Source organism: Benincasa hispida, chromosome 6, assembly GCF_027475165.1.
Source record: "Benincasa hispida cultivar pf3 chromosome 6, pf3_genome.v1.1, whole genome shotgun sequence".
Lineage (NCBI taxonomy): Eukaryota > Viridiplantae > Streptophyta > Magnoliopsida > Cucurbitales > Cucurbitaceae > Benincasa > Benincasa hispida.
Genome location: NC_143483.1, coordinates 57,915,749 through 57,987,837, shown reverse-complemented (window position 1 = coordinate 57,987,837; position 72,089 = coordinate 57,915,749). Strand labels below are relative to the sequence as shown.

The window sequence follows — 72,089 nt, the reverse complement described above, 5'->3', positions numbered from 1 at the left end:
ATTTGGTACAGATAGTTTATAGGCCCATGACTAAAAAAAATCAAAATTATGCTTTATTAACTATTTAGGTTGTAGACTCTAAGACTTCTCAATTTCACTCTTAACCTTAAACATCCCCTTAAATATTTTTTTAATACAATAAATAGAGGAAATAAACAAGCAAACTAAAAATAAGTCTCATAAAATGTTCTCACTTAATCGAGAGGAAATTCGTACGGATAGCCCCTATTTAGGGATCCACTCGAAATTTGGCCTCACTTTAACAAACGCTCGAAATTTGACGTTCTACTCATGTCAACCGAGTGTAATAATACGATTTTAACTCTAAAACACGTGCAAGACTAGACACAATCCAAATTTTTTGCTCGTTCCTCTCACTCTTTCATCTCGTTCCTCAGTTCACATTTTTCTCCTTCATTTTTTCCTTGATTTTTTCTCTTCTTTTGAATTCTTCCTCTCGCTTCTTCCTCTTGCTTCTTCCTCTCGTTTCTTCCTCTAGCTTCTTCCTCGTCAATTTTGTAGTTTTTTCCTTCATTTGAATTCATACTCTCGCTTTTTTCTCTCTTTTGTTGGTCTCACTCTTGCTTATTCCTCTCGTTCCGATTTATGCTCCAACTTACATCTATGATTTGAGAAGAAAAAGACGTTGACATAAACAAAAGAAATCACCGGAAAAGGAGGGCAATTGAAAGAAAAGAGGGTAGGAAGGAAATCTCGCCGAAAAAACGGAAGAAAAAGGGCGACATAAACATAAATCGCAGAAAAAATGGAAAAAAAAAGGAAAAAAAATTTTGCAAAAGAGAGAAAGAAGAAGGAAGGGAGAATGGTTAAAGTAATAAATTTATAGAGTGATAATATCAACGGAATGTAAAAAATCGAACAAATTAAAAAATGAGGCCAAATTTCGAGATGACGGTACCAGATTCCCTTAATTGAGCTACATTGTACTAGCATGAAATTAAATTCATAATACTAACTTGTACAATTTTTTTAAAAACATTTGAAAACCTCATTCACAATAGTAAACATTAAAGTTTAAAGGTAAATAGCACAATCCCCTTGATTGACGATCATGGGATCCCATTGCGCTTTCAACAAACAACATTAGTTTCAAAAAGAGAAAAAAGTGGAGAGAAAAATACAAAACACAACATTCTAAATATATTAAAATAGGGGCCAAATAGCAAGCACGTGCATGCACGTGCCCAAGAAATTGTGGGATGTAACAATTAAATTATAAAAAGATGAAAGGAAAAAGCTCCGAACCGAAAGGGTCATAGTCAAATAAAATAAATTGGTTAAGAAAAAAAGAAAGGAAAAAAGATTCCTTAGTTTAATTTTCTTGTCTCTTTCTCTCGTTACTGTGACCACCGGATTACTATGGAAATGGAAAGCCACCATAATTTTAACATAACTAGTTTGCAAACTTCTTATCCAAATCCGCTTTAAATATTTAATACTTGTCCCTCGTCTTTTCGAGCATAAAATATAAAAGGAAGAGAGAAAAAATTGATGTCGTTGTAAACTTGAGGAGCACAACGAGAATACATTATCGGGTACCAATAAAATATAAAATTAAAATAAATATAATATAATATATAAAATAAATAAATAACAAAATATAAAATATGAAAATTTCTCAAGATTCTCCACTTTCTCCAAAATTCATAGATTTTGCTCAATGTATGTGTGTTTTTAAAATCTACAAACACCCACTTATTTATAGGATTTTGGCAAGTAGGATGTGGCAGATTTGGACACCAAGAATAGATTGTTGTATGACATATGACCAACACATGTGGTAATGGAAGGACACTTGGCTTTTGACACTAAGCTTGAACATCGATCTAACACATATTATAATATTTATAATATTTCCTCTTAGATGTCCATTATATATATGAAATATGCCTCATTAAAACCTTATTAGGAAAAACTCAATAGAAAAAAATTAGTGAAGGAAAAAAGTACATATTTCATATAATATATACTCCTAAAAGAATACAGTATATTTACTCCCCCTCATGAAACATCACTTAAGATCTCTGAGTTGTTGCATTTCAATGTTGTGCACCAATTTTTCAAGAGGTTGCGGTTGGTAATGATTTTATAAATAAGTCTGCCAAGTTTATTTGGGATATGCATACTGTGTTGTTCTCGTATAATATTGTTGGAAGATTTTTGCGGTTTATTTGCGATTTGATTTGGGATATGTATACTGTGTTGTTTTCGTATAATATTGTTGGAAGATTTTTATTAGAAGACAAGCCACATGTTTCACGAATGTGTTGGGTCATTAATCTTAGTCATACACATTTTTAACTAGCCTCGTGAGTTGCAAGAATGTCAACATGATTTGAGGAAGTGGTCGTTATGGTCTGTTTCACTAATCGCCATGATATATTAGTTCCTCCATATGTGAATAGATAATCTGTTTGAGATCTAGCTTTGTGTGGATCAGATAAATATCCAGAATCTGAATAACCAACTAGATTAAATTTTGATTTGAATAAAATAAACTCATATCGATCGTTCCTCGGAGATAATAGATTATATGCTTAATTTCGTTCAAATGTCTTTTTGGTTGGAGAAGAACTATATCTAGTTAATAAATTTATTGAAAATGCAATATCTGGTCTTGTATTATTAGCAAGATACATAAGTGCACCAATTGCACTAAGATATGGTACTTTAGGACCAAGAAGTTTTCATTATCGTCTCGAGGTCGAAATATATCTTTCTTTATATCCAATTAACGGACTTCCATTGGATATGCTTTGTCCATATAGAACCTTTTCAAAACTTTTCCTATATAGGTTGACTAATGAACAAATAACTCATCGGCTAAATATTCAATTTGCAAACCAAGGCAAATTTTTTTTTTTTTAGATCTTTCATCTCAAATTCTTTCTTCAGATATTTTATTACCTTTGAAAGCTCTTTAGGAAATCCAATTATATTTAAATCATCCATACATATACAGTTATAATAGCAAATTCTGACTGTGATTTTTTTATAAAAACACACGAACATATTAGATTATTTTGATATTCTTCTTTCAAAAAAAATATACACTTAGGCAATTATACCACATTCATCCTGATTGTTTGAAATTATATAATGATCTTTGTAACTTTATTGAATATAATTCCCGGGAATCTAATTTATATGTTTCAAGTACCTTAAATCCTTTTGGGATTTTCATATAAATATCATTATCAAGAGATCCACATGAATATTCCATGACTGCATCCATATGATGCATATCCAGACTTTCATATACAGCCAGACCAATTAAATATTTAGTGCATTTGTATCCACCATCGAAGAATATGTCTCCTCATAATCAATATCAAATATTTGTGCAACTAGTCTTGCTTTATATCTTGTGACCTGATTATTTTTATTCTTCTTTTTTACGAATACCCATTTTTATCCCACAGGTTTGACATCTTCTGGTGTTCGGACTACTAGTCCAAAAACTTAACATTGTGATTGAGTTTAATTCTGCCTCGATTGTTTATTTTCACTGAAGCCAATATTTTCTATATTGACATTCTTCAACAAATTTTGGTTAAGGATTCTCATGTTCAGATATAATATCAAGAGCAACATTATACGCAAAAATGTTGTCAATAACTACATTAGTTCGGTTCCATCTTTTTCCTGTTATAACATAGTTTATTGAAATCTCATTATTATCTTTAGGTATTTGACATTCCTCACTAGTCATGTCATGAATTTTTTCACGGGTATTTACATCCTCGACCAAATCTTCTTGACTATTAATTATTTTTCTTTTTCGAGGATGTTTAACTTTGGAACCCACTGGTCCACCACGCTTCTGGCGTGTTCCAGACTCATTAGTGACAACTTGCTGTGTTAGGATATCAATTTTCAATGGAACATTTGTAGCTGGTCTATGTGACTACTTTCTTTGTATCTATAAATGCATCTGGTAACTGATTTGCTATATTTTGTAAATAAATTATCTTCTGAACTTTAAGTTCACATTGATCTGTACAAGGATCTAAACGAGACAATAACGATGCATTTCATGTAAATTCTTAACTTCTTAATTCCTCCCCCTAATGTTAAAAAATTTGTCTCATTAAAATGATAATCAGCAAATCGTGCAGTAAATACATCACTTGTCAAAGGTTCAAGATATTTAATAATTGATAGGGAATCATATCTAACATATATTCTTAACATCTTTTGAGGATCCATCTTAGTATGTTGTGGTGGAGCAATTGGACATATACTGCACATCAAAAAATTCTTAGATGGAAAATATATGGCTCATAACCATAGGCTAATTGTAATGGCGAGTACTTATGATAAACTATTGGCTTAATGCGTATAAGTGATGCTTCATGCAAAATAGCATGTCCCATATAGATGTAGGAAGCTTAGCTCTCATAAGTAATGGTCTTACAATTAATTACAAACGTTTTATAAATGATTCTGCTAAACCATTTTGTGTAAGAACAAGAGTTAATTGACATACAATAATTATCAAAAGCTTGGGATATAAATTCCCCAATATTATCAAGACGAATGGTCTTAATTGTATAATTAGGAAATTGTACTCTTAACTTAATTATTTGAGCAAGTAATCTTGCAAATGCTAAATTTTGACTTGATAATAAGCACACGTGTAACCAATTGCTGGATGCGTCTATTAATATCATAAAATACTTAAATGGTCTACTTAGTGGGTTAATAAGTCCACATATATCATCATGAAGGTGATTCACTTCTCACTTTAGCTGGTGATGGTCTAATTATTAATTTGCCTTGAGAGCAAGCATCACATGATAATTCATTAGACTAAAAAATCTTTTGACTCTTCAATAGTTGTCTATTTGAATTCTCAATAATTCTTCTCATTATTATAGACCCTGGATAACCTAATATGTCATGCCAAATTGTAAATATGTCTGGATTCATGAATTTCAAGTTCATTATTTATGTTTCAATTGCTCGTATATAGGTATAATATAATCCAGAAGATAAAACAAACAACTCTTTCAGTATACGTTTTTCAAATGAGACAATAGATATGATATAAAGATAATCCATATTATTCTTTCTATCCAGCTGAATATGATAACCATTGCAACGTATATTTTTAAAACTAGGTAGATTTCTTTTTGATTGACTAGAGAACAATGCATTGTCAATTATAAATTTTGTTCCTCTAGGAAAAATAATATTTGCTTTTTCAAACCCCTCAATTAGGTTTGCAAAACATGATATTGTATTGACTTTTGCTTCCAGCATTGTCAGTTTGAAACAATATTTTCTACTTGTAAGTATTATATATGTAGTTGCACTATCTGCCAGACATAAATCATCTTTGCTCATTTTTTAATCACTCAATATATGAAAATGATCAATGTTTCTTCATTAAAAGAAAATAAGTACAATAAGAAAAACAATACTTGGAATATACAAAAATTAACATTAACCAAGAAAAAACATGAGAATAGAAAAAACAGACAACATTAATACTAAATATTCTCAAAATCAAAAGAAATACTTGTTATGTCGTCAATTGTGCCAATTTTCTCTTAAGGAGATTTGGAAAAACGTGTCACACCCAAATCTATTATATTGGATGGGGCGAATATCTCATTATCCTAGTATGCAAAGTTTGCTTCCACATTTCTTTTTTTTTTCCCCTCCAGGGAGGCTTGTAGAGATTAACTAAGTGTTTTAACATACAGGTATGTGACAAATGCTCAAAGCATTTATTTTCAACACCTTTTGAACTTTTGTCTTGTGGAGTTTTTCTTTTATGATCGTCATTTTGTGTAGTTCTTTTGAAATTTCAATGATTAGAACAACCATTAGAAAATAATACCCCTGCCACGGTCACGATCTCAATCACAATTATTAAAATTCACATCATTCACTTTAGGGAATGTTGTTGCTCTAGTTGGTTGAGGTTCATATTTTTTTTTTTAATCAATGACTCATTATTTCATTCAACCATCAGATGAATGCAGAATACTTTTAAGATATTTCTCTCAAATTCTCAATATTATTATTGTAGAAGCATATTCGAAATGTAGAAAAATGTCTTCCCTAATATATTGATTAAAAATTTTGGAGCCGCAAGTGCATCCATTTACGACGAACTTTAGGAAGAAAATTTGTATTCTCTAATATATTTTTATGGCATCTAGGTGTATTTTGACATCAAGAACTAATGATAAATAATTATTACCATTAATATCAAATGCCACAAATTCTAATTTTGTAATTTTTCCATAGTAACACTATTACAAAATATTATATTTATATTAGAAATTTAATATATATCAAATATGTAAACAACATTTAATTTATTAATTATAACAAAGAGGGAAAAATCGACAAATATTTAGGATCTACCTTAGGAAAAACGATAGGAGTTCGTGCTAATAACATGTTGTGAACTTGAGAAGCACAACGAGAACACGGATATCAATAGAATATAAAATTAAAATAAATATAATATAATATATAAAATAAATAAATAACAAAATATGAAATATGAAAATTTCTCAAGATTCTCCACTTTCTCTAAAATTCGTGAACTTTGCCTAATGTATGTGTGTTTTTAAAATCCACAAATGGCCTCTTATTTATAGGGACTTTGGCAAGTAGGATGTGACACATTTGGATACCAAGCATAAGTTGTTGTATGACATATGACCAACACATGTGGTAGTGGAAGGAGGGCACTTAGCTTTTGACACTAAGATTCGGCATCTATCTAACACATATTATAATATTTATAATAAATAAAATATTTATTTATTTATTTATGCATGCTAATTTTCGAGGTAGAAGTTAGAAAATTACAGTCTTGTTTTTATATGCCTATCGCCTTGAAATCTTAATTTTTGTTAACAAGAAGAAGTTCCGGATTTATAAGTATTTTCAATAATTATAATAATAGATCAAATTATTAATTTGTCACATGATATATAAGGGGTATTTGGGATAAGGAGTAGAATAATATGAGGAACAAAGAGTTAGGAAGTCTAGGGAGGTGTGAACTCCTAGGACCCACATTGTGAGTTAATAAAATATAAAATTGATGTTTTTTTAGTAATAGGATCCACCAACTTCTTGAAAACACACTCATAGAGAATACGATTTTTGTTTTGTTTTATTTTTTTGAGTGAACTTTGGATCTACTTTGTTGATCAACTAGATAATTATCAAATATAAACTAAAATTGCACACGATCACGTTGAAGTGAAATTTTTTTTTACTAATTTATGAGTACAAAACATAAAAGATTGTTTGCTTTATGGGAATCCAAAATTCTCATTGGATATACATCTAAATTTTCGCATTTATTTTGAATGTGATGTACATGCATTTGGAGATACTTTTGTACCATTCCCTTGAGCATCCTTCATTTATTTTTTGTATGTTTATTTTATGATAAAAATAAATATCGCCAACCATGTATATCACTCGTCTTGTAATATGTTAGTTTTTTTTAAAATTAACATAGATTATTTTGTTGAAAAAAACATGTAAAAATACTCTGAAGTATATTAATTTAGGGGAAAATATCTTTTTGGTCATTGAATTTTCAACGATAGATATGTTTGGTTCCTGTGTTTTAAATTAGCCATTTTAGTCCCTGAGCTTTCAAGAATAAGTTTAAAAGATTCCTCATCTAACAAATATAATAAGTTTAAACATAAAGTTGACTACATATATGATGTGGCAAGATGATTTGAAAAAAATATAATTTCTAAATCTTTATCACTTCTCACTCTTCTTTTATCTCCTCTTTCTTCCTCCTTTCCCTTGTTCTCTCTCCTCCATCCCCATCTTCTCCCTTTTCCGGTCATTTTTCAATAGAATGAAGTAATTTCGTGCACCTTCTTCTCCAATGCTATTTAGATCAAATTAGGCATATGGGGAGTTCTCCATCCTTTGATGGCCTGATTGTCATTAGATCCCAAAACGATTTAGAATGAACGCAAACTTTTTACTAGTAGCAGAGCAAATAAAAAGGAAGTTAAAAGCAGAGAGTATGATAAACATCTTTTTCCATCCAATAGGTAATGATCTAAACTTTTTAACCTATACTATCAAGACATTGCTACATGCATGCACGAGTTTAACAATAAACCTCTTGTAACTTAACTCAAAAGAATCAAAACTTTTTATTAAAGATAGAGTTTTTATTAAAGTATACCATAAAAGCTTTACTCGGAGTACTCCTAACACAAGTTTAAAATGAATTAAATAAACAACAAAATAAAAACAGTCAAAGAATTCAAATATTTGTTTACTAAACTAAAACATGAAAAATATGAGGACATATGCAGAAGCATTAATCTAGTCCCATTAGTCTGATCACAAATTCTTCTCGTCACTTGTCAATCTATCCTTACTTTTACCTGAAAAACATATAAGAGAAAATGGTGAGTATAAAAATATACTCAGTAAGCGACTCACTATTTGATCCACGAGGAGATCGTTAGCCTTCCTATCCAAGCACAGGTGTATATCTTATAACTTTACAATCGTTGTGAACCCAAAGAGACATATATCATGACAGTCTAGTGATTCCGAGGGAATATATATCATTGCAGTCTAGTGATCCCAAAGCAACTTATATCATAACAATCTAGTGATCCCAAAGGAACATATATCATGACAGTCTAGTGATCCTGAAGGAACACATAAATAATAGCAATAGTAGTGATCCCGTAGGGACACCAAATAAGTCATAAATTCATAAATGATGAATGTAAAATTTCACAAACATAAGATGTACACAACCCGATAAGAAAGCTAACAATCACCATTTAATCTAGCATTTATCAGATCACCAATAGTCATCATTCCCTAATTCATAATCATATTATCATGGCCATCATATCCAACATACAAAAAAATGCAATCATAAGATCTCGTGTCATGTTCACAATTATATAGCTCATAGATTACCATAACGCCTACACAACTCTTACATCATTAAAGCACAACAATATCATTCCATAACATTTTTCAATATCATGTTTTCATACGTATACACAATTTTAACATCAACTTGGTTAAGGCGCTTGGTTCGAGGGTGGACCAATAGTAAACCACTTACCTCAAATAAGCCCAAATATGCTCAAGTAAGCTTATCCTCTATTTGTCCAATAAGATCTCGAATAAAGTCCTATGACATAAACCAAATTTAAGATTAACATTCAATCCTCCATAAAAGGTCTCCATCTGTACAGTTAAGGCAATCCATGGTTACGATAGTTTTGACGAACTTTTTGAACCTCTCCCATGCGTCACTTAGTGTTTCAGATTCTCCTTACTCAAAGTTGATAATCACCTGACGCCTCATTGCATTGACTGTGGGAGGGAAGTATTTTTGCATGAACTTCTTTACTAACTTGTCCCATGTTGTTATTTCGTCCGTCTCCCAGGAGCTTGCCCATTGCTTGGCATCATCTCAGAGTGAATATGGAAACAGGAACAATCTGATTGCTTCGAGCATGATTCTAGGAATCACGAATGAATTACAAGTTTCTAGAAAGCGTTTCATGTGAGCATGAGGGTCTTCATCGCGGGCTCTGCCAAACTGTCCAACAGTCTATAATATCTATAACATGACAGATTATATTTCAAATCTGGTCCCCTCAGGCGGTGAATATGTTGGGGTTGATGCCCTAAATCTCATGGGTCATATAGTTTGTAATTATATTATACAAAAAATTTATTTATTTAATAAAATCTGAGGTATTTTATTTGATATTTAGTAGCTTTAATCCACAAAACCAATAAACAAACATCCAAGGTTATCTTCTGTAGCTTAAACATGTATGTAGAGACATACAGGTGGGTTGTGTTTAAGTGATAACCTGAACGGTGTATAGTAGATGGATAAGGTTGGGTACCTTATCCTAGTGACACTACGAATACGACCCGTTTTGTAGATGTTACAATTTTGTAAAGTTCTACAAATGATTTGGTCCTGATCAATAATGTAGAGACATGTGAGCGAAGGTGTCCTATACAAAAGAGTTTGTATAAGATTGGACCACGAAATGAATAGTCTCATTATATAACACTGTTAATAGTAGAGACTTACATTTCACCAGAATGACCATAGGTGACATGACTTGAATCTTGAGTAAGTTGCGAACTTCTGTCTAAGAAAGCGGTCCTTTGATTTTCAGGGTGAGAGTGGCCAGTTTGTTGACTCAAAATGCCTACCATTTTGAGGATTCGTCTGATTCGAGAGTTGGGAATACATCCACATAAGATGGAATTTTCTCCTTCTCCAATGTCGGGGTAAGTAGATAAATTATTTCCTTAAGAGTTGATTTCGGGGCTTAAATAATGTGGCGCCACACTCTCTCTTGGCTTGAGAAGGGTTTGGTCATAGTTGGACTATGACTTATTGTTTATTAGAGGGATCAGTGGTACTTAAGAAGTTAAATGTAACTATTTTGGCCCAGTTGTATTTACGAGCAATTTGTAAAGAGTCATCGCACTATTGACTGATTATATCCAATGGACACAGAAATATATCTGTAGTACGAAGAGTGCAACTGTCGGTTTTTTGTGAAGTGACTTAATGGAAGTTGGGTTATTTAATTAAAGGAGTTTAATTAATTATCTAAGTATTATTGGAGCTTCAATCTACGGGTCCATAAGGTCCTTATTGTAGCTCAATTGGATAATTGAGAAGTAATTTAATTTTGGATTAATTTGAATTGTTCAAATTAATAATATATGATATAATTAATATAATTTAATTATATATGATATAATTAGTACAATGTATTTGATACATTATATAATTTGAGAGGAAATAAATATTTGGATACGATTGAAATATTAATTGTATGGATTAGATTCATATAATTAAATTTAATATAAATTTTATTTATATTAAATATCATAAATGATTAATAGAATTCAAACTATAGGTCATATTGTATTTATACAATATAAAAACTATAGGTTATGTGTTATATTCGATATAACATATAATTTAATATATACTATATGATCAGGTGGTTATCATATATATATATATAATATTTTATGAAAATATTTTTCAATTTAATTAAGGAGGTGTTGAGTTTTATGTCCTAAAACTCATGGTTTGTAAACAATAAACTCATTCTCTAAATCGATAAAATTATTATTGAATATATGAATTGCTTATTTTGTTTTAGAACTAAATCCAATAAACTAAAAGATCTATGACTATTATATGAGTACTTAAACTTTATGAAGGAGACATAAAAATAAATCAGGTTCGAGTAAATAGTTAAAATGATCAATAGTATACGAATAAGTTTGGGTGCCTTATTCTAATGACACAATTGGATGCGACTCACTCTATAGTTGTTATAAGGAGTTATAAAGTACTACAAACAAAGTGATCCTGATTCGTTCATATGGTGATATGAGGAGTAGGGACGTCCTGTGTAATGAGTTTGCATAAGATCGGACCAAGAAATAAGTAACTCTAACTTTATAACATTGTTTATTGTTTAAGACTGACTATTTCATAGTGATGACCTAGGGTAACTTAACCTTAATCCTGAGCTAACTATGAACTCCAATTTATTCAGGATTATCATTAGATTTGTATAGGTGGGGGTTAGCTCAACAGCGCCAGCTCAATAAGCCTCCCATTTCAGGGGTAAGACCGGGTAGATAGCTGGAGACATAGAGTGTAAGATGAAATTTACTCCTACCCGCTTTCAGAGATAGTAAAGAGGTTATTCCCTTAAGTGCTGATTTCGGGTCTTGAACAAAGGGTTCCACCCTCTCATTGGCCTGAAAGGGATTTTGTTTGTTGATTGGATTACAAACAAATTGTTTATTAGAGGATCAGTGGAACTTAAGGAACACGAGGTATTCTTGGGGGTAAAATAGTCATTTGACCCAGTCGTTATTACGAACAACCTATGAATGGTTAACCTACTAATCATGGTTATATCGAATGGACACAATATATTTATAGTGAGGGGATTGCAACTACTGAGCTTTAGTGAAGTGACCTAGTAGTTAATGAATGAGGGTTAATTCGGTATAAAAAGTTTAGCCAATTAATCTCGGATCGTTGGAGCCCATGATCTGTAGGTCCATTAGGTCCCTCTACTAGCTTACAAATGAAATTAGCCTTAGAATAGTATGATAAGTTGATTTGAAACGTTCAAATTTGAATTAAGGGATTTAGTAGGTGATATAATTACACGTTTAATTTTGGAATTAAATGTAACTGGAGAATCGATTAATATATAAATATGATTTAAATATTAATTTTATGAATATGGATTCATGGATTTGGTGAAAAATCAATTTAATATTTGATATTAAATTAATAGAATTAATTAAAGTTAATTAATTATTGATTATTAATTTTATTAGAAAAATTAATTATTGAATTAATTTTTGTAAAATTAATAACATTTTAATTTTAATTAAAGAATTAAAATTATAATTTGATTTTGATTTTGATTTTGAAATTGAAATTCAAAATGGAAAAAATTGGAAATTTGGTGGTGTCTTCGTAGGATGAAGACTTCAAAACATGAGTTGATGGTTTAAAATACAAAAGGAATTCAGCTGAAAAGGACATGCAATTGTTGAATTGCTGAGTTTTTAAAAGTTAAAGAAGTTGTTCTTCAATAAGCTGAAAAACCAGAAAATCTTTCCTCTAATTATCCCAAGTTCAAGCTTGTTTTGAGTCCCACAACTCAATCTGAGACTCCTACAAAATAGTAGGGAAGCTCTAATGGTGGTCCACGGTTGAATTGGAGAAGATTGTAGCTGCATTTCGTTGAAGAAGAGGATCTTCAAAGGTATATAATGAAACCCTCTTGATACCCCATGAACATGCTTAATTTGATGTCAAAATTGAGGAATTAGAATGCTTAATGATCATGTTTTCTTCTGCTGCATGTTTCTGTAAACCAATAATTGGTACCAGAGCCTCATTTAAGTATTCAATTCGAGTTAATTTTGACTTGGCGGGTGATTTCCATAAGTTGTATGAAAATGGTGAACTGATATGGTTTTTTTTTTAGATTTGACATTAAATTTTCTTCACTTATGTTGCAATTCTTGTAATTGGCTCTTGATTTATGGGCCTTAATGTGTGATTAAATGTCTTTAATTCAATTGGAGTCATTAGAGTTGAAATTAGGTTGTAATTGAAGAAAGAAGTAAAGAAGGTCGAGCAACATAATCTATTTTTTCAGCCACTACCCTATTCCTCATACTCGATGCTCGATGGCATATTTGATGCTCTACTCGATGGTATACTCGATGCTCGATGGCATACTTGATGCTCGTACTCGATGCTCGATGGCATACTTTATGCTCGTGCTCAATGGCATACTCAATGCTCGATGACATATTTGGTACTCGATGGCAGTTACTCGATTACTTGATGATCGACGACATTAAAAAAATATAGAATACTTGATGATACTTGTTGGAATTTTTCCTGGTTCAACCATTTTTTTAGCACTAAAGGTTCGATTCAAGAGGTTCAGATCCGGGGTTCAGGGTGGTTCGAGCGGTCCAGAAGTGTTTTGGAGTCAGTTTTGGTTATTATTGTAATATTAGACCTTTGTTTGCTTGAGAATGCCAAAACTAAACCATATCAGTTTGTGTTTAATTACTTATGCATGTGATGTATGTTATAATTAAATAAATCTTGTATGTGAATATTATATGCCATGTAGATTTAAATTCCCACCAAAGGAAGCATGTTACATGCATTGAAAGTATGTTATAAGGTGTTATAATATATAGTATGCATTTTTAGAGTTTAAGATGTTTTGATAAGTGTTATATTAAATCATGAGATATCTGATGTATGTTATGGATGTACAGCATGTCTAAAGTTTTATAAGTTGTTATAAAATTGGATTAGATATTAAAATCCATAACAAAGATAAGTTGCATGCTCACGTGGGCTAACTACTTGTTTTAATAGTTAAAATATAATAACTAACTTAATAGTTAAAATATAATAACTAACTTAATAGTTAAAATATAATAACTAACTTATCATATTATATGTGTGTGTGTGTGTATGTGCGTGTGTGTGAAATTATATGTTATATCAAATATAACATATAACTTATAGATTTAATATTATATTATATACAATATAATCTATAGTTTCTTTTCTATCTTATATGACATTTAATATAAATCACATTTATATTAAATTTAACTTTGACTAAACCCCTTTCAAGCTAGGAGAGAGTGTGGGGCTACATTGTTCAAGCCCCGAAATTAGCCCTTAAGGTGGGCAATTTATCTACTTACCCTGACCTCGGGGAAAGAGTGAGTTCCTTCTTGTGTAGTTGTATTCCCAGGTCCCCAATTAGACGAATCCCCAAAATGGTAGGCTTGTTGAGTCAACGATCTGCCTACTCTCACCCATACAAATCAAATGACTGCCTTCATAGGCAGGAGTTCACAACTCACTCAGGATTCTGGTCATGTTACCTATAGTCATCCTGGTGAAATGTAAGTCTCTATTATGAATGACGGTTTTATATAATAAGACTAAACATTTCATGGTCCAGTCTTTAAGTCATATTCTAAACATTTTGTATAGAATATCCCTGCTCACATGTCTATACATGAATGATCAGGATCAAATCATTTGTAGTACTTTACAACAATTGTAACACCTACAAAGTGGGTCATACTCGTAGTGTCACAAGGATAAGGTACCCAACCTTATCCATCTACTACAAACCATTTAGGTTATTACTTAAACATGATCCACATGTATGTCTCTACATACATGTTTAAGCTATAAGATAACCTTGGATGTTAGTTTATTAGTTTGTGGTTAATGCAACAAAAATATGGAAAAATATCATATATTTATAGACAATGAGTTTGTTCGATACATTTATAAACTATAGAACCCTACGAGATTTAGGGTATCAACCTCAACAGAGACATACAGGTGAATCATGTTTAAGTGATAACCTAAATGGTCCATAGTAGATGGATAAGGCTGGGTACCTTATCCTTGTGACACTACAAACATGAGCCGCTTTATAGATGTTACAATTGTTTTAAAGTGTACAAATAATCTGAACCTGATCATTCATGTGAAGACATATGAGTGGAGGTATTTTATACAAAGGAGTTTGTATAAGATCGGACCACGAAATGACTAGTCTCATTATATAATATTGTTAATAATGGAGACTTACATTTCACCAAGATGACCATAAGTGACATGGCTTGAATCCTGAGTGAGTTGTGAACTCCTGCCTATGAAGGCAATCCTTTGATTTGTGTGGGCGAGAGTGGCTAGATCGCTGTCTCAATAAACCTACCATTTTGGGATTCGTTTTATTGAGAAGCTGGGAATACAGCTACACAAGACAAAATTCACTCATTCTCTGATGTTGGGGTAAGTAGTGTTGGGATTGGTGTCCTAATTCTCCTGAAGTCTTGTTGTTTTGTAAAGATACACATTGTTTAATGAATAAAATAAGTGTTATTTAATTCTGGCAGTTACTCATATCCAATAAAAAAAAGCCCCTTGGTTATCTTATGTGAACTTAAACATGTATATGTGATATACAAATGGATCATGCCTTAAGTGATAACCTAAATAGATATATAGTATAAGAATTAAGGTAGGATACCTAATCTTGGTGACACTAGGCCCGCTTTGTAGAGGTTTGCAAGTATTGTAAACTACTACAAATGGTAGATCCAGACCATTCATGTGGAGACGTGTGAGCGGCGGTGTCTTATACAAAGAGTGTTGGGGTTGATGCCCTAAAGTCTCGTGTCCTGTAGTTTGTAAACAGTTTGTATGATTACTTATGTTGTTAATATATGATATTTACTTCACATCTTGTATTTTTGCTCGGTTACTTGTTTTATTTGCTTTACCACAAACCAATAAACATAAAATCCCTAGTTATCTGTATGTGGCTCAAGTATGTATATGGTGACATACGAGTGGATCATGTCTTGAATGATAACCAACAGATGGTCTGATCTTGATCATTCGTGTTGGGGACATGCGAGCGGGGGCGTCCTATACAAAGAGTTTGTATAAGACCTAACCATGAAGTGTTAACGTCTCGTTATATAACACCGTTCATGAAAGAGACTTTACTTCACTAGGATGACCATAGGTAACATGAGCTCAATCCTGAGTGAGTTGGGAACTCCTGCCGTTGAGAGCGGTCCTTTGATTTGTATGGGTGCGAGTGGCCAGGTCACCGATTCAAACCTACCATTTTGGAGATTCGTCTGATTTGGGAGCTGGAAACTCAACTACACAAGATGAAATTCACTTCTTCCCCGAGCCAGGGTAAGTAGATAGATAGCTCCCTTAAGAGCTGATTCAGGGGCTTGAACGATGTGGCGCTACACACCTGCTCTTGGCCCGAGAGGTGTTTAGTTGGACTATGTTGTATTGTTTATTAGAGGAATCGGTAATACTTAAGGAGTGAGATGTAACTACAGGGGCAAAATGATAATTTGGCCCAGCTGTACTTACGAGCATCTGTGAAAGGTCATCGTACTCATGATTGGTTATATCCGATGGACACAGAAATATATCTGTGGTAAGAAGAGTTCAGCTGTTGGTCTTTAGTGGAATGCCTGATAGTTAACGGATGACGGATCTCGCGGCTAAAGAGTTTAGTCAGCTATTCACGGATCGTTGAAGCTTCGAGCTATAGGTCCATTACGTCCCCTGGGTAGCTTGGATAAAGTCGAGAACCAGTGTTTGGGTTAATTTGAAATGTTCAAATTAACAAGAGAAAGTTCGATTATATAGGATATAATTGGACTGGTTAATTATATATGATATAATTAGCTAAATGTATGAGATACATTATTTTGGAGAAAATTAGATATAAATATGATTTATATCAAGTAGAGAAGAAAATACTATAGTAGATATATGATATCAAACTATAGGTTAAAAATATAATATGATTATATTTATTAATATTTTAATTGATTAATTATATGATAATTAATCCAAATATCATGTTTGGACGTGGGTTAGTAGGGCAGCATCGGTTATATAACCGATGAAATAAAAAATGAAATCGTTTCATTTTGAATCATCGTCCCAAAGAAAAGATACAAGAGCGCGTTTTTGAAAAAACGACCGCTTAAAGAATCGAGAGCCTATATGATAGTTGCCTCGCGCTTAAACGATTGCCCACCTCACGCCTGAACGGTCGCACGCTATTTCCTACACGATCGGATAGCATCTCTAAACGATCGTATAGTGTGTCAATTTTGTTAAACGATCGTATACCATTTCCTAAACGATTGTTCAGTAAAATCTATACGATCGTGTAGCTTCTCCTAAACGATAAGCATTTTACTATGCGATAGCGCTTTTTTCCTCCCACTTGCTTATCGCCTACACGATTTGTGTTTCCTCTTTCCTTTACCAAATGCACCAAAGACCACGCTTTGGTTTCTCACTCCGAGAATACCCGGGGCTCTTTTCTGGTGGTGTAGTCCCCGCGGCGTTCGTGTTCGTGTTGCTTTTGTTGACGCTGCTGTTAGGCGTTGGTAGATCGCTTGGAGTGTTTCGCTGCTTTGAGTGTTGAAGTTTGAAGAATGTCTTCAACTGGTATGGCACTCTTTTCCTTGTTATTTTGTTGTTCATAGCATGCCGATAATTAGTGTTTGTTTACATAACTGTATGTTTTGAATGTATAATGTGTATTTCGGTCACGAAGAGATCGGAGCGATCCGAGCGTGCTCATGGAACTCTTTGGTAAAAGATCCTTCAATTGTCTTATACAAAGAGTTTGTATAAGACTTGAACCACGAGATGACTAGACTCTGTATATAATGCCGTTGATACTAGAGACTTGCATCTCACCTAAACGACCATAGGTGACACGACCTTAATCTTGAGTGTTATGGGAACTGCTGCCTTTGAGGGCGGTCCTTTGATTAGTATGGGTGAGAGTGACCAGATTGCCAACTTAACATGCCTACCTTTTGGGAACTTGTCTGATCTGGGAGCTGGGAACTCAATCCACAAGATAGTATTCACTCCTTTCTCGAAGCAGGGATAAGTAGAGAGATTGCTCCCTTAAAGGCTGATTCCGGGTCTTGAACATAGTGGCCACAGCTTCTGTTTGGAAGAGAAGACTCAGTCATAGTAGGACTATGACTTATGTTCATTAGAGGGATCAGTGGTACTTAAGGAAACAGATATAACTATAGGGGCATAATGGTTATTGGTCCAGCTGTACTTATGAGCGATCTGTGAAGGGTTGTCGCACTACTAATTGGTTAAGATGGACACATAATATATCTGTGGTAAGGAGAGTTCAGCTGTCGGTCTTTAGTGAAGCGTCTAGCAGTTAACAGATGGTGGATCCCGTGACTAAAGAGTTTAGTAAGTTATTCACGTACCGTTGGAGCTTTAAGCTACAGGTCCATGAGGTCCCCTTGGTAGCTCAATGGATTAAGTTGAGGATCAATTCTTGATGTTGGTTCAAAATGTTCAAATTGATAAAAGGTATTTTGATTATATATGATATAATCGGTTTGATGTATAAGACACATCTAGTGGAGGATTGATGTAAATGAGATTTACATTAAGTACCATGGAATAGAAAAAGAACTATGGTTTATATGTTTCATGAGATGAAATATTAAAACTATAGGTTATAAATATAGTATGATAAGTTGGTTATCATTTATATTTATAATAATATTAATTATTAGATAATTAATTCTTTTTCCTTAATAACCAAATGAGTGGGTGGTTATTGGATTCATGGTAACCGCGAGTTTAAGAAGAAAGTGGCTTTCCTATTTTAGTATGATACAAATGTTGAAGTTTTCATAAATTTTTTTTTTGAGTTTTCTTTCTCGCGTAAAAGAAACTCACGTAGTCGTCAAGTAAATACGAATTTATTAAATGACGGTTGGGCGAGCTAAACGATCGTGCAGTGGCGAGCTAAACGATCGTACAGTATTTACTAAACGAACGCATAGTTTTGCTAGACAATCGCTTGCCCAAAGTAAACGATCGTGTAGTGTCTATCGATGACAGACCGAGCTAAACGATGAACTAAACGATCACGTAGCTTTTGCTAGACGATCTCTTAGCTTTATCTAAATGATTGGTCATCGACCTATACGATAGGTCTCCACCATCTCCCACTTGCCCAATCGTGTACACGATCAGTGTTTCCTCCTTCATCTACCTTAATCCAAGTCCGAACAGAGCCCACCCTCTGAATTCTCACACCAAGAATACCAAGATTGTCTTGTTGGTGGTGTCATACTCAACTCGACACCGTCAAGGTTTTCTGGAGGTTGTTCACACTGTTGCAGAGGAGTTCGTGACCAAGGTGATCGCTGAGGACAAGGAAGTGTTCATGCAGTGTTGCGGTCATGTAGATTGAGCGTTCGAGGTTGCTGTTGTTCGAGCGATCATGTGCAAAGGAGCATGGAGTCGCATCTGCAAATGTTTGTAGAGTTTTCCCTTTGTGCATTTGTAGTTTTTCATGCTGTAATTTTTGTATGAATTGTATAACCACTCGTTTGAAGTCGACTGTAAATGTTATGTTCATTTAAGATTGTGATTTGGAATAATCTTGTTCCGCTGCTCATGGAAATCTCGAATCCGATTTCCTTCAAGTAGATAAATTGCTCCCTTAAGGGCTGATTCCGGGGTTTGAACAATGTGGCGTCACACTCTCTCTTGGCCCGAGAGGGGTTTGGTCATAGTGGGACTATGACTTATTGTTCATTAGAGATATCAGTGTACTTAAGGAGTTAGATGTACCTACAATGGCAAAACAGTAATTTTGGCCTAATTGTACTTACAAGCAATTTGTGAAGGGTCATCGCATAGTTGACTGGTTATATCCAATAGACACAAACATATATCTGTAGTGCGAATAGTACAATTGTCGGTTTTTAGTGGAGTGACTGACAGTTAATGAATATTGAATTACTTAATTAAAGGAGTTTAATTAATTATTCATGTACCATTGGAGCTTCAATCTGTAGGTTTATAAGGTTCCCTCTATAGCTCAATAGGAATTATTGAGAACTAATTTTGGATTATTTGAATTGTTCAAATTAACTGAGGAAATTAATTATACATGATATAATTAATTTAATTTAATTATATGTGATATAATTAATATAATGTATTTGATACATTATCATATAAAGTTTATTTTGAGAGGAATTAAATATTTGAATATGATTCAAATATTAATTATATAAATTGGATTTATATAATTAAATTTAATATAAATAAAATTATAGGTTATATTGTATTTGATACAATATTAAAACAGTAGATTATGTGTTATATTTGATATAACATATAGTTTAATATATGTTATGTGATAAGGTGGTTATTTATATATATATATTTATTTATTTATTTATTAAAATAATTTGTTAAAATATTTTATTAAAATATTTTAATTTTTAAAATTAAATTTTGAAATTAATTTAACTCCCTCCCCCCCTTTTCTCTCTGGTGGAAGACGTGGTGTAAGGGGTTGGTTTTAACGTATTCATCTTCTTTATAGATAATATGGAATATGATTGATCTCTCTGGATTAACTAACACTCACACAGAAGAAAATCTTCTCTTCTCCTCTCAATCTACTCTTCCTATCCCAAAACCTCAGAGCCCACACAACTCTTGAGAATTCTCTTCACTAAAGAGAATACATAGAAAACTCTTGTGGTGGTGGCCATCTTGGATCGTGATTGTTCGTGATCGTTTGTAGACAGGAAATTTCGTGAAGAAGGTTCCAGTTCTTCAAGGGTAAGTCTTTCCTAAACCTTAATTTATTTTTCCCTCTCTAACATGCTGTAATTTCTGAAATAATGCATATTTTGTGTTCTGTAAAATTTCTTTTCTATGAAAATAAAATTTTAGGCATGATCCCCGCTTCCGTCGTGGAACTTCATCGTTCCTTCAAGTTCCTCATGCTCATAGCATGGTTTCTTATTCTCATAGCATAGTTACTCATTCTCATAGCATACCTTCTAAGATGTCTACTATGCGTCCAATGTGACTTCCTTAGCATGTGTTCAAGTTGTCCAACTAGGGTCATTGCTATGCATCCACAAGGTGCCTCTGAGGTTTTTCTCAACTATGCTATGAGTTGAACTTCCTTAACTATGCTACGAGTTTAAGCTATGTGTTGAACTCTCTCAACTATGCTATGACTTTTCCTACTTAACTATGCTATGACTTCTCTTACTCAACTTGCAATGACTTCTCCTACTTAACTATGCTATAACTTGAATCCCTCTACTGACACTTAGTCAATTCTTCACTTACCTAGGCCAACTCATACCTTGGAATTTCTCAAAGTTCACAACATGGTTTGAGCATTTAGTCAAATTTCTTCATTCTTTACTATGTTGTGAGTTCATAGCATAGTTTACATACTTAGTCAAAATTCTTCAACTCTTATTTTCACTACTAATCTCCAACATTTTCCCCTAAGTTTAACCACATGATTTCAATACTTAGAAATTTTCCCGAGTATCAGTATTTACTCTAATTAGGTGAAAGAGTTCGAGGGCTTCCATTAAGTTTTAAAATGTTTTATCCTTGAGATTTGAGTTTTGTTTCAATTTGGTCCCTAAGTTTCTAGATTTTACATTTTCAGCCTCAATTTTTCATTAAATACTTATTTTCAATCATTGGAGTAAGTTTCTATTAATTAGTTAAATTAATTAATTATGAAATTTTAAATTTAATTTTAAAAGTGATAATAGTAGTGAAATTTAATTAATTATAATTCTTTGAATAATTTTCAATTTATTAACATAAATTAAATCTAAAAGTGGAAAGTGAATATTTAGTGAAAAATCAAGGTTAAAAGTGTAAATCTTGAAACATAGGAAGCAAATTGAAATAAAACTCAAATGTCAAAAATAAAATTGTAGCATTTTGAAACCTATGGACTAAATTAAATTGAAACTCAAAACTTAAAGGAGTAAATTTGTAACCTTTTGAAACTTAGAGACCAAATAGAAATTAGACTCAGAATGAAACGAAGTGATGAATAATGTTTGTTTTTTTTCCTTTTACTTTTGTTTTCTTTATGTTTTTGTTCATTTTGGTAAATATGATATTAAATTCAAATACACGTGTCTAAGGATGCAAGTCTACGTGTGCATAGGAACTCTATTATATAAATCCAATATAAAAAAAGATTATTAACCATTACACAAACACATTGAAATATAAAGGTAAAATATAATTTGGAAGCAGAAATGAATTTAATATAAACCTTCTCAAGCAAAGTATTCTTTTGAAACAAAATACATAGAACAATTTTTTTTTTTTTTTTTTTTTTAATAAAAAAAATGCATGAATAGCGAAATGGAAAATTCACGTCATTTACATTTGAATAAAAAAGAGTTGTGCAAGCAAAGGATAGTTGAATCCAATAAGCTTTGTTTTGTTATGGCCAAAAAGCATGAGGAAAATTAAATCATATAGAATGAAGAGTATTAGGAAATACCTTTTTTTCTTTTAGGAACTTAAAAGTTAAAACGATCTGAAGTCATATAAAGAAAAAGCATTTAGTACAAATGCTTTATCTTTTGCTGCCATATGGAAGCAGTTTGAATATTGAGATTTTTCTTTTTTAAAATATTGAAAGCAAGTCAATCCAATAATTAATGACACTTATTCTTTTCAAATATGATTTTGATATTTATATTTTAAATCCACTTGATTTTAGTTCATATATTTTAAAGTATTCAATTTTAATCATCATATTTTTAATAAATCTTGAATCTAATCTATATTATTATTTTCTTTTTTTAAAAAAGAAATCTATTAACATTTTGTTTATAAATTTTAAAAACATACTTGTATATGAGCTGTTTTTAAATATAAAAAATAAATCAAAATATTTACAAAATTGAGCAAAATTTTAGAATTATCAATGATAGACACTAATGGACTTTTATCAGTGTCTATCAGTGATATTGATAGACAGTCTATTACTGTCTATCAACGTCTATTATTAATAATTCTAAAATTTTATTATATATTGTAAATATTTTCAACAGTTTTACTGTTTGAAATAATTTTCCTTTGTATATTGTATTTTCTTATCTAATAATAATTATTATTATTTAATAAATTTTGATTAAAAAATAACTTCGACAAAGTAAATTTAAGATTTATTGAATGTACCATGATTAAAATTGGACATACAAGAATCAAAATTAAATAAATTTCTAAATATAAGAACTAAAATGGTATTTTAACCATTTTTTCTCAATTCCAATACATTTGGATTCTCAATTTATTTCGTTTATTAGAACCTCATAAGATTTTGTTTTAATTTGGAAGGATTTAATTTCTAGAAGAATTAGGCCATGGTGCTTTATTTTATTTTATTTTTTATTTTAGGAAAATGAAGGTTAAGTTATGTTTGTTTATTATGGTTTTTAGTTTCATTAAAAAAAAAAAAAAAACAGTTTCAATTTACTTCTATTGATTTTAAAATTTTCAGTTTGCCTTTGTTGGTTTTGGTTGTTTCTCATTTTATCTCATAAATTGCCCCCTTTAGGATCAGTGTTTTTCTTTTGACAATAGGAACATATTTAAGGGAATTGAACTATGTTTATTTTAGCATGTTAATATTAAATACATAGCATATTTTCTATTCATACAACATTGAAAAACACTGCCTTAAAACTTACGAAAGTATGAAAATCTCATATCATTTTTTTCTAATGAATATTCAATACCAAATTTGATATACATAATAAAAAACACATGTTGTCGTAGTATTAAGTAAGTTTTTTTCTTAACAATATTTGGTGTGGAAGAAATCGAACCTAAAACATCTTTGATTTCGAGGTTGATTATACAAACACTAGACTACTTGAGCTACACTCATTTATGGTCGAAGACATAAGTGAAAATTTATGATGATGAGTCAAATTTTAATTTATAATATAACAATGTTGCGTTTTGAAAGTAAAAATATTTATAGTTAAAGTATTTATGTATCAACTTAAACATCGTAGACTCAAATGTATTGCAATGTTGTATAAAGCATATATATATATATAATAGTGAGGGTGTCACTATCGGAATTTTCTTTATTATCAGCATGTGTTTTATTGTTTTGCTATATTGATCGGTAGGAAGAAGTTAACTAGTTACATACATATGTATAGAAGGTCTATTAAATGAATTATTTAGCCAAAAACGTATAGGTGCTATTATACTACTAATTCTAATTTGGTGATGGGCCAAATTAGAATTAAATTATATAAACCAATGAATAGATTTTTATTTAATTTATTTTGATCCGTTATAAAGAATTCATGTCCTGAATGTCAAATAGGTTTTACATCAGTTTTTCTCTCACCTCCATCAAAGAAAATTGCTTCTTATTCCCATAAAACAGGGAGAAACTAGGAGATAAAAGCATAAGAAGACAAATGTTATCTATTTAAACTTGGAAGGATCATTTATCCATTATTTTAGCATTTGTAATATATAAACGTATACTTTCATTTTTTAAGTTTACTTATCTTATTAACATGAGCTTAGTTCAATGGCATAATACTTGTACTATCGACTTCGAAGTTAAAAATTCGATTTTCCCACCACACAATTTAATTACACTATCTCTTCAAAAAAAAATTACAATACCTTAAAAACAAAAATTAATTACCTTGAATCTGATTTGAGAAATATATTAGTGACTTTAAACTTGTAAATCGAGTTTTTTAATAATCCCATTAGTGATATATTATCTTGAGTCAAGATAAAATAAACTTTTCAAAAATAGATCCACCAAACAGAAATTCATCAAATACATTGAAAACAATAAATTGAATAGGGATGAAATACTAAACTACAAACCCTTAATCATTATAATTTGCTAAGCTAAGCATTAAAAAAGGACAAATTGTCCTTTAAAAAAAACAAACTGTCGTCATATAAATTCATCTAGAATAAAATTTTCACGAGTCAATTAACAATCGATTTAATATAACTTAGTTATTAAAAAAAAAAAATCAATTGTAAATCATACCATAAAATATATTAAAATGTTATTTTCATCCTTCTACTTTGATTTTATTCTATTTTAGTTCTTTACTTTTAAACGTTCAATTTCAATCTATTCACTTTTAATAAATCTTAAATTTAGTCATTCAAAATTAATGTTTGGTTAATAAATGATAGTTATTATTATGTAAAAAATACAATACATAAATATATTTTCAAAAATTATAGTGAAAATATTAATAGATAACAAAAAATAGAAAAATCAATACCAGTATGGATTAAATATAAGATTTATTGAAAGTACATATAACTAAAATTGAGTAAATCTCTAAGTGCAAGAATCAAAATATAGAGAAACTATCCAATTTCTCAAAAAAATGAAAAAGTAAAAAAAAAATTATATTTGTAGGTCTCATATCAAAGTCATTTAATCTCTTTTTCGGCCGTCGTATGCTCTAAAACTAAAAAATCAAGAAAATAGGAGAATTTGAAAAAAATCGAAGGAAAAGAATTATCACAGAGAGTATGTAACTCTACTATCTTGTAGCATTTTTTTTTCCACAATACGTGGAATAAGGAACTTGAATTTTAACTTCAAAATTGATAATATAAGTACTAAAAGATCAGTTGTTTAAATCCGAATGAAAAGAATAAAGCATTTAGAGTTTTTAAAAACTCATGCTTAGAATGAAAAGTATATTCAAAGGAGAGAATATAAAGATGATAACCACTTTGAAAATTCAATAAACCGAAGTACTTCTAGGTCTTTCCATTAATTTATGTTAGTGGGTCTCATGATTTTAGTAAGAAATAGAATAGTACTGATTTGGCTGGCAAATAATCTTAAACTTGATTATTTGTTTAAAAAATATTTCTATATTTTAAAAGTTTTAGTATTATTGTTCGTTAAAATATAAATATTTAAATTTTCGAATAAATATTAAGATTTAAAACTATATATTAATTACTTAAAATGATGCGGTGAACTGGTGATTTAGATTTCACTCTTGGTCATCTATCACACTATTTCACCTCTCAAATTTAGTTCAAAATTCTAAAGAATTTCTACATTAGAGATATTTTTAAAATGTTTATAAAAGTTATGCGTAATAGCAAAGTTTAAGAGAATTTTTTATAATTTATTCTATTCTTTTTGCATTTACTTTTACTTTTATTCCATTAATACTCATTAATAACCCTCACTACGAAATATGACCTAACTCAACTCTACAATATCATTCCAAATAAAATATTGGGATACACAGAATTTTTCCACAAAATAATGAGGGTTGCTGCCCAAAGTTTTAGTGTATATATATACATATTTTTTCCCTTCCATTGGCCAGATATTGTTATAAAAATTTCAAAGGTGTACTATATAAAAATAGGTTAAAATACTATGTTAGTACTCATATTTCTAAATATTCAATTTTAATCTATTTTTAATAAATTTTACACTTAGTCTAACATGTTATGGTATCGCGGTCTAACATGTTATGGTATCGCTAATTTTTTTATTAATTTTTTTTTATTATCTATTAGCATTTTGATTATAGATTTTATTTCTTTTTTCATTGCATGGAAGCATGTTCACACACCCATATGTATAACTTTAGAACGAATTGTGTAACTTGTAAAATTTGGCTTCCTACAAGAGAGGTGGTTAAAAAAAATATGAGTGGAACTAAAAGACAGATTTGATAAAATAGTTAAAATTGCTTCCAACGTGCTAATTATTCAAATCATTTTAATATATGTTTTATTTAGTTGTGTCATATCATTAAAATTAATTTTGAATAGTTAAAAGTAAAGTTTGGAATAATATTGAATATGGCAAAAAATAATGTTAATAAAAGGTCAAATTTACCATTTTATTTTCTTTATTCTTCATCTTCTTTTTTTTTCTTTTTTTTTTTTTTTTTTTTTTTGTCTCCCATTTGTGTCTTGGATTAGTTAGATCAATTATACATGAACATGATTATGTGGCAAAAAAAAAAAATTTGTCTCATATATGCTAAATTATTAATATAGGTTTGATTGATTTTTTTTTTCTTTTGGCTTAAAAACAATAAAGGTAGATATTAATCATAGTAATATTTCAACAAAGTATCATTATTATTAAATTTCTCTTTATTTATTGACAATTTGAGGATAATTGGACTGATTTAAGACGTATACTCTTAATCAAAATATGTAAAGTTCAGAAAGCATCCTCTTATGGGTGTGGTGGCGTTGTTGAGGTACAGAGAGAGTAGGAGCTTGGGAATTTTCAGGACGAATCAAAATTGGTTTCCTCCGAGTGGGGGTTGCTTAAAAATCAATATGGATGTGGCCTGTCATCCAAATCAGGTGGTCTTCGATTTGGGAGCGATTGTTCGAGATGGGAGAGAGGAGCTGGTGGCTACTCATTTAGTATTCAAATTGGGGTCTTTGGTAGTTGAATGTCACAGGTCAGTGCTTGAGACAACCAATCGTGCTACACTTCGGCTTCCTTGCTATAAAAGGGCACCAAGTAAGTCTTTAGAGAAGAGCTTGTGTCTATTCAAGACCCTTAGGAACACACCTTAGAGGTTTAGAGAGTGTTGGGCAAGTGCGAGAGTCTGAAAGAATGCTGAGAGGCTTTATTGATGTGTTGGATTGGATACAAATGAGGCCCCCTTGCGCTATTTATAGAGGTTCCTCACCGACCTAAACTCCCTAAGGTCGGCCATGGCCCTTTCTAGACACTTTTAAGGTGTCTTGACATTTCCCTAGGCTATTCTAAGCCATTCCATACACTTCTAAGTACATACATTACTCTTCTAGACTCTTTCTAGACAATTCTAGACAATTATGGAGAAATCTAGAGTATGTACATTTGAAGAGGTGTTGGGACATTCTAGCATGTCCATGAGCCTTCCAGAGTCATCTGGTACATTCCAACATTGTCTAGACTCTTCTAGAGGCTTTCGGGGGTGTGTGGGGGTGTCTAGCCCATGTTGGCAATGTGTGGCATTGTCTAGGCACAGTGTGGGGCTATCTAGAGGCTTCTAGACATGTCTGGGTGCTTCCCGTGGCCACTGACACTATCTTAAGCTGTATAGGACCAACTGGGACTGTCTAGGCCTTAGGCGAGCCGTCAAGCCATGTCTCGTGCCTTCTAGATTCTTCCAGAGCCATTTAGGACAGTCATGCGTCCTCCAGCATGCTTCCGAAGCACCTAGGTCGTGGGCGCACGTGTAGGGAATGTCGTGCGCCTGGGGCATCCATGTGCAGTGTTGTGCGCATGCCTGGGCATCCATGTCAATGGGGCGTGCATAGGGACGTGCACGCATAAAGCACGGGCATTGCTTGTGGGCCGCGCATCCGTGAGCTTCCTTGGCCTCGCATAAGGCCTTGCCTCTCTTGGATGTGTGCGCGCACTTGGCCACACATACATTGGCGCATATGAGCGCTATCCTTGGCACCTGTCTCATCCTGCTACTTTGCCACGCCTTTGTATGCCTACTTTTGGGCATGTGGGCGCCCTACCCAAGGTAATTGTGTCAGCCTTTCCTATCTTTGGGATGTCTTTCTATGGGTCTTGACTCCCTCTTGACCATGCTATTGGAGTCTCATGCCCCTTAATGGCATGATTTGAAGAACGAATTTTGTGGGCCGTGACACCCTCCCCCACTTGATTTCGCAACGTCTTCGTTGTATTCTTCCTCCTTAAGCGTCTTCGTTTTCTTGCACATCTTTCTCTAGGTTGCCTGGCTGATCCCATCTTTGATGCCTCGGGCTTCTTCATGTCTCCCTAATTATCCTTAAGGGAGGCTAACCTCGACCGTTTACCTATTTTGTTTTTGGGCTTTGTCTCGGCGTCTTTGGTTTCTTTATCTTCATTCTCTGAAGAGACCTCTTTGATTAGGGCACCAATCCAGTATATGAAGCCCATCTTTGCTTCTGTCTCATGGGACTTAATGTCTAGGGCGTTTAGCTTCTGCCTAACTGGACAATCCCTGGTCTAATGTGGCCCTTTACAGAGGAAACAAGGCTTATGTTTCTTAAGCTTGAAGGGCTTACCTTCACCCGTGTCAATATCCTTCCCTTTCCTTCTATTTTTGGCATTACTCTTCGCCTCATCCTCACATCTAACTTTTTCCATGACTGTCCTATTTAGTCTTTCAGCAACTCCATTTTGTTGAGGAGTGAATCTAACTGTTCTATGCCTAGTAATTCCTGTTTCTTTACAGAATTTATTGAACTCTTCACTACAAAATTCCAGTTCATTATCAGTTCTTAGGTATTTAATTTCTTTAGAAGTTTGTTTCTCTATCATGAGTTTCCATTCTTTAAACCTATTAAACACTTGATCTTTAGTTTTAAGGAAGTAGACCCAACTTTTCCTAGAGAAATCATCAATAAAAGAAAGTAAATACTTTGAGCCACTTAGGCTAGGTGTAGGAGCTGGATCCCATAAGTCAGAGTGTATGTAGTCTAGGATAGCTTTTGTGGTATGTTGTGCTGTAGTGAAACTTTGCCTTGTGGCTTTCCCTAAGACACAGTGTTCACAAAAGGTTAGATCTTTTGAGAGACTTTTAGGGAGAATTCCTTGATTAGATAGGACTTCTAGGCATTTAGTACTTATGTGAGATAACCTTTTATGTCATATATCAACCTCTGTGATCTCATTTGTGGTAGCTATATAAGCTCTTGTCATCATCTCAACTTCTTTGACCACAAATAAGTCAGTTATCTTTTCCTCAACTAATATTACTTTAGAGTCCTTTAGCACCTCAAGAGTTCCTCCTTTACCCCTATATTCACACCCTATTGCATCTAACATACCTAAGGAGATTAGATTTCTCTTAAGTAGTGGAACATATCTCACATTCCTAAGAAGTTTGATGGTTCCATCCTCAAGTTTCATAGAAACAGAGCCAATGCCTTCAATTTTACAGGCTTGGTTGTTTCCCATATAAACCATTTCTCCTTTTATTTCTTTAAAGGTGTTAAACCAAGGTTTCATTGAGGTCATATGGTAGGTGCATCCGGAGTCTAAAACCCAATCATGTTTTCCTAGAGGGTTTACATGATTAGATTTGTCTAAAGTTGAGGCTAAGGCATCTGAGTAGATGAATGAACCCTCTACAACAGATGCCTCGGGTTGTTTGCCTTTTGAATCCTTCTCTTTCTCTTGGTTCTTTCTCTTTAAAATAAAACAGTCTTTTATTAGATGTCCTTTCTTCTTACAGTACTTACATTTTATTTTCTGTTTTGATTTATTTTCTTCTGGGTTATGAGGTTTTCTGTCTTTAGAGTGGTTTTGTTTGAAGTTTCTTTTTACAAACAGACCTTCACCACTAGGTTTATCCTTTTTATCAACCTGTAGCTCAAGCTCTCTAGTTCTTAGTGCTGAGATTATGGTGTCTGTGTTTATACTATCCCTTCCATACTTTAGAGCATTCTTAATTTTTTTATACGGTTCAGGCAAAGAGTTTAGAAGAACATAGGCCTCGTTTTCATCATCAAGTTTTTCTCCTAGAGTTTTAAATTCAATAACTATCTTCTTGAACTCATCTAAGTTGTCAATTAGTGTTTTAGACGAATCCATTTTAAATGTGAAGAACTTCTCCCTAAGATACATTTTGCTAGGAAGGTCTTTAGTACAACTCTTCTAGCTTAGTCCATATTTTATATGCAGTTTCTTGATCTAAAACTTGTCTAAGAATACTGTCACTTAGATTAAGAACTAACGTACTGTAGGCTGCCAGCTCTCAATCCTCTTTTTCTTGGGCTATCACTGTGGCAGGGAGTGTTGATGGATCAAGGAGGGCTCTGCTGGCCGAGTATCGCCTTGATCTTGGCCTTCCACAGTCCGAAGTCTCCTTTGCCATTGAATTTCTCCACCTCGAACTTTGTTACTGACATTTTGGATGAAAACGTGTATCTTGATTCTCCAAGAATTGAGATTTTGAATGTCTATTGCTCTTATACCACTTTGTTGGGCCTGCTCCTGCAAAAAAGAAATAATAAGCCCAAATGATGAAAATAAGGTGAGACCCTTTTCTACTGATCCAAACCGAGAGCCCTATTCTTTGCCCCAAGTATTTTGGTTGGTAGAGAACTTGGTTGATAAGAACCCACGATTTTCCAGCTGATGCCTTACACGTGGTCGATCCCACTGCTCTTTGTCTGATGGAAAAATGAAAAAGACTTCTTTTTTCTGATGGGTGATTAATGCAAATCAAATTTTTCTTTCTCTCTCTAGCTTTTTTATTCTCTCGTTCTCCGCCTTCTGTGTTCTTTTACTTTCTTCTAACCCTAATGTTTTCTTGTTTGATCTGTGCGATTGCTTTGAGTATACGATGGAGGAGACTTGCAATCGGGTAGAGATGGCAGAAGGAAAAGGTAAACGATCATGCAATCGTGTAGACGATTACTGAAAGAAAAGGTAGATGATCGGTTGATCTTCTAGATAATATGAAGAAAAATGGTAAACGATCGAGCTATCTTGAGTTATCTTGTAGATGATGAGAAGAGAAGAAGAAAAATGCTCAGCGATGTACGTGGTTCGGCTATTAAAGCCTACATCCACTGGAAGGATAGAGTTTTATTTAGAAGCTAAGTCAGAGACTCTTTTTCTTTACAGATCTTTCAAGTTTTCTTGAAGCTATATAATTGTTGTATCTAAAAATTTATAAATGATGAGTATTTATATTATTTTCTGATACAAATAGTTACAATAACTAATGGTAAAGATTAAAGAAATGTGAAATAACTTCTTGAATGTTGATGTATGAGCTTATATTCTTCAACTTCCTGAATTTAATGGCTCTCACCCATTACTTTCGTCTTCCTCAGATTTTTGTTGTCGTTGTATGTGGTTTTAAAGTATTTCCTTTCTTTGGATAGATTAGAAGCCTTTTGGGTGAGGTCGTGTGTGATGGTTGTACTATATGGGGCTCTTCACCTTTTTTTTTTTTCGAAAAAAATAATTTGTCTTACGTGGAATTGTAAGCATAGAATATTGGAACCCATCAAAATTTCCATTTATGGAGTAAAGGTTAAGAAAATTCGAAAGCTCTATATACTTAAACTAGGAAAAGATAAAGAAAACCTTGGAATATGGTCTTCCTAACTTGAGGTTCTATTTCCATTTGAGAGGCTATGCTTTTTGTTGGGTTATCTATATAGAACAATTCTATTAGACTTTTAATTTTAGCATGTGGATAGTTGAACAATAGGTGTGCTAAGTTAGATGTATAGAGTCTCTATCAATTGCTTGTGATTTTTATCATTGTGTTTGGTGTTTCTACGAAGAATGAAAGTTGGTCTAGGAGAGATGCAGGGTTTTGGTGGAAGGGGCAGCTCTATTTGGTTTCTTTGTATATTTTTGGGTAAGAAATAAAAGATGTAAGAGGGAGTGACACTGCCAATTTTTCCTTTCTTTTTTGAATAGGAGTCTATAGGATCACATTAATAAAAATGAGTTCACTTCTCAACAGGTCAGAAATGGAATTGTGGAATATTGAATTACATCGCTCGGAGAGAAGTGTAGGACCATCATGAATAGGTCTGATGGTTATTGGGGGTGTGAAAAAAGAAAAAGAAAGAAAAATTAAAGACCTTAATGAATTTGAACTAGTTAGCTATTCAAGTATATTATTAAAATAAAATAAAATTACAATCCACTTCTCATGTTTATTTGGTGGTGGACTTAATGTTTGGATAGTTGTAGTAATCTTAGTTCCTCACTAGTTGATTGACTAAAAAATAGGTCATTCATGAAAACAAGCTAATATGAAATTGTTTCAAGTTGATGACTTCCTTGTGTTCTTGTCTAGTTGCCTTCCCCTGAAGGGGTAGAATTGCTCACAATGCTCCATCGTAATTGATGGTGAATGCTTATCGATCTTGATGATGGTAAGTACAAAGGAAGTCGTGCTAGTTTACAACAACAACAAAAAAAAAAAAAAACAAACAAACAAACAAACAAACTTCTATCTCTGTAAAGTTGGATCTTTCTTGATTGACTTGTGAACTTTAGTGTTATAATGTTTGTTAGACTTTCTTCACACATTCGAACTTTTTAAGGAACATAGAGGTCTACATATTATCTGAAATAAAATTTTCAAACGAAGGAGGTTTTGTTGTGGAGATAAGAAAGTTTTGGTGATAGAAAAATAAAACTCATTGCCCCTTCTGGAGATGGCAAGACGAGTGAGGCGAAATTAGCTAGTGAAAAGGTAATGGTTGGTATGTAAACTGTTGATTTTTAGGGCTTTGTTGAGGTGGTTTTTAGTGTACAAGTATTAGAAATGAATTGGTTAAATGATATTTTCGATTCTTCATTCATTGTTATGTTGCATGCATGGTGTATGTTTCTATTTTCACTATGGTTAGAATTACTTTGTTTTAAGTGATCAATACACATATATGTAAATAACAATAGAAAATATGCATTGTGGAATAGAAAATTAAAAAAAAAAAAAAAAAAAAGGATGTTCTAGAAAATACGTAATGTGGAACAAGATTGTTCATGATGGATTGTTTGAGATTGTGTCAATCTTAGGACTTTTAGTTTAAACCTCCAATTAAAATTTGATTTTTTTTTTTTTTTTTTTTTAATGATAGTGGATGTTTACATGAATGAGTAATGTTTTTTTTCCTATTTATAATTCATGTTTATTTAGGCGATTTCTACATGAGTGTAAACTTGATTTTCATTTTGCACAGGAAATTTGGGCAATATTTTACTTATAATTCCAGCAATTCGTAAAGAAAAGGAAAGTCATGTTGGTTTCTTATTAGTTGATTTATTGAAAATGATAAAGACTTATAATTCTAGCATTTCATTTTCATATTGCCTATATTATCCATGTTGGTTTCTTATTGGTTGATTTATTGAAATTGATAAAGGCTTAGTGGACTTGGTACCCATTAGAAGACTATTTTTCTTATATCTTAATTAGATATCTTTTTGTTCTTTTTTTCTTTTTTTTATATAGGACTTGAAAAACTTCACGATATGTTCATATGTACCTTATTTACCATATTTATATATTTCTTTTTATATTTATGTACAGTGTCCTAAACAACTAGGAGTGATAGAATGCGGTTATTATGTCATGTGGTTTACACATGACATAATATTGTCCAAGAGCACGTCGATTCTAGACATAGTATGTATAAAGCTTCAAATAATTTCATGTAATTTATTTATAGTTTCATATGTTAAGATCGATTTTCTCGTCTATAGATAAAAGGCTCATCTCATATTTACACACAAGACAATATTGACTATGTGCGATCTGAGTGGGTTGAATTTGTAGGTTCACACGTATATTTTGCTTAATATCAGATACTTTATTGTTTTTGTTGCTTTTGGTATGTATTTTGATGTAGAATATTTTTTTGGAGAAGAATTTACATATCAATTCACATGGTTGGGGGCAGTAAGAACAACATAGGGGTGAATTATTAACTATTGTATGACATTTGAATTTTACTCTTAAATTGCTATATTGTATATTTTCTCCTAGGAAGACGTAATGTGATCAATGTTTAAAGATAAGTACAGGTTGAAGGAATATTTTTTGTGAGCCAAGTAACTTAGTAACTTGTTTAAGGATACTATTTATTGTTTAATATTATGTGTTTACTATCGTGTTTTGGGGAAGCTTGTTAGCATTGTCGTGTTTCTTTACCTTTGGAGTATATTATGATTTGAAATGTTTTTTTGGTATGTTTTGGGTTGTGTACACAAACTTTCATGAAATTAATAATCTTATGATCATTGACATGGATGTATTGTGGATATAGGTTATTACATTAATGTTATGTAAGTAAAATATTTACCCAATTTCATAATGTAGTGTCATACTTGTGGATGTAGGTTACGACATCAATATTTTGGACAATATCAATAAGTTGGATAAATTATTGACATTAGAAAGGTAAACCCTTCTTTTATTATTATCATTATCAATATTGATGTATAGAGTTGAACTCTACATCAATTCTTATTTTCTTAATAGGTTTTGTAAAAATCCATTGGAGCAGTGAATATATGTTCATAAGATTTTTTGTAGGGTTAATTGCAAAATTGTGGTTGCAATGTACTTATTGTGCTTACCTAGCTATAGATACCCTTTACCAATTGTTATTAGTCAATCTTTTTGTAAAAATATTATCAACTTTATGATACTTTTATATATATATATATATATATATCAAAGTATTTTATGTTTGTGTTCAATTACGTTTATTTGATTATGAAAATTATATGTGTAATGATAGGACTAGAAAGAAATAACAAAAAAAAATGTATTTTATCGACAATACAAAAATATTGTAATATGAAATTGTATGACAAAAAAATAATATCATGATAGAATATTTGATGATATAAAACATTTGTCATGGTTCAGATATTCTTGATAAGAGAAAAATGACACTATATACTAATTCTTGACATTTTATAATTGTCGTCAATAACCATAACACTACGAAAAATACCTAATTTTGATTCAATTGGTGACAATAATAATATGTAATAATATAGTTGACAATGACAATTTAAAACTGTCAGTAATTATTTGTTATTGACAATTATTTATTATCATGAGAAGACCAATTATGACATTTTTTTAAAAACTGTGATTGAAAAATATACCTTTACAGGCGATACAACAATTGAAAATAACTATTACGAATTTCAAATCTGACAATTTTTAAATGTCATGAAATCTCAATTTTTTTGTAGTATCATAAACGAAATTATATATGAATAAACACTGGTAGTTGAGAAAGAGAGACCACATTATTACAAGTTGCACATAAGAAAAGAAGCTTCAACAAGAATATAAATGTGATGCAACAAAGTTTAATGACCTGAGAAAAAGAGCTATGGAAATTGAAATGAATGGTACTCTTAAAAAAGACCTTCAAGTTATGATAGAACTAAAGCATTAAAAAAGAAAAAGGGGAAAGAAAAGGGAACTTCTTTCTTTCTGTTTCATTGATTTCCTTTAGTTATTATTATTTATGAAAAAAAGCCATTTTCTTTTCCATTGTTTATATGTAAAGGCAATATATTGCATGCCAATTTCAAGCATTATTGACCTTTTTTTTTCTTCTTAATTATCTTTCACCTCTTTTGACAACAAGAACAACTATTGCCCTTTTTCAATCTTACTATTATTACATTGAAATGTTATTATTGTGTTTCAATTTTAATATATATATGCATCAAACTTAGCTTTGAGGTCAAACATTCATCTACTATACCTTTGCTTGTCAAGGTAAACTAGGGTTTGAGTCTCATGTTTCTATCCTTATTAAATAATTTCACCTATCATTCAAAATAATTTTAATATTTAATTTGAACAAGGGTCAATTTTGATGGTGAACAAGTAAGAATTTGTAAGAGGGATGGATTTACACCAGAAACCATTATTCTCAAATTAGCTATCATTGAGAAAAAAAATTAAAAGATTGTGGGTTGAGTTAATTTAGGACATGTATATCACAAAATTTGTTCATTGTCAACTTTTCAAAGTAAATTATCTTAAGAGTCAATATTTTTTATTTTCAATTTTATTCTTATTAAGATTGATATGGTATTTTTCTCACACAACAAAATCTTATCTCCTTAATTTTCAAATTAGGTGGTCACCGCTATTTTTATAGAAAACAAAACCAAGGTATTATTTTATAGTTATAGTTGTTTTTTTTTAAGCAAAAGAACAAATACATTAAGTAGGAATAGCACCATAGGGTTACAAACTAACTCATTAAAACCCAAAACGGACCTCGAGCAAAGACCGGCCTCGACATATTAGATATAGCCCAACTCGTTAATTTATGAGCAACATCGTTACCATTTCGAGTAATATAATTAAACTCACATATATAGGTTTTGATCATCCCATCATCTTACACTTCCTCCAAAATAACATCTAGAGAAGATTCAATTAACTTGTTGGTGTGAATTGCAGTAACTAAAGCTTGAAAATCATATTCAATCCAAAAATTAGAGAGCCCCAAACTCATCTACCATCTGGAGCCCATTACGCAAAGCAATTGCCTCGGCAGGTAACATCTCAGCCCAGAACCACAACAAACACATTGATGAGAGATTGAGATTTTTCTCCTATTTAAATTGTGATTAGAAGGAAAAAATATTGTGATGCATTTTTCACATCATAATCTGTATTTTATTTGAGACTTTTAAGGACGACCAAAGGGCCTTCCACCATCTATCCACACTGATGTAGAAGAAGTAGTGGTGTAAGAGGCTCAGTAATGAAACCGAGCTGACCGAAATATTTGACTCACTAGTTTGGTCGACTCAAAATCGGTTCGCCGAATAGATAAGATAGTGTATCATCATCAAGTATATCAACAATATATTCTTCGAGTATTTTATCAATATAAACAAGTGCATTATCAAGTTTATTAATAGTATATTAGTCAAGTGTACTAGCAATATAAAAACAATTACATCATTATCAAGTATATAAATATATATCAGTCACGTGTTTTAGTAATATAAACGAGTGCATCATTATCTAGGTTAATCAATAGTATATCAGTCAAGTGTATCAAGTTTGTCAACATTATAAATGAGTAAATGATTAACAAATTTATCAACAGTTCGTTAATTAAGTACATCATTAACAAATATATCAGTCAAGTGTATCAGTTTATCAACAATATAAACGAGTGCATGATTGACAAGTATATCAAATATATCTGCATCATTATCGAGTATATCAAGTATATTAATAAAGGGTATTTGCAATATTTTACATATTTTATATATGTAAGTTGGATTTTGTTTTTGCCATTTTTACAAACAAAAAATAAGTGGACTATTGACCTAATTAATGTAATTTGTTTTGTCTTTTTTGCAAATATCTCTTTAAAGTTATCTTCATTATTATTTTAAATTAATGACTTAAGAGCGGATATTAAGTGAAAAATCAAAATTATAAATCTTGAAACCGAGAGCCTAAATTAAACAAAACTCAAATCTTAATTAATGATGTAATATTTTTAAATATAAGGATTAAATTAGAACCAATCTCAAGACTCTAATAATTATATAACATTTTGAAATTTAAACAACAAATGAAAATCAGACGTAAGAATAAAAAAAATTTTTTTAATATATATATATATATGTGTGTGTGAGGGAAATCAGGATTCATTTAGCACTGTAACATGCCTTTTTTCAGTTTAAAGCTGAAATTTACTTCATAAGTTGGACGTCACGAGGAGAAAGATAGTTGAAACGAAAACAAGAAGCTTACGGCGGGAAAAAGAAACAGAGCACACAACCGCAAAGCAAACCTTCCTAAAAGCATCTCTCTCTCTCTTTCATTTTATATAATTCAACTCTCAAAATTCTTAAACAAATTCCAGATTCTCTCTCTGCTTCCTTTCTTCGCTCCGGAGAGATTTTCTGCAGAATTTTTCCGGAGGAAGGACGCCGAGCATTCGCCTTCTGCACTAACATTTTCAATCTCTTCAATCTTCTCTTCTCGAGTTCTGTAACTGGATCCGTTGCAGGTACGTCTCTTCTTCTTCTTCTTCTTCTTCTTCATCGGATTGTCAGTTTAACTGTTTGATCTTTGCTTTCTGCTGAGGTACGCCTGCTGATTGTTATATGATTTTTAACTCTTCGCTCCGAAAATCTGTATTAGGATTGAGTGCGAATGTGTTGTGGTAATGGATCGGTCTAGTATTTCCGATCGAAATTTTGATTTCTGAATCTAATCGGAAACTAATGTGTACCAATACTGCATTTCTTCATCGAGTCGGTTTCCTCTGTGAGAAATTTAGTTATTCTTGCTTTTCTTTCTTCTCTTTTCGTTGCCGTCCAATGAATAGGTTCTTCGGTAGATATTTCTTCGTGTTCAATCTGAAGGAGGAAAAGGTTTTACAGCGATTGGATCTATGTTTATCACAATCAGATTACGGTATATTGTCACAGTTTGTCAGAAATTCTTGTCCTGAAAAATGTTAAAATTGCATTTCTGGAGGCTAATTCGATCGAGGTAAATATTTTAATTAAAGCAATGGCATCCGCATCCGCAGGGAAACTGATGAACGAAGAATCATTTTGCTTCAAATTTGGTCTTCGGTAGTTCCTGCTTTTTCCATGCCTGTACAGTACTGCTTAGCGAAACTTGGTCTAGAGTCGAGCCCACACAGATGCAATTACCAAGCTGACAGTTAAAGTATCAATGGTTATTTTATTGTAGTCCTAATTTAAATTCAATTCGGGGTATAATCGTCATAGAAGGAGTTTGGTAGAAGTTATTCCCCTGCAGCGGACTTACATTTCAAGAAATAGTCTCTTTTGTGCCCATTGCCCAAACTTGATGATGATTGATGCTCGCACGTATCCCGACGAACCAGCTTTTCTGGAATTATAGTGTTGAAATTTTGGATTGTTGGCTGATCGCCGAAAGGCGCATGAGATGCCGTGCCGGGCGGAAGGGGTCCTGATTTTTATTTCTTTATTCATTTCTTTTTAGAGGGGTGTGGCAGCGGCACAGGATCTCTGTTGAAACTTGAAATTAACTCAAGCCGTCTAACGTGCTTTTGATGGCGTTGATTTGATCCATCATAAACTGCTACATAGATTTAACATGACAGATCTCGAGAACGAAAGGAAAAGATATATCGCAGTAATAAGTTAATTCCATAACTTCTTATTTCAGATCTCAAAACTGTAATTTTCAGTTTTTAACCCACTGTTCACACACCTAATTTTGGACTCTTGTTTCTACGCTTAGTCATTGAGATTTCTTACCGCACCGCCTCCAATACTTTTGTAATTGCTTCAGGGAAGAGAAGCAAGCAGTGGTGAAAACCCAATTTGATTCTATACTATACAACGAGTAATGGATGAAATGTAGCCTGCCTTAAGTAGACATGGAGACTAGCGGCGGAGGAAGCGCCGATGAGGGTCGCCGCATATTCAAGGCTGATACATGGTGTAGCCAATTTCGCAATGGGTCCAATCCTTGGATGGCAAGATATATCTATGCTTTAATGTTTCTAATTGCTAATTTGTTGGCATGGGCTGTCCGGGATTATGGCCGTGGCGCATTGACGGAGATGGAAAGTAAGACTCCTTTCTTCCTAACTATTTTTTTACTATAGAATTCTGATACATGTTCAGGCTGTTACTACAATTTCCCTTGTTTTCTTTTCAGCCATCTCCTTTATATTGTTGAAGTGTAGTTGGCACATATTTTCTTCAGTTATCATTTAATGCCATTTTCATCTATGAACGTGTTTAAAAGTAACCAGGGAGCGAAATGATCATTTGTTTGATTGCCATCCGAAGTAGTACTGATTTTACTTAAACTTAGCGTGTGGATTAGAGTGGGCAATGCATTGCATTTCAACATTTTATACATGGCATTATTTCAACAATTTTGTCAACTATTTTCTACAACTAATTGTTGGAATCTAACATGTTTTGAGAATGGGCCTAGGATTAAAAGGATGTCACGGGGCGCGTGATTGCCTAGGTGCTGAAGGAGTTCTTCGTGTAAGCTTGGGCTGCTTTGTATCCTTCAGATGATTGAAGTCGCTACAGAAGAGTCGGCTCTGTCTTTGAGTTATAGTTTAATTTCAATTTAAGGTCAATATCTAGTCCTTAACGTTTACTTTAGATATTTTATTTCACCATGTTTCTTTCTACAACTGGCACTTCAAAGATGCGAGGACGCAGAAGTACTTGGCATTCTGGATGGTGGTCTGCGAAGATTATCTTATGGATTGCGTTCATAATCATCCCCTTTGTGCTTCCTGCCACCGTTATTCGGTTATATGGTTAGTCCCTCCTCACCCATTCCCCCCAAAAAGGAGTTTAAATTAACTAAAAAGAAACTTCTGATGCATATTTTTGCAGGGGACGTTGCACATTTTGGTGCCGGGTACTTCCTTTTTCGCCGATGTACATTACTTCAAATTTTGTTTCAGAAGCTGGTGGAATATATTTTGAATTTAACAAGAATATTTCGATTGCTGGAACATGACGTTTAAAGGATTTTACCATTTTCAGGGTCTTTCTCCTGATTCAGCTTGTAAGCGTGATAAGCTTTATAACATGGTTGAATGATTGTTGTCAATCCGACAAGCCTGCAGACAGATGGTAAGCTACGTTACCTCATTCATTGTATACCAAATCTGTTCTCTCTGAAAAAGAATTATTCACAGATTTGACTTAGCTTTGAAATACTTTACAATTTGCAGAACTTTTGCAGGTGTGAATGGTTTACTTAACGAAAAAAGTGAATACATCTATAAAAATATTAAAAGAAAAGAAGGAAAAAAAAAAGGATCTTGAAGATTTAATTGAAGAAACGTTCTGACAGTTAAATTTAAATCTTGACATTTTGACAAACGTTTGGGGTGATAATTTCGTTTTTCTGCCCCTTTCATTTGGCAAGCACAGCAATATCAGATTCATTTCTTATAAGCCTGAACTTTGTGTTTGTATGACCGAGACTGGTCTATTGAAGATTCAATGTATATGAGAAATGATAAAGATGGCATTACATATGAGAAAGCAATAGGCTATGGTCTTGAACTTGTAGTTTTCTAAATGTAAGCTACTTTTCTTGCAGTCAAATACACATCATGTTACTTGCAACAATGGCATATGTCATCTGTTTAGTGGGAATCATTTCGATGTACATATGGTATGTGCCACAGCCGACTTGTCTTCTCAACATTTTTTTCATTACGTGGACACTGGTACTACTCCAACTCATGACCAGCGTTTCTCTCCATCCTAAAGTAAGTTCCAACACAATTTACATATTCATTCTTAGACTTCTCTATCACTGAATGATTTGGTGTATGGCTGCTGTGCTAACTAAGACCACAACAGGTGAATGCTGGAATCTTGACTCCGGGTCTGATGGGGCTTTACATAGTTTTTATCTGCTGGTGTGCCATTAGGAGGTATGGCGATCTTCTTTCATCCCCATCTCTCATAGCCATCATAACTGTCAGTTTAGTACTTTTGTCTAGTTGATTATATATATTCCACGATGTGACCTTTAGGATAAATGTTTATAACCTAAACTGGAACTCATTGAGTTTGAGTTTTAAGTAACTTTTGAATGTTGTGTTTTTAAGTTAACAGTTTTTCTGTAAGTATTATTTTTTCTAAAAACTAGTTAAGTGCTTCTTTGGAACTCAAAAGTCATAGATGTTTCTATTACTACAAAAGTTCTATCAATTCATAATTTAATCTGCTCAGGTTGGTGGTGAGGAGCCTATTTTTCTTAAGTAAAAGGGCACTCACAACAATTCTTTTATATTCTAAGAAACCTAAGTGCAAGGCGACATCATGCCTTCATCATCATTAAACGAAGGCCAACTTTGGATTTCATTTTACTAGAGAGATTGGCATTCTTCTTAACAACGATTCCTGTAGTTGATATGTTACGAGATATATTCTTCTAGCCACACCTTCAAAGTTCAAACACATTAGAAATAAACATCCTCTGCAATAATCTGCATTACATTTTACAACAAAATACTCTCATGTATCGATATATGGTTACTAATCTGTTATGGTTTTAGGAATTTTGGAAATGCTGCTAATTTGGATAATTTCCTTGTAGTGAACCAGGAGGAGGAAAGTGTGTTAGAAATGCAGAGACTTCAACCAAAACCGACTGGCTTACCATTATAGTAAGTTTTTTTCTTAATTTTCCTTCCATCCATTTCTATATCTTTTTACTTTTGAAATACATTCTATATAAACCTTATTTGATAACCATTTTGTTTTCAATTTTTTTTATTTTTAATAGTTAAGTTTATAATACTAATGAGTTTCTTTGTTTTGTTTACTACTTATTGCAAATATTTTCAATATTCAAACCAAAATTTGAAAACTAACCAAATAAATAAGTTTAAAGTAACGAAATAAATAGGTTTAAACAATTTAGTTTTGTTTTTGAAATTTAACTCAGAATTATAATCGATGTTTTTAATAACAATTTTGTTTTTTATTTTCTATTTTGAAATTTATATTTGTTTCCTCACCATTTTTCAATTATGGTTTTCACATTTGTTCAAGAAATATCTGAAATCCTAATCAAATTCTAAACAAAAATTATGTTTTAAAAATTAATTAGTTGTCAAACGAGATTTAAAATCCAAAACCCTTGTAATGGGGTTTTGTTTTCCAAAGTAAAGCTCTATTCTTGATTTGGTATAGAAGTTTTTATATGGCACACTAATGCTTATCATCAATTTAGTGCGATATATCTTTTCTTTATTTACTAATGATTTCACAAGTTCGTTAGTAAAAATTATTACAAGTGGTCCGAGTACTAATTTTAAAATTAAAAGTCAGTCGACAGAAAATTATTTTGGATGTAGTTTCCCATTTCTCTCCTTAAAAGTCCAAATGACATAAATATTATATTTTTTTCTATTGTTATGATATGATTCTATTTTTCCTCCACCTCTTTCTTACACAAGTTACAACAATCATAACGCGTGTGACAGAGCTTTATCGTTGCTGTACTCGCAATGGTTATAGCAACATTCTCCACCGGAATAGACTCCAAGTGCTTCCAGGTGCGTTCTTCTGCACTCTCACAAAGCTTATTTTCATCATTATTATTCCCAAGAAAAAAAAGGGGGAAAAAGTTAATTGATAAAAGCTGCAGTTCAGGAAGGATGACAAACAGGACGAAGAAGATGATGTCCCATATGGCTATGGTTTTTTTCACTTGGTTTTCGCCACCGGAGCAATGTACTTTGCAATGCTTTTGATTGGTTGGAATACAAATCATCCCATTCGAAAGTACGTTTCCCCCACTCCCAACTTTTTTTTGTCCATTAATTCAGCGTTCTTTACAAAAAAAAGAATTATATAACACATATTTTAAGCTAAATTAGAAGGAAAAAAAAGGAAAAAGTACCAATCAACTTTGTCATTTGTTTAAGAAAATACTCATATTTTAAAATTTTGCAATAACATTTGTTATCTTCCATGAATGTTTGAAAACTATTTTTGTAGTAGAAATTATGTTAATGAAAATTGGGAATCAATCACTCTCCATCCACATCATTTCAAATCACCAACATATCTATTTCAAGTTCTAATTTTCATACTAAATTTCAACGGGTTTCTACTTTAGTGGTAGTTTTTAAACATTTATGTATGGTGAAGGATAATTTACAACTTTTGAAAGAATGGGAATGTTTTTTTAAAAAAAAAATAAATTATAAAATTTAATATTTTTTTTTCCTTTTTGGATAACATAGGGAATAAAGTTCTTGATTCTTAAAATCAAAACAAATGATTTTATGAAAGACAAACACATCTAAATTAACCATATAAACTGACGCAAAATCCACTGGCAAAAGTCACATCTGCATCTTTTAATGCTTTTTTTTTTTCATGACCAATGTCGACACTAAAACGCCAACCAAATCTGGCTGCTTTCATTTCTGGAATCCGACTTTTAGGTTCCTTCTCTTTATCTTTGTTTCCGTTATTAAAAACCAAGCTTTAGTTGCCACTAAGTGTTGCCTCTTTGACTCCTCGTGACTTTTGAATCCACTTAACATTTTTTTTAAATAGGCAATAAACTCCAACTCAAAGATTCCTATGGACCCTTTTATGGGCGACTCGACATCGACTAGATTCCAACTAACCCTTAATTAATGTGACAATTCTATTTCTAAATTTTTTTTTATGAAAAATAATTCGTATGTCTTGGACATCACATATTTTTATGCATTTTACCAAATCGTTCCATCATAATTTGTTATGTGTCAAATTTTGTCTTTTTTTCTTTTTAAAAATATTTTAATATTTTTTTTTTATGTGAGTGGTGAGAATGGATGCACAACGATAGGTGATGCTCGAAATGCATTCAAGTTTTTTTTTCTTTTTTATTACGGTTTATGTGGAGGAAAAGAGATCAGAACTTGGGTTTGATTTGGTTTGATGGTTAATTTAAAACTGTGCAGGTGGACAATTGACGTCGGATGGACAAGCACTTGGGTTCGGATTGTCAATGAATGGCTCGCTGTCTGTGTTTACTGTAAGTTTCTTTTGAGGTTTGCTTCTCATTTTTGAAATTATCTTTGCAGATTCTTTTGTGAAAACATTTTGGTGTCATTTGATATGCATACTGTTTTTTAATTTTGGAAAACGTGGTTGTTTGATTCTTTTATTTTGAAAATTTTCTATTTCTCAAAAAAAAAAAAAAAAACTTTCTACAATTGAAAGTTACTCTTAATACATGTTTGAGCGGTGATTTTAAAAATTGCTAAAAAATTTGATGCATTCAGTTAAGTAAAAACACTTTCAGAATGATTTTAAAATTGACAAAAGTAATTTTAATTATTTCAAAATTACTCTCATTATTCTACTTTGGAAAAGATGTTTCATGATTGATAACCTACCTGTCTTTTGTTTTCATAATTTAAAATTTGGAAGTAGTTTTTTCTTATAATAATAATAATAATACTTCATTTTTCAACATGAATATGTGTGCCTATTCTTTAATATATATGTGTGTGATGACCTGCTATTTTCAACAGTAACTTAGATCTCTATATTTAAAAAAACAATTTAAGGTCCATTTTTCATATTTGTACAACTCAAATAACTCTTTTAATTCTCATTTTATGAAATTAAAAAAACCATATTCTATTTTTATAATTAAACTATCTTTCCATGTTTGCTTTTAAAATTAATGATAATAATTTTTATAAAAAAAACAAATTATTACATAACATAACATACTTAATTTTATATTTTTCAAAAATTGAACTTAAAAAGTAGTTGATTGCATACGTTTCGTCTTACAAAAATAGAAAACCAGAAAAAAAAATACATAATTCATACCTAATAAAACATTCGGGAAAAAGAAAAGAAAGACCCTTCAGTTGCCTATTGGGTTTTGGAATCTATATTTTTAAAAAATTAATCTACAAACAAATATTCTATATTAAAAAACTTATCTCCCTTTACTTGAGCAAGACCCATACTTTCTCCATTTAAAACTCAAAACCATTTTCGAATCTATATTTTGAAGCACCCTCAAGAAGTAATGAATAAATTCTAATTCTCTCTCTCTTTTGTTGTAGTGTGGATGCTGGTGGCTCCAGTGATATGGAGGAACAGGCAAATGGTAGTAGGAGCTGTATGAGAGAAACCGACCCCTCGTTCATTCATTGCGTCGCTCCAAAATTCCTTACTGATTGAATTGGATTGCAAAGTTCTAAACATGTAATTTCCAAAAGCCTATTTTTATTTTATTTTTGATGATTTGATTTGTTCAACAATTAGGAAAAGATAAAAAGTGTAGTCCTCTAAAACATTGCCTCATTTGTAAATATATAGTAGCTTATTAAGCTTATTTACTAACAGGCCCAACTTACTATAAAATCACAATATTAAGAAAATATATAAATAAATAAATAAATGGGGACTTGTTTGACTGATTGACTAAATAACTAGCCAGTAAATTAATCTGGTCTCCATGGTTCGAAGGACGTTGAATTTATTGCCTATAATATTAAAAGGTTAGAATTTAGTCCTTCAGTCCCTAACATACTAATTATTTGCAACTTAACCCAACATCAAGGATTGGTCTAAAAAATCAATTTGCTCGGATAAATACAGACAAGAATTATGCAAAATGCCAATAAAATTAAACGAAAAACATCTTTGACAGAATTATAAATTTGATCTCCGTGGTTTTAAGAGTACAAATTTAGTCCCTAAAGTTTGATAAAAAAAAAAAAAAAAAAAAAAAAAAAAGTCTTTATCATAGGAACTAAATTCTAGTTTTCTCCAAATTTAGGGACTAAATTTGTAATTTAACCAAAAATTTTGCTAATAGTTTTTAAAATAGTTAAAGGTAAAGCGAAAGATCATACATGACTTTTCAACATCTTTAGTGTATACAAATAGAGTTCACTGAACCGTCGCTGCAAAGCCTGCAATTTGAATTGTTTTGCTACAACTTTCTCCAAACAATATATCATAACTCACAATAATGAACAAATTATGTAATTAACACAAAGGGAAAAAAAAAGAGTGAAAAAATAAAATACAAACAAACAAAAAGAAAAATTATACAACTTGAGGAAAAGAAAGGTAAAAATAAACGCACAAATAACCCGTTGGAAACTCTTACTAACACCTAAAATCACCAACCATAGCCTAGAGAAATAATATACGCCTCCATTTGAAACCTATATTTTTTTTTTTACTCCTCTCTCTCTCTCTTAAGATTTTTCCCCCTCGGACATCAAACAAAATGTACAGTGCCAACAGGATAATTTTGACTCGTTTTATCTCACTGATAAACATAATATAATAAGAGACTTGCAATGGATACCAAAACTTTTTCACCGAGGGACTTGATGGTGAGCAATAAGACAAGACAATAATGCCAGGGCAGGCTATTCCATTTTCTCACTAGCCAAATGGGTTACCTCCGGTGGATGAGAAAGGGTTCGGATCAGCGGGTGCCGAGAATCTACCACCTGTCTGCTGGCTCATGTCTGTGTACGCATTAGCGGCTCCCTCGTTACCGTAGTTGCTAAGTCCAGGATGCCTGAAATGAATTTCAATGTCGCATAGAGTGAAAATCCATAGTACACGTCGAAACTGTTCGGACTCCATGTGATAATATAGGTTCCGGTTAATAACTATTTTATTTTTTAAAATTATACTTGTTTCCAGGAGTTTATCAGCTTCGAAAACACACTCTGAATTTCTAAACTTGAAGAACAAAATCATGTTTTTTTAAAAAAACTACTAATTTGGCTTTTGTAAAATAATTTTTAAAAAGTAGATAATAAAGCAAGAAAATTTTAAGTACTAATATTGTTTATACGTCTTAATTTTAAAAAACAAAATGGTTGTCAAATGAAACCTTCTCTGTTACCACCAATTAACCACCTATTCTGATACTATCTTAAATCATCAATTAACCTAAAAGCTTAAGCTAATGAGTGAAAAGGTAAATTTAATATTATTTCATCTAACAAGTCTTTGAATGATTTTTTTTTTCACATGAATGCATAAATTATAGAGAAAAACATACACACACTAATTACCTGTAAGGTTGTACGTTGCTGGCTACATGCTGTCCCATGTAAGGTGGCCCTGAGATATCATAGCAGAATTGTATATATGTTAAATGCGTGCCAAATAGTGAGATCTTTTGTATATGTTAAAAGGATGAGATCATTTTACTTGAAGGCATTGTAGATGGATACGGCCCTTGGGGAGGCAACTGCAATAAGTTAGATGGTGGCTGATGTGGCATCCATGTCGATGTGGGATTACCGTAGCCGGGATTGTGTATTAAATTTGATGTAGGTTGCCCACTTGGCAAAGCATTTTGCAATGATGCCATGGAAGGAAACTGCATAAAAATTTCGTGAAAATATGAATAGAAAGTAGATAACAAAACATAGATAGCGTTTATTTCTTTATAAGAAAAGACATAGATAGTGTTTATAAGCTTAATCTTCAGAAAAATAAAAAATCAAGTTTATAAAACAGTAGGCACGAATTTAAAGTACAAGAATTTAATATTGTGAATTCATGCACAAGGAGCAGATCGATAGTCTAAACCAGTTGGGGCAAGATTACACAACCAACTTTTTATATTACAAAAGGTCAAATGTAAAAGTTAACATCAACATACCTGTGGTTGTTCACTGCTGAGATCGAACGGATTTGTAGATGTAGAAGATTGTGGAAAACTTGGTACGGGCTGTAAAAGTAAATGAAAGTTCAGAGACATTAAATTGTCCATGGAAATCTTTGTGAAAATATCGAAAAACCGAACTTAGAGAAAATACCATTGCTGAATTATATGGCATTGCATAAACCATGGGGCGTGGCGGAACAGTATGCCACCCAGGAACTGGTGCAGGGTACGATGAGTAATTAAGAGTAAAAAGATCCTGCAGATGATTGAAAATTGTCAATTGTAATAATGTAGGGAGATCGACACAAGCCAGAGATAATTACTTAATGGGACACCAAGGAGAATGGGGAAAAAGTAATTACGGCTGGCAATTCTTTTCTCCCGCTTGGCTTTACTTCAGGTGCAGAAGTTTGTGGTACACCAGAAGTTATTGCCTGCGAAGGAGTTGAAAAATCTTGAGGTGCATGTGCTGCTGGATTACTTAGAGGTCCTTGGGAGTTTTGTGAAGCATTCCATGGCTACCAGAAATCACCAGGAAAAATAAGATGAACAAAGTTAGTTTTAATTTTTAAACAATATACCATCGAAAATAGAAAGGCAAACAAGTCTATAACAATCAAACCGCATGATTGATGGATCTGTCAATTGACGGTGGAAATTGTTGACCCACAGGCTGAGAATTACCACCAGGAAATAAAGAATGTGTCTGCGACTGCATGTTAGACCATTGCCCTGAACCATGACATGACAAGCATTTTTAGCAATATGGACTAATTACATTAGTATAAATCAAGAGCCAGATGCTGAAGCACCTGATGGAGGAAATGTTGACAAGCCAGCCCCTGGTGCAGCTGAAGGTGCCCCGCCAGAAAAGGGAGGAGGCATATGGGTGTTCCCTCCTGATCCAAAAGAAGGATCAAAACCAGTTGGTAATATTGTCATGTTGCCTACCGGTGCATTAGGTATTGCACCAGCAGCAGCATGTAATCCTGAAACACCAGGAACAGAACCTGAAACTGACAATTGGGAAAGTACAGACTCTAATGTGCCAACATTAGCAGGAGCAGGAGGTGCCTGAGGGGCAACATCAAACGAGGCCCAATTGTTGTCGCTTGTAGAGTTCACGGTGTGTGTTATAGGTTGTGGAGCAGAACTTTGTGGTGGCTGTGGAACTGCAGAAGTAATAGGTTCAGGTTCTGCATCAAAATCAATTAAACTTCCAGAAGGCTCCAATTTAGTTTCCACAACATTCTCACTGATGGACCCTAAGCTACTGGAAGAAGCAGTTCTCTGAAATTTAATAATACATGGTATCAGTTCAAATACGATATATTGCCGAAACAATGGAAAAAGGCAACAGTAATCTCAATGGAAAAAGTAATAATTAATAACAGTCACACAAAGATGGAATGACAGTTGATGAGTTAACACCAACAGATTCGCAAGTAGCAAGTTACAAAAGCTCGCAACAAATAGCTCCATTATGAGAGGTTAGCAGATAAGATAGAGTGTTTCAAGACTGAGCTAATGATAAGTAACGAAGCCGGTCGGTTAACAACAGAGAGGTACAGAACAAGGCACAGATCAAAATGCTGCTGTTGATAATGAGGATCAATAGTTGCTACATGTGGAGGTTTCTCTCATGAAAACCTTACTACGTGAAGATATATACAAACTATTTCGCAAGAGGAGCTAACTAAAACTATTTCCATGGAAATTGAATACTAAGCACAATTCTCTAAATCATTCCAACTACTCTTGTAATATATGCTACAACCATGTCCAATATGTTTAATTAGATCAATTTTAAACGAAAGAGCTCAAACAAATGGACAGATACCAGTCCTCAGAAGGATGAAAGGTTATTGACACGGGAATTATTGATGGAAAATATTATGCAGATAAAAGCATAGGAAAAGGGGAACAGGTAATTGAATAAGGATATCAATGCGAAACATATATGTAATATAATTGCAATAAATATAAGAGAAAGAAAATCTCACCTGTTTATGCACGGAGCTATCAGGAACCTTGCTAGTACCACTACTTTTTGGTGGTTCAATTACACGAAGTGGAGATACGTTCTCTCCCAAAATATCCCTAACAGGCCGTACTGTGGGGGGACTGGAAGCATCCAGGTCATTTGGTCGCTCAGGTGACCTGCCTCCAATTTTTGAATCTCCATCGGATAATCTTCCATCTTCTACTCTTTTTCCATTTTCAAATCTATCTTCTCGACGCCAATCATTCACAACTTCAGAACGAGCAGGACTCTTCCTAAAATCACCAAACTGCCGATTTTCGTGATCAGATCCTGGACTTCTTCTCTCATCAAAGTTTCTTCCCCCAGGACTAGACCTTTCGTTGTAGCGGCGGTCTTCATATGGTGGGCTTCTAGAACCTCCTGCATATGTATCTGTTCTCCTGGTTTCATAAAAGTCCTCTTTTTCACCCTGTATAGGATCACAGAAGAGTTCAATCAAGATTGGGTTGTGTAGAATCATAATAAACTAACATAACACAACTTAAAAATTTAATCATATGATAAAAGTTACTGACTTCAACTTCAGATACGTATAAGCAAGATTAGCAAAGAAGGATTTGGGGCATCTCACCGATTTTACCCTAGGCGGCTTGTCAAAATTTTTATCACCACTATATCTTCTATCCACATAAACATGCTTGATAAAGTCTCTGAGTCTCACAACGTTACTGTACAGAAAACTTTGTCTCAGAACAACCTCCATTTGGACTACATAACAGCATACATTAACAATAGAAAAGTAAAATAAAACGACCTGCTGTCAGGAAAAGAATGACGCTGTGGATCCAACTCTTTAAAGTAAATTTCCTTTGCACGCTTTGAACATGAAAAGAGATGAAAGAAAAGGAAAATATAAGAAAATCATGATTCTTTACAGTGTAATGGTGTGTCTCTGAGAAACAAAAGTAAACATCTATATGCAGCATATACCTGATTTCCTCCTTCTTGAAGGGCGCTGACTTCTTGAGAAGTAAATTTGGCCATTGATATTGACTTTACCCGGTGTGTGAACTCACGGCTATTTGATTAGTAAAATAAAATAAGTTTTTATCAATTAAATGAACAAGATACACAAAAGCATTACTCCATAAGACTAATGCAACTATATCACCATTGATTTGTGTGTCTTTGGAGAAATCGGAAATACAAGAACCAAACACAAGAACGATGCACACTTACTGTATTCCACTACAGGTTGTGCAAACAAACGTCCAGAAATTTGTGCAGACGTACTGTGGTCCCTGCATGTGTTTCAATAAAATTGATTGAATCTAACGTGAAAACTATAACCAAAGGTCTCGTAGTGATCATTCTAACTTCTTTTCATGGAACTACGATTTGAAGAAGCCAAATCAAGAACGGGTCAGAAGGAACGACTGGAATTTCTTGATAGCAAAACGAACATTTATATTCATTTAGTACCGCTTTATGATATCTGAATCGAGCAAATACAATGAAACGAGACATGACAGTGAGAAAGGTAATAATAGTGTACCAGGCTGTTGCAGTTGATGCACCGGCGATTCTCCTGCAACTTCAGAAGACCGCGTATAATCCGTTCGTTCTTCTCATCCTCCTTCACTCGATTCGCCATATATCCCAACCTACTTCAATTAAGATCAACGTTATGCAAAACAAACAGCAATAAACACCAAATAGACAAACTCAAATGGAATTTCCCCGCCAAAATCAGTATCAATCCTATAAGTTTCATGAAACTCAAACAAGTAAATAAAACGTTTTATCCGGTGTTCATTTCAAGAGATTAACCACTTGCAACAAGAATACGTTGAAAAATAAACTTACGAAAATTCAAATACACAATTGGAGAAGTCAACAATCAACGATTTCAATTACACATTTCTTTTCCAGCAATCAAACAAAACGTGAAATTAACTACCAAAAGTCCAAGAATCCAAACTGCGGATCTGAAAAAGTAAAACCTCACCTAAGTTGAACAACTGGAGTAGAATCAAAAAGAATAACGCCCGTAGAACCCTAGACAAGCAGAAGATTGAAATGAAAACCGAAACGGACAAAAATCAGCATACAGACACGATTACTTCTTCTAGTTCAGCAGCCTTTCAAGTTGACAATAAAGCTCAATCGATCCACCAGCATCTGAGAAACAAAGAAAAAAAACGAACGCGAAGAGAGAGAGAGAACTGCAGATCCTTTTTCTTCAGTATCGGTAACTACGGGCTTCTTCGTATTGTACAGCTAAGAGCTTCCAAAACTCCTTTCTGCTTTTGCCTAAAGATTTTAAGAGAGAGAGAGGGATGGAAGAAGAAATGGAAGAGAGAGAAAGGGGATGGATCTGGGATATTATACGGTGTTCTCGGGTGTAGAGTAATTATCTTGTTCCAACATTTGTCGCATCGCACGCCCGAGTTCGATGGCGTTGGACTGTTAAGTCTTTATTTTTTGTCGAAATTGCTGTGACAGTCAAATCGAATTGCCAACTGTCGTCTAACTATTTGCCCCTTCTTTTCTCCTATAATTACGATTTTGGCCATTATTACTGCGCCGTTTTTGCCTCTCTATGATTCTCAAATTAAACAACGTAACAAACGGAAACGACATGTCGGAAATGGAATCATGCCGACGAATATAGCATTAAGACGACAAGTCGGTAGTTGGTCTGGTAAAGTGGTAACTGAAGCCCAGTGAGAAACTTTCGGGCCCAAAATTTTGATACTTTAAGCCCAATAATTGTGGGCTCGGGTTGGTCTATCCGTGTGTGTTGGAAGTGGAATGATGCTATAAAAATTAAAAGGAGAAACTTCATTTGTCAATCTTTTTTTAGTTTGACAATTGCGATGGTGAAAGATCGAACTTCCAATAACCATAATCGATATCTTTATCATTGAGTTCTTCTCAAGTTGCTTTCCTTGTAAGCTTATTTGAAAGTCATTTATATAATAATGTATCTTTTTAGAATACTACAATTAAGAAAAGTATAATAATCTTGATTGTTCAAATATGTACATTCTTTAAGAGTTTGGTTGTGTATGATTCTTCTATGGTTGATAATGCATGGGATGATTTTTTCTTATGTTTACTTTTCCTAGCAATGTTCTTAAGTGAATTAAATTTTGAAAGTTCGTACTTCTTAACTTTCTTTTTCCTGTTTTGGGCAATTCATATATCTTAATTTATCATTTGATCTACTCAATTTTTTACCAAAATAGATTAGGTGATGCAATAAAATCATTATAAATTAAATGAAGAGCTTCAATCAATTGCAAATCATCCTACGTTAGTCCAAAAAGTACTAGAAACACACTCTATGGTCGATAAGTATTTTTTTCCCCTTACTTCCTTTTTTTTCCAAAAAAGATGTTTTTTTTTTCTTTTTCTTTTCTTTTTTTTTGGCAAAATAATGCATCAAAGTAGTATCCTATCGCTCATGACTAAGGAAATGGCATTTGTGCAAATATCCACAAAAGGAGGGAGCCTATGTACATTTTTCTTAAAGAGATTTGACCCTTTCCACATTCTTCATAAATGCTCCTAAAAAACAATCAATTTTCTTCATTCTCATTTATCAAATTATCATAATATTAGATGCCCACATGCTCCATACAAGTCATTTAATAATTATATTCCACTTAATCAATTATAACAAATGACTACTGCTTTTTTGTGTAGAAAACCCTATAATTAATCATATAAACAACACTTTTTTTAATCAATGTAATGTTTGAGAACTAATGGAAAAACTATTAGAGAAAGATTATTTAATCAAGATTTTTCTAACCGTGGTCGAGAGTTTGATTCTCAAAAATATAGATACATATATACACACGCCTTGCATGGTATGTCTTCATATTTGAATAATTATTAAAATATCACATCAAAACGAAACTTACTCCTCTCTGAACATGAGCATGGTCATGTTCATTAGAATCGATGTTGTAGGTTTTTCTTTTATTATTCGCCTTAATTTTAAGTTCTTCTTTCTGTAAAATTACAAAGAAAAAATGAATTATATCGTATTGTATGATTTCTTTTTTTGGGATCGAACATGTGAGGTAGGGATAAAGCCTTGAAAATCTATTGAGTTGAGATATATATGTCTTAACTAGTTGAGCTATACTCACGTTAAGAATCGTATTAATTTTTTTAGGTCAATGTGTGGGTGGAGAAACAATAGTTTAAAAACTTGAGATAAAATAGTAATTTTCATCCCCTTATTCTTACAAAACATAATAGTTATTTTCTTTAAATACAATTCATGTCATCTTCTTTAAAAGCTTGTCAAACCCGTTAAAATCAAGTTCAAGAATAAGACAAAGGTTTGGTGAGATCAATGCTCTCAGATTTCTGTATTTCGTTCATATGGCCTGTGTTTTTCATTTATACAAGATGACTCTTCAATTAGGGTAAAACCTACTACATACAAGTATATATAATTCGGAATAGAGAATAGAAAATATACATGATACTGATAGAAAAAAATGGAGAGAACTAGTAAAAGAGGGGAAGTGATATAAAACTCCCGTACATAAATTTCATTCCAATTAGGCCTTATATTGGCTCAAAGTACACCATAAATAACAAACTAACCACCCAAAACAAATGGCACAAGACTAGCACAAAGAATAGCAACCCTAAAGACTAGCAACAAGAAACTAAATATAATCAATTCTATTTTTAACACCTTCACTTAAACTAAAACTATGCAATTTAGTATTTAGTTTAAAGTAGTAGAGGAAACCACCCCAAGTAAGCTTCGAAGCTTCACAAATGTTGCTAATTTGAGAGGCTTTGTTAAAATATCTGCCACTTGATCTTCACTTTTACAGTAGCTTGGATTGATAATTCCATCATTTTTAAGATCCCTCAAGTAATGGTATCTTACATCAATGTGTTTGCTTCGTCCATGCAAGACAGGATTCCTTGAGAGCTTGATTGTTGATGTGTTATCACAATGAATGATAAATGCTTCTTCTTGCTTATAATGCAAATTCTCAAGATTGTTCCTCAACCAAATGACTTGACATGCACATGATGTTGCTGCTACAAGTTCAGCTACAGTGGTAGATAATGTGACAATTTGCTGTTTCTTGAAACACCATGAGATAGCTCCTAAACCAAGCATGAAAACATACTCTAAAGTACTCTTTCTATATTTAATTCTCCTGCATAATCACTATCGCTAAAACCAACAAGGTTTAGTTTTTCTCCTTTTAGATAAAGTATGCCAAGACTAAGAGTCCCTTTTAAGTAACATAAGATTCTTTTGGCAGCAAGGAGATGAAGCTCAGTTGGAGATTCCATAAACCTACTAATTAGCCTTACAACATACATAATATCAGGCCTTGTAGCTGTTAAGTACATCAAGCTTCCTTCCATTTGCTTATAGAGAGTACTGTTGACCTTCTTTCTTTCATGGTCCTTTATGAGCTTCAAATTGGGTTCAATTGGAGTTGTGGCTGAGTTGCAATTCTCCATTTGAAACCTATCCAAGATCTCCAGTGCATATTTCTTCTGATTGATGAAAATTTCTGCTACTGATTGTATTACCTCAATGTCGAGAAAATAATGCATCATCCCTAGATCTGTTATGTCAAACTCTGTCATCGTGGAATGCTTGTATTCTTCAAACATAATCGAGTCATTTCCTGTGTAAATCATATCATCTACATACAAACATACTATCAAAATTTTGTTCGAATTTAATAAAAAGAGTATGTTTATCTGGACATTTTTCAAATCCAACTTTAATAAAGTAGGCATCAATTCGACTGTACCGAGTCCTAGGAGCTTGCTTCAATCCATACAAAGCCTTCTTCAAGCAGTATACCTTTCTTACATTACTCTGTTGAACATATCCAGGGGGTTGATCTATGTAAACTTCTTCATTCAAATTGCCATGCAGAAAGGCTGATTTCACGTCCATTTGAAGAATTTTCCAATTGCTTTGTGTTGCCAATGCTAACACCATTCGAATTGTATCATGTTTTGCAACCGGAGCGAAAACTTCATTGTAGTCAATGCCAATTTTTTGCTTGTACCCATTTGCAACAAGGCGAGCCTTGTATTTGTCTACTTGGCCATCTTTATTCAGCTTCATCTTGTAAACCCATTTAACACCAGCAAATTTTTGCCCTCTAGGAAGTTTCATAGCTCCCAAGTATTGTTTTTCTCAATCAACTTAATCTCTTCATCCATGGTCTGCTTCCATTTTATATTTTTGACAGCTTCTTCGAAAATTAATGGATCACATTTTGATAATAAAGCATAATGGATAAATGCCTCATCAAAAAGATCGCCACTAACCTCATAATCTTCCATCCATGTGGGTTTCCTTCTAACTCGTTGTAGTCTTGAAGAACTTGCACATCTTGTTTGAGACTCAATAGCCTCAAGCTGAACTAATTGTTGTACTGGATTTTCAAGTTGAGGTGTCAAAGATTCATGACCGTCTTCAAAATTCCAAGGTACTGTTTATTGCTCTAGAGTATCTTCTATCCAATTCCAAGTGTTTAGTTCATCAAATATAACATCTCGGCTAATTACAATTTTACCTATGATTGGATTGAACAGTTGTAAGCCTTTGATTGCTCACTAATGCCAAGAATGTGTGCATATGCAATGTACCCGAACACTTTAAAGTGATCAAGTGATGGTTTACACCCATCCCAAGCTTCTTGAGAAGTCATGTTTTTCACCGAAAAATTTGGACTTTGATTCAAAACACGAACACCCCAATTTACTGCTTCTTGCCAGAATTTCTTTGGAACTCTCCCATTTGCAATCAAACTTCAAACCATGTTGAGGGTAGTACAATTTTTCTTTCGGCAACACTATTTTGTTGAGGTGTGTAGGCTGCTGTCAACTGGTATCGAATTCCATGCTGAGCACAAAAAGTTTACAAATTCTTGTGACATGTATTCTCCTCCATGATTCGTTCGAAGGGTTTTGATTTTTCTCTCAATTTCATTTTCATCTACCTCTTTAAAGCTCTTGAAAATTGAGAATGCTTAAGACTTTTCCTGCAAAAAATAAACCCAAGTTTTTCTGGAAAAACTGTCAATGAAAGAAATAAAATATTTTTTCTTCCCATTTGATACTGGGTTTAATGGGCCACTTATGTCATAATGAATCAACTCTAGGAATTTACACGCTCTTCATGCTTTACCTTTTGGAAAGCTCTCACGATGTTGTTTGCCAATAACACAATCTTCACATACTTTTGTGGGAGGAAAATTTTGGGGAAGACCAACCACCATTTGCTTTTGAGAAAGGACTTGCAAATCTTTAAAATTCAAGTGAGCATATCGCAAATGTCAAAGCCATATGGGGTTTTGATCTACATTAGTCTTGAAACATAACTCCAAACCTTCTAGTTTGAGTGGGAACAACCTATTCTAGGTCATTTCAACACAAGCTATCAATCCTCTTCTTGGATCATATATCTCACAGGTGCATTCTTTGATAGTTGTGACATAGCCTTTCTCTTGTAACTGTCCAATACTCAGTAAATTGCTTCTCAAATCAGGAATATAAAACACGTTTGATATGGTTTCAACATTGCCTTTTTTTGTCTTAATTTGAATATTTCCTTTACCCACAACATTTACTTTAGAATTATCACCAAATGTCACAGTAGAATGATAACTTTCATCCAAATGAGAAAAGAGAGACTTGTTACTGCACATATGATTGCTGCAACCAGTGTCTATATACCATATGTTAGTTCCAAGCTCCTCGTTGTGGTGGCACGTCATCAATAGAGTTTCTTGCTCCCTTTCCTTTATAGAATTGGATTGCTCTCATTTTTCATGGTTGAAGTTGGTTGTGCATTCAGACTTGTAATGACCAAACTTATGGCAACGATAACATTGAATGTTGGACTTATCAAGTCTCGAGTTGTTGTTGGATGTTTGCTTGTGTGGATCATGTCCACCACCTCGTCCTCTTCCTTGCCACCTTCCACGACCTCGACCACGTCCTCTATTTGATCCTCTCCCTGCAAAGTTTTCACCATGAGGTGGAGTTTTCAGAGCTTGTTCTCTGGTTGGACCTGTACCACATTCTCTGCTCATGCACAAGTAAAGAACTTTGTAATTCATCAATTAATAATGTATCAATATCTTTTGATTCCTCTATTGAACAAACCACATATGTAAATTTAGAATCCATCGATCGAAGAATCTTCTCAACCACAGCTACATCTTCAATCTTCTCTCCATGGATATGCATCTTGTTTGCTATAGCTAAAGTCCATGAGAAATACCCATCCACGGACTCACCTTGCTTTATTTTAAGAATCTCGAACTCTTTGCGAAGAACTTGGAACTGCTGTCTTTTCACCTCGTTGTGCCTTGATACTTTTTCTTCATGGAGTCCCAAATTTTCTTGCATATATCTTTTTGCAAAATGGTTTCCAAGATGGCACGATCAATGGCTTGAATAAATAATTATTTGCCTTGATATCCTTCAATTTTCGTTCCTCTAGCTTCTTTTGGTCAGCTTCTGACAAGACAACTGCAGCAGCTGGTTCATTCATTCCTGCTTCAACACTGGTCCAGTACTCTTTGGATCGTAAGAAATTCTCCATCAACATGCTCCAATGATCACAATGACCATCAAAGCGGGGAATTGCTGGTTGCACATAGTTGTCTGAGGCCATTTTCTATGCTTGCTAGCTATTATAGAAGATAAAGGAATGAGAGTTGGTTTAATGGCTAAGAAAAAATATGCCACAACCGGTCTCTGATACCACTAATAGAAAAAAATGGAGAGTACTAGTAAGAAAGAAAGTGATATAAAACTCCAGTACATAAATTTCATTCCAATTAGGCCTTTTATAGGCTCAAAGTACACCATAAATAACAAACTAACCACCCAAAACAAATAGCACAAGACTAGCACAAAGAATAGCAACCCTAAAGACTAGAAACAAGAAACTAAATATAATCAGTTCTATTTTTAACAGACACATAATGATAGGCAAGCCCGGTATTGTGCTAAATATATCTTAACAAGTTGAACTTTCTAGATTTCTTGTGACGTGGCGGTGAGTTGAACGTGTAGGCTTTATTGACTTTACTGTTGACTTTTCTTCTTGTTGACCGTCTTTCGTAATAGTTAAAATATTATTATATATCTATCATAAAGTGATAGAAATAAAGTCTCATATTTATCAGAGAATGGCATGATCATGGGTATATAAATAAAGACAATTATCTTTATCGGCATGTAAATTTTTGGGTAGTTCTAAACTCCAAGTCGTGAGGGTTTATACGTTTGGAGTGGACAATATCATACCATCATGAATATTAATGGAGGTTCCATTTCAATTGAAATAAAGCTTGTGTTTTCAACATCTATGTTTGAAGTTCAATTCTCTCCACTTCATATTAGAAATAAAATAAAAGGAAAGAAATCAAACTACATAAAAGCTTACTGTTTCATATTTAATAGATGTTGAGTGTGTTTGGATTATCTTAACGAGTGTTTAATTTATTTATTAAAAAGATAAAGTGTCTGTTCGACAAACCACTCAAAATAGATTTTGGAAGAATGTGTTTATGAAATAAGTTGATTTAAGATAAACACTTGAAATCAACTTTTAGAAAAATGACTTTTAATTGTTTAAGATGGTTAAACTCTCCCTAATTTGTATGATTCTTAAAATTATTAAAATACCCCAAAAGTCATCTACCTCACTTCTCACTTCTCACTTCCATTATGTTGTTGTGGCTAGGGGTGTTCAAAAAACCCGGTAATCCGACCAACCCGGACTATCCAACCCAAACCGCAAGGGTTGGGTTGGGTTGGGTTAAAAATCTTAAAAACTATTAAATTCGGGTTGGGTATCGGGTTACCCTATTTCAGGGTCGGGTCAACCTGACTCGACCCGAATATATATATAAGTTAAAAAAAACAGTCAAATTAAAAAAAAATGGTGACCCAACCGGCCCAACCCGAAAATTTTTGGTTGGGGTGGGTTGGGTTGATCCTCCAAAAAAGAACTAATAGGGTTCATTATTAGCCAACCCAAATTTTTGGGTTGGTCCACAAAAATCTTCCAACCGGCCTAACCCGAACTATGTACACCCCTAGTTGTAGCTATCCCTAGCCAATTCCATGTGGTCACCGTCACCATTTTTCAATAATTTCATTAATAAAAACAATTTTAATATATAACAAACCAGACAAATTTATATATAACAATAATTTTTAGAAAAAAGTTGATATATACATGAGTATTGTTATTTTAGGATTGTTTTTAAATATAAAAAATAAGCAAACTTATTTACAAATATAGCAAAATATATCATTGTCTAATGACATTGATAAATGTCAACGTTAATGACATTTTGTTACTTAAAAATATTTCCAAAAAAAATCTATTTAAAATAATTGCTCTTTATTTTAAACCGTTTATATCAAAAGTGTTTTAAAAATATATTTCTGTTTATATCAAGATGATTAAAAATCCTCCTCTAATGAGCCAGCTCTTGATTTTGCATTGCATGGCAATTATCTCACGTGAGTAGCACGTGTACTAACATGGAATGACATATTGCATATGGTCTCTTTTTGTTTATTTATTTATTTTTTTTCAACTAGCTTTCTAAGCATCTTTTGGAATGAAATTTTCGAACCAAAAAAAGAAAAATCCCTTAACGAGCATCTCTGTATAGTAAAAGCTTTGAATTATAATACTATAGCCACGTGGACCAACCTGGCTGCTTTTTAAAATAATAAAAATTAATATTATTATTAATAATATTAGGAATTCTGAATCTTCCAATTGTTCTAGAAATAGGCAATGGTGTGGGTCAGAATTTGCGTTTGTTTTGGGGAACCAAAGAAATTCTGGACCCCACTACTTTCTTACCGTTTTCATATGTAAATTTTGGAACCCTTTTCAGGGACAGAATTGTCAACTCACAACAACAACAACAAGAAGTTTATACTTGGTTTGAAAAAATATCAATTTATATTTACAAATTTAGGGTTGTATAACTCTTAATGAATAATTTTATGAATTTAAACCTGAAACTTTTGTAAATGTATTAGTTTACACTTTTTATTACATTCGTTTAAGAAAATCTCGTGTTAAACTTATAATTGTGTCAATTAAATCTATAAAACTTTCATAAATGAATCAACCTAGACTTTTAGACATAATTTCCTTTGAAAATCGTTAACGCATTTACTCTAATTGTCTATTTTGTTAAACCGATATTGTAAGAAGTCTACATAAGTTTGAGAATTGATGCATGAATGATTTTCAAAAGTACCAATAATGAATGGTCTAAATTGATTGGCTTATCAAAACTTGTAAGTTTGATTTACTCAAATTATAAGTTTTGTATGATATAAGTAGATCGAAATCTAGAGGGGTAAAAATTGATCCACTTACAATGCTTGCAATTTAAATTGGTACAATTGTTAGTTAAGAGTTTTAATTTGAAAAATTGTCAAAAATAGCCTTTTCTAGTTTTTACATTACAAAATAACATGTTTTTTGAAAACTCGTTAAAAGAGTTTATCTTGGACCTTCTCGAGCGAGATCAACCCCAAGATTGAATTTAAAACGTTAAGAATTCAAATTATTCAGCCTGTTGGAATGACGAAAATACCCTTGCTTGAAAAAACCTTCATATAAAGGGAAATCATTCTAGCTCCTCACTTTGCCCGAGACCTCCCTACATTTGCTTTGAAATTTTCCTTGTCTCCACGGTTATTTGCATCCTTAAGTTTCGTTATCATATAAATTTCCTTCATTTTGTCTATGGCTTCAACTTATATTAGCATTTGGTTAGGGTTTTAGTGTCTATATCAGATATATGTGAAATCTAGGTTGTATATTTTTTTTTCTTTGAATATTTAGTTAGGGTTTTAGGATTTTGGTACATTATTAATAATGACTCACTGAGTACATGTATTTGATGATTTTCTGGATACTTCATCCTATCTTGAGTGAAATACATTTGCATCTCAAGCGAGATTGGATGATTAATTACATGATCTTGGGGTAAATGCGTCCCGAGATTGGATGGACTATTAAGTTTTGGACTTTTATATATGATCTCGGAGTAAATGTGACCCAAACTCGGCCCCGAGATCTTATACAAAATGTGATAAAAAATCTTAATCTCATGGTATACAGATGTAAATGGCTCGACTTCTTCATTGTTAGTACATGATTTCAGACAAGTTTTACCTCGAGATTTAAGGTAGATTCCAAGTACAATGCTTTATTTTGTTATTGTTTTACTTGAGTGAATTTTTAGTTCAATTTCTGGTTTGTGGTATGTGTGACAGATGACATTAGTACCTAAGATTTGTATTTCTGACTATTTTTCGAAAAAATTGACTTGTTGTTCTCTTCTATCGAAAAACAATCTCAAATATAAAGAACAAGTTAACATCTAGGTAGTTGTACATGTTTAGGCAGACTGATTTTTTGTCCTTTTTTTAATGTTAAGTTAGTTTTTAATGGAACTTTGTGCCATTATACTATTTCGAGGGAGGTACATGAGGATAGGGAAGACATTGTTAGCTTTAAGTTATTCGAGAGTTTGATCATGATAGAGCTCTTGGGCTTAAGAAGTTGTCTAACTTCTCTCTAAAAAATTCTTTTCTTGGGCTTAAGATAGTCTCTACCTTTTCTCTAACTTCTCTCTAAAACATTCTTTACCCTTTTCCTCCACAAAAGTTATTGGAGACCACTCTTCCAAGTTCTTTGGAATCTCAGATAATAGCAAGGTAACTTTGTTGATGGTATCTTTTTTCATTTGAAAACTTTGAGATCCTTGATAATGGTGGAAGAGGAAAGTTAGAAAAATCAACAATAGTGAGTTTTGATTTCTTCTCTTCTTCCTCTTTTCTAGCATGCTTATAATTTTGTTTGAATGTTTATCCTACAAATGCATGTTTTATTTTATTGTTTTTGTTTCCATAAAAACGAAATTCTAAATACAAGGTGTTCACGCACTTCCGAGGCAATTCGATTCCTTCATTCAACTATAACCAAACTCTTAACTTGTGTTATGATCCTGTTTTCTTAAGAACTTTTGATAGGTGTGGTCGCTAACATACTTAGTGACTTTGAACATGTCAGAGTCTTTCATTTTAATGGCTCTAGCCTTCCATTTTTCTTGTTGATTCTACACATCTTAAAATATATAACTTTTTAGTAGATCTATCGATACAATATTGGAAATTCATCCTAATGGCAAAGACGGACAGTTTCTTAGCCAATTTTTTTTTACTTAGAAATAAATTACCAACCTGGACATTTTATACAGCTGACTCATAAGAGATGACAATGGTATTCACCATTAAATTTTCAATGTGCTTCCTCTTGTCACGACTCACTTGGTTCATTAGTTGTTGCTAAGTTCGTACACTGCCCACCATTAGTTGTCGGGATACTATCACCCAACGGTCCTCTTCCAACCCGTGATTTTACATTCAACATCAAATCTACCTATATGGTCATCGGATTTTGGTTATTAATCAAATCTGCATGATCCACATGATCAAACAACAACCTCAGATATATCCATTTCCTCAACATTAACATCGACATCAGATCCTGTTGATATGTTTACATCATATATAGACTCGTCATTCACAACCACCTCAGATGTATCCACATATTCCCTATTCAACAACTCATTTGTATCGTCACCCAAGGCATATACACTATCAGTCAATGAACTTAACGATCGGACGTCATTCGAGCCCATATTGTATTTGGGAATAAAATCAAGGTGAGTCAGAAATAAGGGAACATTTTGGGCCATTTGAACTGGAAATGACAGTACCGTACTTCTAGATTTATGGACTACTACTGGTAACTTCGACACCAAAGAGCCATATGAGACACATCATAAATGGTTAAGAAAAAATGAAGATCTTCTTGATAACTAAACATAAAGGCAAATACATTCGACCTAATGTTGTACAAATACCTTATAACCAAATCAAACTCGATGGACTTTATCCCACTAATTCTATATATTTCATGTAAAAACTCCTCATACATTATTCGACATCTACAATCAAACCTTTCAACTGACCCTCTACATATTCTTTCTTATTCTCCTTCCATTCGCCACCAAAACAAACAAATATACGAGGTATCCTGAAAAAGTCCATACAAATGTTCAAAAAAATCATACAAATTCTTGGGGAGAATACGTAATCTCGGTGAAAATATCAATATCTCGCTCGAAAGTTCAAACTCTTAGATAAATATTGGGGTAAATATTATAAATCTCGGCCATGATGATTGAATTTCCACCGAGATTACGTAAGTGACCACTAAAACAGTAATTATTGGGCTCAACAGCATGTAAATAACAATTCAACACTCCTATAAAAGACCATCGATATATATATCTTGATTTTTTTTTCCAAAGAGATGGGCTATGAGAGTTTCAAGACTTCTAAACAATTGGAAAAAAATTTTAGAACCAAACTTGTAGAGCAAGCTAATTATTAGGTTTGTCAAACTATGATATTATAATAATATAGTATTATTATTATAAAGGGCATATTTGTTGGAATATAGAAACAAGCAGCAAAAGACAACAGGATCATTAAGCAATCTAATTCCTTAATTTTGACATCAAAATATGCATGTTCATAGGGTATTTAAGATGGTTTCAAAAAATACATACCTTTGAAGAAGTCCTCCAATCTAAGTTGCTCCTCATGAATTCTCAGCTCCAAATCTTTAGTGAACCACCAAGAGATCTTCTTTATAATTATTGGCTTTCAATTTGAGAGGTGGAACTCACAAATAGAGTGAATTTCTGAACTAATGGGTTTTAGGTGAGGAAGAAAAATTCAGTAGGAACAAATGTTCAGCAATTTCAACACCTCTATCCTGCCAAATTGGAGTGTGTTTATTCTTCAACTACATGCATGCATGATTGAATTCAGTCAAAGACACCTCCAACTTGGAGATTGCGTGGGATAGATGTGTGAATTGTAGAGTTCCACCTACTTAGTTGGTGAAACATTGGATTTTTTCACTAAGTGAAAAATTCCAATTTTCAATAAAAATTGAAAATTAATTCAAAATTAATTTAAATTAAAATTTCATAATTCAATTTCTCAAATTGAATTAAATTTGAAAATTAATTTGATTTTAATTAATTAAACAAATTTAGTTAACTAAATAATAATTTAATATCAAATATTAAATTAATCACACACCTAATTTTAAACATTAATCATATTCATGTAATTAATATTTAAATCAATAATTAAATATTATAAACTTTCCAAATTCGTTTAATTTTGATAAATTAAAAGTTAATTAACTATATTAAATAAAATTATACAAACCCTAATTTGAATTTGTACTATTTAAATTCAAATCCTAAACTCAATTTGAATATTTCGAATTGATATTCAATTTGAACACTTTAAACTGATATCATTAAATTCATTCAATTTACTAATTCAAGGTGTTCGTGTTTTACAAGTTAGTAGAGGGACCTTATGAACCTACAGATCATGAGCTCCAACGATTTGAGATTAATTGGCTAAAACTCATTGGATCGAATTAATCAATATTCATTAACCATCGAGTCACACCACTACAACTCGATAGTTGCACTCTCCTCACTGTAGAAATATTTGTGTCCACTTAATTTAACCATAATTAGTAAGTCGACCCTTCACAGGTTATTCGTAATAACTGTTGGGTCAAATGTTATTTTACCCCTTAAATTACGTCTTGCTCCTTAAGTTCCACTGATCCTCTAATGAACAATTGGTTTGTGATCCAATCATTAAATCGGATCCCTCTAAGGCCAATGAGAGGATGAGACCCCTTATTCAAGACTTGGATTCAATACTTCAGAGAATAACCTTCCTTCTATACCTAAATTGGGTAGGCGTGGATTCCATCTTGCATAACTATGTCTCTAGCTATCTATCCGATCTTATCCCCAAAACATAAGGCTTATTGAGTAGTGATATTGGACTACTCTCACCTATGCAGATCAAAGGACAATCCCAAATAAATAGAAGTTCATGGTTATTTCACGATTAAGATCGAGTTACCTAGGTCATCTAAGCGAAGTAGTTAGTCATCTGACTTATTTCTTGGTCTGATCTTATGCAAACTCATTACATAGAATGCTCTCACTCCTCATTTCAATACATGACGAATTAGGATGACTTCGTTTGTAGCATCTTATAACAAATTGTAACAACTACAAAGTGAACCATATCCGATAGTGTTACAAGAATAAGACACCCAACTTTCTTCGTATACTATAAATCGTTTTGGTTATTTACTCGAACTTGATTCATCCTTGTGTCTTCACATAAATTTCATGTAGTCATATAATAACTATGAATCTTAGTTTATTGGATTTAGCCTTTACAAGTGCAATTTACAAATTCAACAATAACTTTATTGAAGAAATGTTTAATAACATCTTTATTGATAATAGAAAATGTTTAACTCTACAACCTGTAAGTTTTAAGACATACAACCCAACAAACTCTCACTTGGACTAAAACTCCATTGGATAAATGTTGAGTTCAATGAGAGAAAAAAAAAAGAATAAATAAAACAAAAATGGCATCAGATACCCATTATTTCTCCTATTTGCTTTAGTTTTATCTATTTCGCAGTCCTAGTCCCACTAGGTAACCCTCGAACACTTTAGCTGAGAGGGCCTTTGTAAATGAATCAACTAAGTTATCTTATAAGGCTATCTACGTGAAAATCATGTCTCCTCTGTGTAAAATCTCCCTGATGAGATGGTATTTTGTTCGACGTGCTTTCCACATTTATGGCTTCTATGTTCCTTTAAGTTTGCAACTACTTCACTGTTATCAAAATATAAAGTGACCGGCATGTGCATATTTGGAACTACTTCCAAATCATTCAGGAACTTTCTGAGCCATACTGTTCTTTATCCATATCATGGAGTCAGCAATACAACTTCTTCACACGACTGCTCCTTCATTCAGAGTGAATACTGACCCCAAAAATGATTTCCTTGAATCAATATCGGTCTGGAAGTATCCAGTAAGGATCAGATCCTTCACACCATACACAAGCATATAATTCCTCGCTCTCTGAAGATACTTAAGGATGTTCTTAACGGCAGTCCAATGATCATATCCAGGATTGGACTGAAATCTTCTGAAAATTTCAATTGCATAGCATATGTAAGGACGAGTACATAACATGGCATACATTAAGCTTTCTACTGCTGATGTATATGGAATTCGTTTCATAACCTCAACTACTTGAAGTGTCTTAGGACTTTGTTCCTTAGATAGATGAATTCCATGTCTGAAAGACAACAATCATTTCTTAGAATTTTGCATTTTATATCGAGACAACATTTTGTCTATATAAAATGCCTCAGATAATGCTAAAGTTTTATTCTTTCGGATCCAAACTATTTGGATCCTAAGAACATACTGTGCTTCACCCAAATCTTTCATTTGGAATTTTGTGTAGCAAGCCATCTCTTGATGTCAGCCAAAAATTTTACTGCATTTCATGAGTAGAATATCATCGACATCAAGAACCAGAAAAGTGACAGTTTTGTTAACGGTTTTCTTATAAACACAACGTTCGTCAACATTTTATTCAAAGCATAAGATTTGATCGCAATGTCAAATCTTATATTCTAGGATCGAGACGCTTGTTTCAATCCATAAATGGATCGATTAAGCTTGCAAACATTTTGCTCTTGACCTTGTTCGATAAATCCTTCTGGTTGAGACATATAGATACTCTCCTCAAGATAGCCATTTAGGAAGGTTGTCTTGATATCCACTTGACAGATTTCATAATCATAAAATTTAGCTATGAATAGAGTATTCAAATAGACTTTATTATGGCAACCAGAGAAAAGATTTCTTCATAGTTTGCCTCAACTCTTTGGGTAAACCCTTTTGCCACAAGTCTAGCTTTGTAAGTCTATACCTTTCCAGTCTGATATTGTTTTCTCTTGTAGATCCACCTACAACCGATGAGTTTTACCCCTTCTGGTAAATAGTGTTATAAAGTAAGAGTGACTTATTTCTTTGTCCGATCTTATGCAAACTCATTACATAGGACGCCCCCACTACTCATGAAAATACATGAACGAATCGGGATCACTTCATTTGTAGCATCTTACAATAAATGTAACAACTACAGTATGAGTCACATCGACTGTGTTACCAGAATAAGACACCCAACCTTATTCGTATACTATAGATCGTTTTGGTTATTTACTCGAACTTGATCCATCTTTATGTCTCCATATAAATTTCAAGTATTCATATAATAGTCATGGGTCATAGTTTATTGGATTTAGTCTTTACAAGTGCAATTTTCAAATTCAATACTAACTTTATTGAAGAAGTGTTTAATAACATCTTTATTGATAATAAAAAGTGTTTAAATCTATAAACTACGAGTCTTAGGACATACAACCCATCAATATTCGTAAAATTACATTTCGATTAATGATTACATATACATGGATAGTTCTTTACTATCAAAATTCTAACGCCACCTAGGGTCGATCTAACTCGAAAAGGCTCGAGATAAACTCTTTTAACGAGTTTTAAAAAAGCGTGCTATTTTTGTTATGTGAAAACTAGAAAGGGCTATTTTAGATAATTTCCCTTTTAGTTTATACAACCCTCAAAGTTTAGGGGGGGTACAAATTGGTACTTGCCTTAAGAAATTTATTTCTCTAGAAAAAGCATACATTTTATTATTTGTATTTGTAATTATATTGATGAATAACTAAAGGCATTTTTTTTAATATCAAGGTTAGTTATATCATCCAATATATTCCTTAAACTCTTATATCAATTTCGAAATCTCTTATTTATGAATATATCAATGTATCAACAAATATTTTAATTGTTTCAAGGTTTAAAATGTCAACGTGGATCAAAATATATCAAGATCTAAATTTCAAAAGAAAATTTGTTGAAAATATTGATAAAATTTTGATGTTTACGAGTATTTGGAAAATTAAAAAAAATAAATTAACAAATAACTATGTTATACTTGTCAAATATGTTAAAATATTTATTTTGAATCGTGGAGTTATATTAGTGCCTTTTTGTTCCTTATTTTGTATGTTTCTTTGTTAATTATAATTCACCTCTCATGTCGATATCAAATTTATAGATAGGTAAAAATATTGATGTGTCTAAATTTAAAGATGTGATTTGTCTTATTAATTTAAATTATAAATTCAAAATATAAACTAATTATTAATTGAACAAGAAAAATAATTCTAAATAAATTTTTTAAGGAAATCGTGCACGAGGATTTCCAAGAGCAGCAGAAAAGATCATTCCAAATTACAATCATAAATAAAATTTACAATTACAATCAACAACAGAAACATACGGTTATGTAATCAATACATAAATTATAACATGAAACTACAAATGATCAAGAAGAAACTCTACACACATTTGTAGACTCATCGCCAAGCTCCTTGATCACGAATGTTCGAACACAGCAACACCCCAACGCTCGTCCAACATGACCGCTATACTGCACGAGCACCGCGAACTTGAACCCAACGATTGCCTCGGTCACGAATACCCTAACAGCACGAACGGTCTCCACAGAATCTTAACGGTGTCGAATTGAGTATGACACCACCAAAAAGGCTATCTGGGAAAAGGTTTGAGGATGGGCTCTGTGTGGATTGCGTTTGAGGCAGAAGACAGAGGAAACAAAAATCGTGTAAATGATTGAGCAACTGGGAAAAGGTTGAACCTATCGTATAAGTTGATGCCCAATCGTTTAGCAAAAGATAAGCAGTCGTCTAGCAAAACCTAAGTGATCGTTTAGATCATCGCTTAGCTGCATGTCTGTCGCCTACAAACACTACACGATCGTTTAGCTCGCTCCAAGTTGTCGCTTAGTAAATCCTATTTACTTGACAACTTCCATGAGATTATTTTTCGAGAGAAGAAATCTCAATTTCAAAAAATCTCTTTTTAAAAAACTTACGAAAATTAGAAAAAAAAAATTCTTTTATCTCACGGTTACTATGAAACCACCAATAACCTCCCACTCAATTTGTTATTAGAGAAAAAGATCTAATTATCCAATAATTAATATTATTATAAATATAAATGATAACCAACTTATCATACTATATTTATAACCTATAGTTTTAATATTTTATCTCATGAAACAGATAAACCATGGCTCTTTTTCTATTCCATGGTACTTAATGTAAATATCATTTACATTAATCCTCCACTAGATGTATCACATACATCATACCGATCATATCATATATAGTCGAATTACTGCTTGTCAATTTGAATATTTCAAATCAACACCAAGAACTGATCCTCAACTGAATCCATTGAGTTACCAAGGGGACCTCATGGACCTATAACTCGAAGCTTCAACGGTACGTGAATAACTGACTAAACTCTTTAGTCACGGGATCCACTATCCGTTAACTGCCAAACACTCCACTAAAGACTGACAGCTGAACTCTCCTTACCACAGATATATTATGTGTCCATCTTAACCAATCAACAGTGCGAATACTCTTCACAGATCGCTCGTAAGTACAGCTGGGCCAATAACCGTTATGCCCCTGTAGTTACATCTGTCTCCTTAAGTACCACTAATCCCTCTAATGAACATAATTCTTAGTCCTACTATGACTGAGTCCTCTATTCCAAATAGAAGTTATGGTCACTATGTTCAAGCCCCGGAATCAGTCCTTAAGGAAGCAATCTCTCTACTTATCCCTGCTGTGGGAAAGAAGTGAATTCCATCTTGTGGATTGAGTTCTCAACTCCCAGATCAGACAAGTCTCCAAAAAGGTAGGTATGCTGAGTTAGCAATTTGGCCACTCTCGCCCATACTAATCAAATGACCGCCCTCGTCTTATACAAACTCTTTGTATAGGACACCCCCGCTCGCACGTCTCCAAATGAATTGTCAGGATCTACCATATGTTGTAGTCTACATCTTTTGCAAACCTCTATAAAACGGGTTGTATCCGTAGTGTCACCAGGATCAGATATCCAACCTTAATCCTTATACTACGACCTATTAGGTTATCACTTAACCCATGATCCACTTGTATACCACATATACATGCTTAAGTTTACATAAGATGACCACGAAGCTTTGTTTATTGGATATGAGTAAATGCTAAGATGAAATAAAAATTATTTTATTCATCAAACAACATGTATCATTACAAACAACGAGACTCCGGGAGAATTAGGACACTATTCTCAACAATCTCCCACTTATCCTAAAGAC

The 72,089-nt window shown here is 32.7% G+C and overlaps 2 protein-coding genes across 7 annotated transcripts; one reads left to right on the top strand and one right to left on the bottom strand.

The window, feature by feature from the left end:
* Positions 1-38,238: 38,238 nt before the first annotated feature.
* LOC120079738 (uncharacterized) lies at positions 38,239-46,466 on the top strand. 3 transcript variants are annotated; one of them, XM_039034092.2, is made up of 13 exons: positions 38,239-38,608; positions 39,892-40,172; positions 40,549-40,622; positions 40,729-40,888; positions 40,968-40,992; positions 41,121-41,210; positions 41,686-41,857; positions 41,952-42,025; positions 42,694-42,763; positions 43,586-43,657; positions 43,750-43,886; positions 45,062-45,135; positions 46,187-46,466. In XM_039034092.2, exons 2-13 carry the CDS (start codon positions 39,980-39,982, stop codon positions 46,246-46,248), a joined length of 1,203 nt encoding a protein of 400 aa, XP_038890020.1. In that variant the 5' UTR covers positions 38,239-38,608; positions 39,892-39,979; the 3' UTR covers positions 46,249-46,466. The 3 variants fall into 3 exon arrangements, with proteins under 3 accessions (XP_038890020.1, XP_090170746.1, XP_090170745.1); XM_090314620.1 differs by lacking the exon at positions 38,239-38,608 and adding an exon at positions 39,335-39,732; XM_090314619.1 differs by lacking the exon at positions 38,239-38,608 and adding an exon at positions 39,633-39,739.
* A 622-nt stretch (positions 46,467-47,088) lies between these two features.
* Positions 47,089-53,199, bottom strand: NIG (NSP (nuclear shuttle protein)-interacting GTPase). 4 transcript variants are annotated; one of them, XM_090314618.1, is made up of 16 exons: positions 52,764-53,142; positions 52,311-52,419; positions 51,995-52,056; positions 51,746-51,833; positions 51,570-51,631; positions 51,387-51,483; positions 50,775-51,224; positions 49,782-50,061; positions 49,584-49,670; positions 49,394-49,503; positions 49,134-49,289; positions 48,923-49,027; positions 48,766-48,834; positions 48,309-48,480; positions 48,170-48,218; positions 47,089-47,664 (listed from the first exon to the last, which is right to left on the bottom strand). In XM_090314618.1, exons 2-16 carry the CDS (start codon positions 52,407-52,409, stop codon positions 47,526-47,528), a joined length of 2,025 nt encoding a protein of 674 aa, XP_090170744.1. In that variant the 5' UTR covers positions 52,410-52,419; positions 52,764-53,142; the 3' UTR covers positions 47,089-47,525. The 4 variants fall into 4 exon arrangements, with proteins under 4 accessions (XP_090170744.1, XP_038890019.1, XP_038890018.1 ...); XM_039034091.2 differs by having other exon boundaries at positions 51,567-51,631; positions 52,764-53,139; XM_039034090.2 differs by having other exon boundaries at positions 49,584-50,061; positions 52,764-53,199.
* Positions 53,200-72,089: the final 18,890 nt, after the last annotated feature.

Excerpts from the sequence above, each read along its gene's own strand:
- LOC120079738 (XM_039034092.2), top strand. The coding sequence starts at position 39,980 with ATGGAGACTAGCGGCGGAGGAAGCGCCGATGAGGGTCGCCGCATATTC. Across the intron at positions 40,889-40,967 it reads CACCGTTATTCGGTTATATG|GGGACGTTGCACATTTTGGT; the intron begins GTTAGTCCCTCC and ends ATATTTTTGCAG. Across the intron at positions 42,764-43,585 it reads CCGACTGGCTTACCATTATA|AGCTTTATCGTTGCTGTACT; the intron begins GTAAGTTTTTTT and ends CGCGTGTGACAG.
- NIG (XM_039034088.2), bottom strand. The coding sequence starts at position 52,409 with ATGGCGAATCGAGTGAAGGAGGATGAGAAGAACGAACGGATTATACGC. Across the intron at positions 51,632-51,745 it reads TTCAAGAAGGAGGAAATCAG|CGTGCAAAGGAAATTTACTT; the intron begins GTATATGCTGCA and ends TCATGTTCAAAG. Across the intron at positions 48,481-48,765 it reads TCAGCAGTGAACAACCACAG|TTTCCTTCCATGGCATCATT; the intron begins GTATGTTGATGT and ends ATTTTTATGCAG.